Genomic DNA, 69,156 nt, shown 5'->3' on the forward strand with positions numbered 1-69,156 from the left:
CCTAATAAATAACAGTACTTCACCAGTTGTAGATAGGTGTTTTTAGATATCTCTTATCACTCCATAAATCAGAAAATACAGTCAACTGCCAGAAAGAAAATAGTATAAAAGCCTTCTGAATATAGATAGGGATAAAATTGGAAAGTTTGGTTCATGTAAGTACTAATAAAGTTGAGATTTCTGGTTCACTGCATAAAAAAAACTTATTTTAAGAATCAAATGTGCTTTTTTTTTTATATTTTCTTTCTACTAGTCTGAAAGAAGACAAGTTATGGAAGAAAAATAGCAAAAATATCAAAATTGACCAGTGCCTGAAAAAAACAAAACAAAAAAAAACAATGGTTTTGCCTGTAGTGTCTTGCCTTAAAAATCAGCCAGATGACTGGTCACATACTGTAGGTATTTTGGTATTTCTAAATGGTAAAGAATCAGTGGGTCATATTTGAGGCATCAGTTATAATGAAAACAAGATTAATGTTTAATGGTAAGATTGATATTTCTGGGGGACTTTTTGCTTTGCATAAACAGACTGGTCAGGAGATACTTCTTTTCTGTATTTGTATTTGGTTTTGAGATTGTTTGAGTTCATTTAATCCACATCCAGTGGCTCCCAGGGCACTGTGACCCTTCTAACCTCACACTCGAATCCACGCACCATTGGCACCCCTAGTGGTGGCGTCGGTTCCTGCTCTTGCGGAGCTCTTGGACATGCTTCCATTTGCCCTTCTGTTTTTGCTTCTTCTCTTTGTGCCAGACTGTTTCACAGTACTCGTCTAGAGAGTGCGCGGGGCCGCTCAACATGCGCAAATAGTCCTTATAGCGCTGGCGGGGTTCGGTCACGGAAGGGTTTTCTGATGATACCCGTGTAGCAGGTTGGTGTCCGCTGAGCTGTCCGGGGTCCAGGACGTGCAGAGAGAGGTGGAGGAGGTTACGGGTGAAGCTGTGCTCCTGGGAGGTGCAGAAGTAGGAACCTGCATCGCTACGCTGGAGCCAACGAATCAGCAAACCTTTCTCAGTTATCAGCACACGCTCGTCTGGTTTGATCTGCAACAAACACAATTATTAGGACTCTTTCATAAAAGTCAACCATATCAATTATGTACTTGAAAACAAACACCAAATTAATCACAGCCAAACAGTGAATTTATGTGTCACTTGCTGGGTTTATTCACATAAATCATTCTGCCCAGGAACCCACAACAAGACTCCCTCAAGGTCAGAGATCAGTCTTTAACCTCTGCGCTCCACTTCCTGCTGACCTCACATTATACCACCTGATTGGTCATTAGAGTCTTATTAGACAAGCTGACCACATGTTAATGCTAACGAGAGAGAAAATCAGAAGAAGAAGGTCTTGAGAAATGACAGGGTCTACTTTCATGTTTGCGTGATCTATTGCACTGATCTATATGCAAGGTGTCCATCTTTCTGGTCACCTCTGACATACTAAGTGCTCTGTATTCAGTGCATTTAAATAGGACTCAATGAACTGATTCAAAAAAATATAAAAAAAGAAAAAAAAAGAAATAATGATAGAGTGCAAAACATCCATTATTCAAACCATGTCTTTACTCAAATATGATAAACATACAGTATAATAACGATTTATATTTTAGAGCTGTCTGGACGGGTTTTATAGGAATATGCATACAAATGTAATTTGCCCATGCATGTCACATCATATTCTTATACAGAGATGCTGGAAGTTCTTAACAAAAATTCTTATACAGAGATGCTGGAAGTTCTTAACAAAAAATGGATCATTCAATACGACTAACTTGCAAAATACCCATTGTAAAAATAAAATTATAAGATGTCCTGTATCCATGTGCATATTGGTGCCTTGAAAATAATTCATCCGCGCAGATACGTTTTAAAAAAAAGTTAGTGTGGCCCTAAATACTACTGATATCACAATCTTTTTGATTTAATTGTATAAATCAGGCCGATTTTAGTTTTATTGGTCTGGATGTACAAATTTGATGCCGTCATCCAAAATAAGACCTTGATTATGTCAGATGAATTTTCACAGATTTCGTTTTAGTCAAGTAACTAATATAAAAGAAATTATTCAAAATAACAATTTATTCCCAAATCAATCATCTCCACCAGCTTTAGTCATGCTAATATTTCTTTTTGGCCCTTGCACTCAATTTTCTTTCTCCAATATCAGTTTCTCCATCCATTCGCCTCCCTTCCTTCCGTTCCTATCTGCCTATTCTTTCTCTCCCTTTCATTTTTTTTCTGTTATCTGTGTTTTTGAGGCTGCTGATTTCTCCTGCTGTAGTTGTGGACTAAATCAATACAGCTGTGCAGTACGGAGAGGAGGGAAAGAAAGCTTCAAAGCATACCGAATCCCTGTAAAACACACGCAAGCTGCTTAGCGCTGCATTGACTTATGCTAATCTATCTGCCATCTAAAAGATGCTTCAAGGAAATGCAATAGTCACGATTGCACTAAACAACTCTTAAGATTTGGAATTTGAATTTTGAGTATGACTATAAATCGTACCCTGAAGAAACGTGTCAGGAATTAGAGGAAATAGGGCGGTTTTGCAATGTCTATAGCACCTGTGACAGCAGGAACTAAAACATAAAGGCCAAGGGCACGAGTGTCAAGATGAAACGTGTGTGTGTGTGTGTCATGGAGATGTTCTGGTGTGTGAGTTTGCTGGAAGTGAATGCGTGTCTGTGTTTCGTATCTCAGCAGTATATCACACCGTATAACTCCTGCTGAAGGTTTTACTGGGGGGGCAGGAGGAAACTGGCCTCTGATCACAGAAGCAGGTTTAAGCACAGCATCGGTCTAAGAGCCGGGTCAAAGGCATTAAAACTACGATACGAGGACTTTGTCTCTCTGTGGCCCCTCCACACACCACTGGGTCTTGGTTGTAGGTTTAGAGAAAGAAAGAGAGAGGGAACCTTCAACACAGGATCTTTCTCACATCTCAAAAATGAGCTGGCCTGCCGGTGACCCACTATCCTCTGGGAAATAATATTTAGTTGTAAAAAGAGGGTAGTGAACAGCATGGAAAAAGCGTAGAGGGATGAAGAGGGAAAAGAGAATGAGAGGGAGTGAGAACAGTCCTGTTTAGGGCTATTAAGTGCTGTGAATCGATAACAGGTACTTATTCCGATTTTTTTTAATAATACAGGAAGGATTTGCATGATGTTTGGTTACATTTGGTTTTAGAATGCCTGGATTATTCCATCTACATGTATGTAACATCATAATCAAATATGCTGCATACTTCAAGATTAGACTATAAAGCGTTGATGTTATCATGAAGATTGTCATGCATGCTTCTTTTTTCATGTCAGCCCTGCACAAGAATCAACAATTAAAATGTGTGAAAGCAACTCTTTGCCCCTTATGCACTCAAAAATGAATCATAGTATAGTTTATTATTTATTAGCCTAAATGTATTTATTCAAATTACTTAGAATCAGCATACTGTAGATCTTTTCATTGTTAAAATAATTAAATGTAATTCATTAAAAAGTATGAAGATGGTTAAAATGTGGCCAGCTGTGGAACAAGCAATTAAAAAAATATGAGATTGGTTCACATATAATAAATTGGACTTGTTGATGGTAAATATATGAACCTAGTTATTGTAAAACACATTTGGGTTTTTAGTACTATTGCATAAATCTCTTTCTTGCTTGGTTTATGTATGTATGAATGATATGAATATGCATCACATATTCAAGTTTATTAGTTTGTTTATGTTAAAACTAATGCAAATGGATGGAAATTGTATATACAATTGAAATACATCTTTTAAATCGTATATATAGGCCTACATTTTCTTTTATTATTATTGTGTGCTGCCTTCATATGGCCTTAGACAAAATCAATTCAAGGTGTAAGTTTTTAAGACAACTTGTTCACAGAATTGTGAAGGAACCAAAATCAGAATTGGAACCAGAATCAATAAATTCTTTGTAATTCCCATCCCATAGTTGTTGTGTTCTCAGCTATGTGGGATATGAAGCATCCTTTCTGTTATTGCAACCAGATATTGTTTTACTTTGATTCGATAAACATTCACACAAACACGCAAGCTCTGTTTTCTCTTCTATCATTCATTGTTGTCTTTTACGAGGTGAAGTGTGGGGTGATATTTTAAGATTGCGCCACACGTGAGATTGTGTGTTGCAGGTGTTTTGGGCAGCTGGGCGGTAGGGAGTCGTTTTGTGCTGTGGGAAAGACGGGAGAAAGAAAGGAGGAAAAGAAAAGCAGGAAGGGAAACAAAAATAAAACAAATGCATCATAGCAAGACTAATGTTTACTTGAGACGTGGGACTGGAGGATTTTTCCAAAAGCAGGAAACTGCATGTTTCTACTAGAATTGCAACTATCCTGTGACATTTGTGCTGTGATTTGACCTTCTGCTTTCATGCCTCCCCAAATGTGGTTTCTCTCTCTCACACACACTCCTGTTGGGATTAATTGTTGTGGAGATGGATCAATAGAAGGATATGCTGATCTACCACTCCAGAGTCAGGTCTTGGCCCCCCATCTATTCATCACAGCTAATAAAGACGAGGGACACACACGGCACAAGGTTAAAATGACCTCTGTCTCTGCACTATGAACTTTCATCCACAACACACATAGATCCATTACTACACTCTTAACACGCTGCATAAAACAGTGACTTAAATAAACAACTGGAGTATCTTTATCTTAGCAGATAGCATAAATACACTCCATCAGAGAGTTTAAAAGATATCTGAAAGATGAGTGTATTTATGTGTTTCTAAAGTAAAAAAGGGAAACATGACACCCAATAGACTGCAGTGAAGATGAGATTAAATGTGTAGGTGTAAAACAGAGATATGAATCCACCAGTGAAGGTCACCTCTTGACAGTTCTGCTGTGTTCTGTATCTCCATGTTTGTGTTCCCTTAGTTTTCTGAGCCCCAGGCCATTTTCACGATTACCAACAGAACTGTTTGAGTTCTCGGCCTCTCTGTTACAACACATTGTTTAGTAATATGATATTCAGAATTATGCAACATCTTCTTTTTCTAAGCATCAGGGGGTTGAAAGTTACTGTAAATCTGTTTCTGGAGTGTGTCGAATCATAAAAAGCCTGTGATCTCAAAAGACATTTTTATGAAAGAGACAATATGACTGGAATACACCCAGGCTATACATTACATGAATGCTGAATGATGTTTAAAACACTGCACTACCACATTTTATGGTAGGCTACTATTTATTTTGGTGAATCAGTTTGATTGCAGTTTATGTAAACAAGCAATTCACTGTCGAAATAAATTATTCAACATTTAATTTGCATGACCCTATGCTCTGCTTTCGTTTATAGAAAATTGTTTTTAATTTTGTAGTGTTGCTAACTACTTAACAACTGTCATTCTAGATACAACTAGGAAAGTGGGTAAATCAAACACACACACACACACACACGAGTGGCAGATGAATGTTGGTGATACCTCTTGACGGTGGTCCATTCCTGGCTTCAGTACAAACCAGCGGATTAAGGCCTGCTGGGATTTAGAAACGCACTCAAGAAAAGAGGAGTTGCTCTCCACTCCGTACAACACCTTTTCCTCAACATTCCTCCCAAACACTGCCAAAGAGAGAAAGAGAGAGAGAGAGAGAGAGAGAGAGAGAGAGAGAGAGAGAGAGAGAGAGAGAGAGAGAGAGAGAGAGAGAGAGAGAGAGAGAGAGAGAGAGAGAGAGAGAGAGAGAGAGAGAGAGAGAGAGAGTGATCAGCATATCAAAAATACAGTAAAGGTATTTTTTAGGTTAGCATTGTCCATTAGTTGAGCCCCACAGGACAATGCGGCATCTTAAAACAAAACATAGCTTTTAGTGCTTTTATGCTCTATATGCACACACACACACACACACACACACACACACACACACACACACACACACACACACACACATACACACACACACACACACACACACACACACACACACACACACACACACACACATTCGGTTTCCATGTTTTATGGAGACTTTCCATAGACATAATGATTATTTTTATACAGTGCATATTGTACATTCTATTCTATAACCCTATACCTACCCAAAAGAATAAACAGAACGATATCATATGCTGGTGTGGACGCTAATATAGTTATCTTTATAGTTATCGTTCTTGGTGTGAACGAGCCTTTAGTATGATTTATAAGCTGTTTACCCCATAGGGACCAATAAAATGTCCCCACAAGGTCAAGGATTCCTGATGTTGCCATCTTTGTGGGGAAATTTTGTCCCCATAACGTAGGGTTTACCAAGACCACACTCTCACACACACACACACACACCCTCATATGCCTCCTTACCATCCTCTGTGTCCCAACAATGGCTGGATGGATCTCCATGTTTGATGTCCTGCCTTCTGGCCCTCCTGTAAGTAGTGAGCAGATGTGAAAAAAGCTTTTTATTTAGACTCTGATTTATTTTTATTACATTTCTGACTCCTTGAACAACCAAAACTTTTAAAGAGCAAATACAGCTTGAGTTTCTAATATTTCTCTGTGTCCATTCATCGATATTCAAATGTAACTGCCCCAGAGCAGCTGATAAGTTCTACTCTGCACTCTGTGCAACTAGTCTAATCTCGATTGATGTTGCTTCATGACGTCACATGTGATGGTGTACACGGATGTGCGCCTTGTGCGCTTTGGGACTGTCATTCAGGCAAGGAAGGCTTCGGGAAAGAGGCCCTGACGCTGCGAGCAGGCCTCTGAGGGCGGTCCCCCCCGTGACGGAGCGATAACATCTGAAAGTATTTTACACATCACCTGAGGTCAGTCACGAGAGACTGATCTCCCTAGTAGAATATGTAGAGCAGAGTCCTGCAACGGGCCGGGTACCCGCGGGTACCTGCATAAAAGTGGCTAAAACGGGTGGATTGTGACATTCCTAAAATTCACGGACGGGGATGCGGGCGGATAATGAATTGCGGGCGGGTAGCAGATGAAAAATATGTGCAATATTTGTATGTCTAAATTACCATTACACATACGCAAATATGTGGTTTAGTCAGGCCATCCGGTTGTAAACTTGCATTAAGACCGACCGATTTTTTTGTTTTACTCTTCAAACAACTAATACAAATGCAATAAAATTATATTAATTATATTTTAGTAAGTATTGTGTATATAAATTGCCCATATATAGGCCTACATACAAACGTAGGCTACGCTCTTTCTTTTAAATAAAAACCGTGGCATCATCTATGATTATAAGGGCTGTAGGCTATATGCGAAATGAAACCGAAATCGCGACACTCAGGGCCACGAACCTACAATTAAAACTTTCACAGAGATCTCAAACAGGCATTTAAAACACCAAATATTAAGAATTGGCATATCAAGCAAAATAATATTCGATGATTGATGGAAAATCGTATCTCTCCCCCCACATGCTCACCGGCAACGCTCCGACATTAAATTTCTCTGTAGGCTACTGTAGGCTGGATAGAATCGTTAAAAAACGATTTAGTTTCATATTCATGTTTAAATAAAATAATATATTTTTTTTAAATTTCATGTTGATTATATGAAAAGTGAAAAGCATGAATAAGATAAGATGATCCCGAATATCGGGAGACAAATGGAGTGGGGAGACATGATTTTGACCACTTTATTAAGTTTGTTTTTGTAGAAAACCTTTCTTTAAAGAGAATTTCGTTTTGTATTAATTGTTTCTTAATTTTAATCAATGTTTCATCAACCAATTTCCTGGATTTAATAAATAAGAGGTAGGCTAAATATAGCAGGCAATATAATCAGGACACCGAGGCGCCGGCGCGTGAGGCTCTTGTGATGTTGAGAGAGGTGCGAGATAAAAAATAAAGCACTTTAAATCGGAATGATTTTAGTTTGTGTGTGATTTAATCGCGGGCACGCGTTGGGTAACGGGCCAAATATTAACGGGTCTGGGCGGGTGCGGATTTAATTTTGATATTATCACGGGTGACGGGTCGGATCTGGTGCTGAACTTTGCGGGTACGGGCGGTGGCGGGTCTCCAAAAATGGACCCGTGCAGGAATCAGATATAGAGGCCAAAATTCATTGGAAAATTCAGTGGGGTGGTCAACACTATTGTCAACTCCGAGCAGGGTCCCTTTTAGCGAAGGAGGCCATAGAGTGTGTTCCTCACGAGAAGGAGGCCGGGTTCTACATCTGGTACTTCACTGTACCCAAAAAGGATGGGTGGTTGCGTCATATCATAGATCTCAGGGTATTGAATCGTTCTCTGAGGAGATTCAGGTTAAAGATGCTAAATATCCCTATCATTGTTAGTATTATCCCAGTCAAATCATATCCAAGGACTGGTTTGTCAAAATTTATCTCAAGGACGTGTACTTCCACATATCCATCCTTCCTCAACACAGGAAGTTCTCTTTTGGGGGAAAAGCAAACCAATACTGGGTTCTTCCGTTCGGCCTAGCGTTATCCCCTCGCACCTTCACAAAGTGTATGGATGCTGCTCTAGCTCCACTGAGGCTTCAGGACATTCGAATACTCAATTATATCGATTAAGGCTCACGGGATGGGAAGCGGTCATGGAGGGCCACTTTACCAGAGGTCTGTGGAGAGGGCATCATCTTTCGTGGCACATTGCCTGGAGATGATGGCTGAGTTTCTGGCCCTGAGACACTTCCTCCCAGACATTCAGGGGCCATCATGATCTAGTTTGAACGGACAATACGTCGGTGGTCTCCTATATAAATTGGCAGGGGGGCCTGAGGTTGCGCCCTCTGTGCTGACTGGCACATCTTGTTCTTCTGTCATCCCATGGCAAGTTGCTCTCAATCAGAGCAATGTACATTCCCTGGACGGAAATTTGGGAGCAGACATCCTGTCGAGACAGGGGCTGAGGCCCGGTGAATAGAGGCTCCACCCCGACACGGTGGAGCTAATTTGGAGGAAGCTCGGCCAAGCGGAAGTAGATTTGTTTGCCTCTCACGAGAACTCGCATTGTCCACTTTGGTTTTCCCTCACACATCCAGCTCCTCTGTGACTGTACGCATTTCCCCCGATCGCTCTGCTCCCCAGAGTTCTAGAGAGGGTACGTCGGGATGGGGTCAGTTTACTTCTGGTAGCCTTGTACTAGACGGCCCGAGTCTGGTTCTCAGACATCATATTGCTCCTAGCAGCCCCCGCATGGAAGATTGCCATCAGTAGGGACTTTCTCTCGCAGGTCGAGGGCCTATTACACCACCCTCGGTCGGAGCTGTGAAAGCTATGGGTCTGGCCCCTGAGTGGGACCAACTCCTAAGTACTGGTCTCTCAACCGAGGTTGTTGAGACCATCTTAAAACTCTGAGCTCCCTCCACGAGGAAATGTTATGCTTTAAAGTGGATGTGTTTACTTTATGGTGCAGAGAACGCCAGCTGGACCCAGTTAACTGCCCAGTGGCTTCAGTGCTGGAGTTCCTCCAAAGTCGTTTCTCTGATGGTCTTTCCCCGCCCTCACTTAAGGTCTATGTGGCGGCCATAGCTGCCTTCCACATGCCTTTAAGTGGTGGCCCTCTGGGGAAACACCAACGAATCATTAGTTTCCTTCATGGTGCTTGGAGGATAAGGCCTGTCATCCAAGCCATAGTTCCTGTGTGGGACCTGGCAGTGGTTCTTGAACGGTTATCCCTGGCACCCTTCGAACCCATTGACTAGGTGTCGGAGAAGTTTGTCTCTTTCAAAGTGTCCTTCCTGCTAGCCATTACGTCCCTCAAAAAAATGGGGGACCTGCAGGCTTTATCAGTTTCTCCCTCTTGCCTCGAGTTCGCTCCTGGGAGGGTAAAGGCCATTCTCCACCCTAGGCTGGGTTACGTGCCCAATGTGCCATCTAATGTGGCACAGTCAGTTATCCCGCAGGCCTTTTATCCTCCACCACCAGTGTCGGCTGATCAGGAACTCTACACCTACTATACCCTGTCCGGGCCTAGGAGGCCTACGTAAGTAGGTCCTCAGGTTGGAGGAAGTCGGACCAGCTATTAGTGTGTTTTGGGTCCCTTAAGAAGGGTTCCCCTGCCTCTAAGCAGACGATTAGCAGCTGGGTTGTGGAGGCTATTTCTTCAGCGTACGAGGCACACAGCCTGCCCTCGCCTCTAATAAGAGCCCACTCGACTAGAAGTGGCTTCCTCCAAAGCCCTGCTATCAGGGGTTTCCCTTCAAGAGGTCTGTGATGCTGCTGGCTGGACACCTTCATCAGATATTGTAGCTTGGATCTGCCCTCCACGCCGGGTTCTCAAGTCATCTCATCCTGAGCTGTGCATAACAAGCTTCACAACAAGACAGGCACTAGTCAGTGTGGCGCTGTGGGTATTTCGTTCCCCAAAGTGTCGTCTTCAACGCAGCACAAGCTTCCTTGAAAGGGAATGTCTCTGGTTACAACTGTAACCCTTGTTCCCTGAGAATGGAATGAGATGCTGCGTCCCTTTGCCAGACCTCCTGTGTGCCTGATAATGACTTGCTCTGACCTATTAGAAGCTAACACTGTTGTGTTCTGGCGTCCCTTTGTAGCTTCCTTATACACCGTCACATGTGACGTCATGACGCAACACCAATCGAGATTGGACTAGTTCCACACGTGCTTCAGACACTATCATGCTGGAGGCATTCCCCAAAGTGCCGTCTACAGTCGTAACCCGAGAAGTTTTTATTTTGTAACAAGTTCAGAAAATAACGTTAGAATAATGACACTAACATTTAGCCTGACAACATCTCATCTGACAGCAGATACTGAATTAGGGCAATGCATTGTTCTCAGGCACTCTTCACTTAAACTGCGTCTAACATAAGTGTCAACAGATTTCATGTGCATCTTTCAAATTAAAAGTCTCGCATCAGAAAAAATATAGAATTACATTTGTTTCTTAGACTACACTCTCCGTGACAGACCTTTGGGTCAACGACACACCAGTTGGGAAACTCTATTTTAAATAATATAACCAAGGCAACATCTGTGGTATTACTGTATCTGTAAAAAGTTAACAGTGACAGACAACAGAGAGCTTACATACTAGACCTGGAAAAGTCATGCAAATGTATAAATCTTATTACTCTTTTGAAGTGTTTACATTTGTCTTGTTATGCCAAGCTAAACATATTTTATCAAGTATACATTGTGAGTGAAAACATTTTTTTTTTAAATCCTTTTCTAGTAAATCATGAATTTAAAGCATCATGGGACCTTTAAAAATTGTTGTGGATATCATGTAATCAAAAAGGTTGAGAACCACTGGATTAATTGATCATAAATCCAAGGAAGTGAGATCAGTTACCTCAATACCCATGCAATCATAACTGGCTAATCTAAAGTTTAATCTTCAGAGCAAGAAAATAGACATTAAGACTAGTGTCATGTATTTTATTTAATTTCAAACATAAAATCAGATCTGCCACCATTTATATGAAAACACCCTCTCCGGCTCTCCCCGTAATACAACAAACTTCGATGACAGATATGAATCTTAATGAAGTCACAAAGTGTTTTTTCAAACAGAGACATCTGACAGCCAAACAATCTACAAAAAAGACAAAAATTCCTCTCTCTGTATCTCTCTCTCTCTCTCTCTCTCTCTCTCTCTCTCTCTCTCTGCAGGACTGACCTGGCCTCCTTGCGGCAGTGGCGGACCGGAGAGCAGGGGAGAGAAAGGGCAAGAAAACTTCTCTGGCAGCTCACATACATCATCTCAACAACAAAGCAACTTTAATCAATTTGCCTGTCCAGTCCAGTCCCACTACACCCTATGGCACAGGAAAAATCAAATATTTATCATTTTCTTCTCTGTGCTGAACTCCAGGAAACAACTCACCCAGGAGAAGTAGGTCAGAAAGAGGGCACCACAAAGCCCTCTCTCTCTTTTAACTTTCTGCTATCCCAAACACCAGAGCACCAAACTGCACACGGTGCACATCTCAGGGATATCATAGGATACATGTGGCGCTGCATTTTTGTGTGTGCCGATAAGAAGACCGTTAAACAGAAATGCTGACTTTGTGAATCAATATCAAGGCTTTGCATCGACTCTTCTTTGGGACAATGACTTTATCGGCTCATGTGCATGTGTGTTTGTGTGTTACCTCTTAGAGGCTGGAATGTATCTGGAGCACTGGATGCCGTCCCAAGCGCAGTAGGGGTCTCTAGCCAGGCAGCATTCTGCACAGCCCTGCCCATAAATATGGCACCTGTGCAGGGACACCTGCACTAACCCGTCGCTTCCTCCAACAAACAGCTGCTGCTGTACACACACACACACACACAAAGTAATAAACCAGGTGCAATGACAAAAAAAGTGCTTACTGGAGCAATCTCTCTAATAGAGTTATCAGTAAATGTCATTCGTTTGCATTTCGTGTCTATTTTGGTCCAACAAACACTAAAAAAGAAGTACGTGTACATGTGACGAAACTAACTCTAAACACAACAACAAGCACAATAAAAGTTGTGGTACTCTTGCTTTTCTTGCAGAAGTCTGAAAATAAACAGGCATTCAGAGTAGACCTTCCCATTTAACACCCTTGTAAATGCAAATGCTGTTCAAGATCTTTTTTGAAACCATTTGATATTACCGGTACTCTATTATCCTCTACTATTAAAATAAAAAAAGGCCATAAAAAATGAACAGTTACAAAAACAATTGGCCAAGTGTCCCACTGATGTAGCTATACACTTCTATCTTTATGCAGAGAAAGGATAAAAGCTTTTGGGTGAACTCTTAACCTAACCATGAGCTCCAAAGTATAATAAGATATAATTAGACAAATGGGAGTATAAAGGAAAAATGAAAGGAATGGCACAAGAACAGAAGAAACAGACTTATATGCAAGACTTTGACAAAACAATGGAGATCCTAACAAATCTATTTTGAGACAGAGACTTGAGAACTTTGACTTGCAGTAGCTAAAATATAACAAATAGTCCTGTGGAACCTCTGAGATTAAAACAGCTTACTAATGAATCCTGGCAGTAATTTCTTGATGAAAAAGTTGATTTATTTAATTTATGAATTATTTATTTTCTTCATTTATTCATTCCCAAGCTAAAGGTTTAAACTTCTGTTCTTACCTGCTTTGAGGAGATTTCCATGTTGAGGATGGGCGAGGGACTCTGAGACAAAAAAATAAAGACATTAATTTGTCGTTTTTCATTCATCCATAAATGCTTCAAATTTGAATGGTTGTGACTTTTACCTTGAACACCTGAAGCTCCTCTAAGATGACCTGCTCTGTGGACCAGTTCTCTTGAGTGATGCTGACAACCTTCAAAACTGATCCCATATCTGTACAGACAAACATGCAAACATTTGTCTCTCAAATAGATGAGCTCTACTGCCATCTGCTGGTTGATCGAAATAAAAGCTACTTTTAGTAATTTATTTATTTTTAACTTTTGAAGCTTACGCAGGGCCAAGTGTTTAGTGCATCTCCAACCTTTTCTGCATATTTAAACATTATAGGTATTTAGAGCATGCCTATGTTTGGCAAAATTCTATCGTTGTAGGCAGTTCATGAGGTCATTAAAACCTTTTAAAATACCAATTTTTTTTTTTTTTTTTCACAAAATACACCATCATATGTGGTTGTTACATATCATACCTGTGCCCAAGAACATAACAGCATACTGTCCGTCCTCAGCTGCCACACGGTCCACTACAATCCGAGTGAGCCGGAACTCTGTATTGACACGAGTGAAAATTGGTCGGCCCGTCATTGGGTGCACGGAGCGGTACATGAGCGGGTGCAATCGTATAAAACTGATGACTTCATCTGGAAAGTCTTTAGTTGTTTTTATATGAGGATCATATGTCCGACTGGGGCACTACGAAAGAAAATAAGATTTATAGTTAAACATTTAGAATATATAACAGCATGAATTTCTGTAAGTTATTATAAATATGCACTCATATGAAGTGATGAAACTGCCTTTGGTATTATCATGAATGTTGTGTTTGTGTAACAGTGTTTTGAAATATGTAAGGTAAAAGGTTTATATTGTGTTATGTCTCCCTCTAGCGGTAATGTATAAAACTCCTGTGTCAAAAGTGTCAATGACTGAAAGGGGTTTAAAAAATAAGAATAAAGAATAAAATAAATTGAAAGAGTGCTACTAACAGTTCCCGGTCGTGGGTAGGGTATTCTGCCTTCATATTCCACCCAGCGATGGTCTGGTCCCTCTTTATGAGCATACGGTCCATTAAATACCGCACGGATGTCTTCCATGTTATAGACACACACTGCCGATCCTTTAAAGATAGAACTGACCCCAAAAAACAAGTTACAAAAACTAAAGAAGATGAATGCCACAGTAAAAAAGAATTACACATTTTAAATGGGCAACTTTATACAAATCACCATACTTTTAATTGCCTTGTTAACCTATAAAATATATTTGAACTCATTTTATAGCACATCAACAAGTTTAAAAATGGATTTCAAGCTACAGTACCCAGATCAAAAGCAAAGAAATATTAATACGCTCACTGTACAGTAGGAGCTGGTTCTCACCTGGTGGTGGTGAACACTCCGTACACCATTGGATTTCTCTCATCTCTGCGAGGGAGGAGAAAGATGTCCTCTGTAACACACACACAAATACATGATGAACATCGTTTTAAATGCCAAGAAGTATGATAAAACTGAAATATGTGTTTGTGAGAGGGAGTAGGAACAGAAAACACATCACTCACGGAGCTCATCAAAGTGTGTGTCCACTCCATCTGGTCCAGGAATGGAGCACACAAGTCTTGCTTTGAGGAATGTTGTCCACTTGTTAGTAAGACTTCTCAAACCCCCAACATCATTCTGTAAGCAAACACATGCATATAGGGTCTTTAAATGTTGCTGTTATGAAAGCATGTTTATAATTTAAATCTTTAGTTTAGTTACAGTATAGGCTTTACAATAAAAATGTAAAACCAGCATTTGCTTCTGATTAGAGCAGCTTATTTATTTAAGCATGCGACTACAGAACACCACAAACCCCTCAGGTACACACAGACACACACAAGAGGCACACAAACACACAAAAAAGAGACAGACAAAGAAAGAGAGTTCAAGAGATCGAGAAGAGCGAGTGAGGCGAGTTTATAATGGGAATATAACGACCCTCTCCATGAACACTCAAAGAGCAGGTTTACGTCTTTAGATGCACAATAGAGCACTGAGAGGTCTTAGAACGAGAAGACATGCTGAGACCACTTAAATGAATCTCCTCATTATAGCCAGAAGGGTTTAATCAAAGGACTCCAATGATTTCACCTACACCCACTTAAAGCAGCAAACATATTCCTCCTCTGCCATTATCCCTGTTGAATAACACACACACTTGAGAAAAAGGGGGGCAAACACCTAAAAGAGGTTTAGGAGTGGCGTTTTCCAAATTCTTTAATCTTCAAAGATGCCCTCTCTAGTGTTAGGCCAGTTATCCAGTGAGGAATCTGGCCTAGGATAGCTTTACAGCTCACTTCTAAAGCTATAAAAACCCGCCCGCTTCGAAACAAGAATTTTGCAATAGAGCTTGGAATTTTTATAGCATACAGCCCGGGAGGATGAGTCTACAGCATTAAGGAAACTGCTTTAAATCATTGACTTTTTATACTTGCAGGTTGACAGCTGACTTGCACGGACAATTGCTTAAAATCACTACACAGTTCTCTATAATATTTGATTTTTTTTTTGGTCAATTGAAGCACTGTGCAATAAAACAGTTTTCAACATATACACAGACAATGAAGTTTTGGAGAATTTTCATCAAGGCTGCATTTATTTGACTAAAATAACCTAAAAACATATAATAAAATATTATTACAATTTAATTTTCTATTTTAATTACATTTAAATATGTATATATATTTAAATGTATCTTGTTGCTCATTGTTTGTATATATATATATATATATACACACACACAGTATATATTTATTAAATGTCTGGGTATATATATATAAAGTACCCAGACCAAAAGCAATATTTCATTGTTTTTGGTCTAGGTAGTCTAGCATGACATCCATTCTGAAACTTGAACTTTCAGCAGATTAAAAAATAATAAAATAAAAACAACTTACTTATCCCAAGCTTTTGAACAATAGCGTCCATGTATCAGTTCTGGTTTCATGCCTATTGTATCACTCTCTGTGGTCTCTATCTTCTCTCATATAATTAAATAATTTTAACTCAAAATAATATTTCCATTTATTTTGGTAAGCAGCTGTAAACAGTATAATGTACAGTCAGTTGGCTATTCTATTTTCAGTCTATTTTACAGTAATATTTTTTGATAATGATCAACTGACTGTACATTATTCTCTTCATAAATTAAATAAAAAACAGAATAAGAGAAATTATAGCTGTTTTTACCATGTCTTTGTTTAAAACACGTTTATCTAACATTGTCCTTGCACGGGTACATGAGAGTAATTCAACTCAAAACAATGAAATTAAATTAAACTTTGTTCAGGATTTGTCACCCATGATCACAAACTGCTAAATTACTTCCATATTCTGTATTATTTGATGTCGACCTTGTGGAAGAGACCCTTGTGGAGGGATTCAATTGCTCACTTTCTTTGGAAATGACCTTAGCAATGGAGTTCACTTCCCACAGTGCCCTTTCAAGGGAGTAAAAATGACGAATTTGTGGGCAGTGTGATGTTTGAGCTATTGTTCCCCATCGTTTATTTCAGTTGACATCAAATCTAACTTTGACTTCTTTGTGGATGTATTAGCGTAATGCCCCCAGCCTTCGTAGTGAAATGGTGTTAAGGAATGGGTGGAACACAATGGAGTCACTTATCACACTTATTTCCCTACACAAGAGACTTCCACTGTCATCATGAACAACGACTTAGGCAGCAATTACATGACCAGACCTCTGCTATGATTTACCCCGCCTGACAACAGTGGTTTGGTCCGCTTTCAGCAGATCACATCAAGGGGAACGTACCAGGAAGCCTCCCCTCCCAGGGGAAGCACATTTAATCTTATGTGCTGTGGAAGGATCAGAGAGATGAGGTGAGTTTGTCTCTGATCAGGCAGCGTGAGGACAGGACTTACCCGGCAGATCCGGGCGACGCGAGAAAGCACGCTCTTGTCTGCAGTGCTCCCATCACGGGATGCCTCACGGAAAAAGAAGTAAATCTTGTCATCGTCAGGGTTGTAGGTGTCCGCGATGGGATGGGCGGAAATAAACTTGCCCTCTGTGGACAAGAGAGAGAAAAGCTGGTCAGCTTTAATTGATATATGTGATACTAATCCAACAATCCCTTAATAAGACTTCGAAGAAAGTGTGGAAGCCTATTAAAACAGCAAAGACCCTGTTTGTCATCCACTGTTTGTGTGTGAGAGAGAGAATAAAGACAAAACTGTATCCTACTGTTTAGTGTAAATGCTAGGCATTTCCTTTTGGAATCACAGCAGACCGTTAATGAGTGTTTAGGGTTGGAAAATAGACTGTGTGGGTTTAAACTCCTTTAAATTGCATCAGCCACTAGAAGAACTCTAACATTCAGAAGGAAAATCAAAGGTGGAAGAAAGACAGTCATTAACTCGATGACTAGACAAAGACTGTATTATATTGGACTCTTTGCAAATGACTAAGACCCAGAGAGGAGAGAAGTGGAAAGTGCCAGCAGCTGGTAACTCAGAGTAATTTAGAGTATGTCTAAAGGATTGGAGCGTTATGACTCTCCAAGCAGTCCAAGCAGTAATATATACTGGGCTTGTGTGTTTGGCCAAAATTATGTTGTTTTTTTATAAACACCAATCAAAGGTTTAGGGGAAAAAAAGGCTTTTTTAATTTTTTTTTACAGAAATGAATGCTTTTATTCAGCAAGGACACATTAAATTGATCAAAAGTGACAGTAAAGAAATGTATAATATTAAAAAGATTTCTTTTTCAAATAAATTCTGTTCTTTTGAGCTTTCTTTTAATCAAAAAATCCTGAGAAAAGTATCCACAAAATTATTAGAGAGCAACTGTTTTCATTGAAAAAAAAAAAAAATTATTACTTGAGCAGCAAATCAGCATATTAGATTGATTTCTGAAGGATCATGTGACACTGAAGACTGCATTAATGAATGCTGAACATCCAGCTTCCCCATCACAGGAATAAATCACATATCCACATATATCCAAGTAGAAAACCGTTATTTAAAACTGTTATAATATTTCACAATATTAAAGTTTTACTGTATTTTTGATCAAATAAATACAGCCTTGGTGAGACTTCTTCTGAAAGCCCACATTTACAGATCAACATCTATTCAGTATCTGCATCATAAAAAAGTACACCTAAAAATTCTGTAAGATGTGCCTGTATGTTATTCACTGAGTGTAAACTGGACTGGTGGGGAAAGCTGACCGTTGATCCAGTAGTCCTCAGAGATGTCTGTGCGAATGTACTGCTGGTCTGGGGGCGGGCCAAGAGAGCGGCTAAACGTGCTGTCCTTGCCCAGGAAATCAGACGCTGTGCCAGCGTAGAGATACTGATCTGAAAACAAAGAAAGGGAGCATCTCAGCGTAAACATTGAGCTGCGGTCAGTCAGGCTGCAGGCACTGTTTCAACAGCTGACCATCAGCCATCACCATCATGTTCTCTTTTCCTCACACACGTGATATGCAAGCCCTGTGAAGTTCTAAAGTTACCATTGAAGCCGTACCAGCGTTACCATTGAAGTTACCATTGAAGAGGCTTTATGAATTATTGGTTTATACAACCAAGAAGGCTTTATGGATTATGTTTTTAGAATAACTCAGTGATTTCTGTCATCATCATTATCATTTGGTGTTTGGGCCTCCACCCTACTTCTTTTTAGGCATGTGGTTTGGAGCACAGAATGTGCTCTGTGTTCTCCCAGAGTTGTTCCTGGTTGATTATGCCTGTCAGAAATAAACAAACACACTCAACCACACTGTTGAAAGACTTCACCCAAAAGTGAAAATACTCATTTGCATTACTTACTTTAGATTTGATTGCTACAGTAGAGATAAATTTTTTTTAGGGTTGTCAAACGATTAATCGCATCCAAAATAAAAGTTTGTGTTTACATAATATATGTGTGTGTATGGAGTATAATTATTTTCTATATATAAATACATACACATGCATATATATTTAAGAAAATTTTGTTATTTATATATAAAATATTTCTATATAATATAAATTATATATAATATAAATATATATACACAGTATATACATGCAAATATTTCTTAAATATATATGCATGTGTGTGTATTTATATATAGAAAATAATTATACACCATACACACACATATATTATGTAAAAACAAACTTTTATTTTGGATGCGATTAATCGCGATTAATCGTTTGACAGCCCTAATTTTTTTATTCTTAAATGTTCAATTTCTGGATGACTTACGATTTTTTGGGCCTTTTTGGAGCATGTCACAATTTGGATTTGTAGTCATAATTTTCACTTTTGAGTAAACTTCATTTAAAACTTTCCTAATTCAGGCCTTCTCAGGAAGGTTCAGTAATGACTAATGGCTGTAATTAATCAAACTTTGCTCAGCTGTAAAAATTCAGGCTTCAATACAACCCACAAAAATTGGAACACAAGAAAAAAAGTTTACGGCTAGTACTCTTGACAAGGTGTGACATTTCTCCACAGTACTCCACTGGAAACATAAGGGTCGGTTTAACTTGAAGAAAAAAAATGTCTGACAGACAGACCAGACATACCAGATTTTTCTTGGGTGAAACCCGATTACGTGTAAAGAGTAAAATGCTCTTTACATCAGGTTTGTGTTTAAGAGAAGGAAGATCTTATTCAGTCTCACCTGTGAGTACTGAAGCAAAAGGCTGGTGTGGATCAAAAGGACATTTCATTCGGCCAGATTCCATAGTGTTGCTGTGGAGGTGCAGCCAGCTGTCCTGTGATCATAGTACACAAAACACTCATTATCATTAGTTACCATACAGGAGAAATTACTTGAAACTTTAAAACTCTTTCAAGAATACTAGTCAATCAAATAGAAAATCTGAACAAACTCAATATACTCTGTGTTGAAGCAGTCAGTAATTTAATTTCTTGCCTCTTTGTGACCTTTGACCTCTAAGAAAGCACAGGTGGGGTGGAAGGCTCCAGTGCCACAGGCATAGACATGGGTTCGGTTATAGCTGTGCAAAACTCTTATGAAATTAGCACATTCGGTCTGAGGTAGAAAGAGAAATAAAGAAATGATGAGCACGTGCAGTGTCCTCAAAAAGTATTTGGATATTTAAATCACACATAAAAATGTATTAATGTCATTGCAATAAATAGCAACATATCTACTTAAGTGTTCTTTATTAAGAAAGATATCACAAGCATAATTTTTCAAGTAAAACCTTTCACAAAATGTTTGGTTTCAAATGATAAAACAAACCATATCAATCAATATGAATGTCTAAAATGATCTATGCCACCTGTTTCTGATACAAATAACAATAACATTCATACAATGTAAGTGTAAATATCTAAGTGTAAGTAAGCAAGTATCTAAATACTAATATATATATATATATGTATACAGTGTATATATATATATATATATATATATATATATACATTTTTTGATTAATATAAAGTTCAAATGAACAGCATTTTTTTTATATAAATCTTTTGTAACATTGTGAAAGTTTAAATGTCACATTGGATCAGTTTAATGTATCCTTGCTTAATAAAAGTATTATTTTCTTCCTTTAAAATAATCATTTAAAAACTTTAGTGGAAGCCTGACGCAAAATAGTTTACCGCTCTCTTTTACAAGACAGGTTTGAGTTAGAGAAGACAGTCTGTGTATTGAAATGTTCATTTAGCAGACATATATTCTGACTGATACTTACAAGAGGGTTTTTGCCAGCAAGTATACACATATCCACCCTGTCTCTTGGAGCTGGCCAACTCAGCTGCAAGTGAGAAACACACACATGTTGGGTCCAGGACTTTCCACTGACATAATGATTTTTAACATAATTGTCAATTGACATAATGATACTGTACAAATTGTATATTCTACCCCCTAAACCTAAACCCCTAAACACAAACCTCACAGAAAACTTTCTGCATTTTTACAAAATTATTATGATTTATAAGATATTTTCTTCATGGGGACAAAAAAAAAGTCCCCACAAGCTCTAAAACGTCTGGTAATATCCTTGTGGGGACCCCATTACGTAGGGTTTACCAGGACCACACACACTCACACACACACAGTAAATTCAAAAGTAACAGCAAATACCTTACAACTTAAATAGTCAGAGTACGTGTTTACAATTGTCTCTCATGGCATTATTACAGAAAAGTATATCAACCATGAAGTGTAAACCATACAAAAATTCTGTTTCAGAATGAGATCATGTCGTGACTCAAGGTAAGATTTTAAACAGAGTGTAATCCATTGTGTATTTAACAGACGAAAAGCTGCACACATGAAATACTGTACAAACATGGGTCCTGGGTTAAGCTTACGAGAGGGAGGATCACGTTCAGATAAAGAGTGATGAAGGGGCTGCTGGCCTTGTCTCTGCACACATGTATTATAAAAGCTTAAACGCTTAGCATACACAGGGCTGACCTTTGACCTTGACCTCCAAGAGCCGTCTCTACATGTAATTTGCAATCCATGATTACACATGCTCGTGAGACGACTTTACATGACGGCGCTTTGAAGATTGTCGTGCCTACCACAAACTGACAAAGGGGATCAATACGTACCCTCCACCATACAACTGAAGAAAAAAACCTACACGCATGAGTCATAAACGCACACACATGCATGTCTAATGTAAACATGCATGTTTATATATGAAAGTAAAGCATTAGGTGCCTATATGGCCAAAGAAGTTATATTTTTTCTATATATTGCCCAAAACATACATTTCAAATATTTGCTAAATATATAATGTACAAAGCACTGCTTAAGATATATTTAAAATATATTATTTAAAATTTTCAAGTGGCAAAATATATAGGCCTAACAAAAAGTACATTCCCAATCTTTAAAAAAACTAAAAATTGGGTAATGCAAAATGTATTTTATAAAATATATGCTGGACAATTTAAATATATTTAGACTGAAATACATGGCCAAAAAAATATATATATAAACTTGAAAATGTTTTTACGTAAATGTATTTCAAAATCTCTATTAGCAATACATTGTTGGTATACTTTGAAATACACTAAAATATATATCAGAAAATCTATTTTTTGCTGTATGGGTGTCTTTACATGTATGTGAGAAAGAGAAAAAAAAAACGTTTTGTGTGCGTGTGTGAGGGTGAAGGTGAAGGTCATGTGGTCTTGTCATGGGACCACTGTGGAGACAGTGATTGACAGGTGTGATAGTGGTAGGGTCAGCTCAGTAGCTCTGTAGGGTGATGCTATGGGAATATCTAGAAGTGACAGTGAAATAACTGTGAGAACTTGTTGGAGTGAACGTATAAAGAAAGTCTAAAGGACCTCCTACCATAAATGAATTCATAAGCTAAACATATCCCAGAGACTCTCATACCATGCTATCAAGCATTTTGTGAGATTAGAAAGGTATAAACAGTTTTGATTTGCACTTAGTTTAACCCAGATTATGTTGTCCAAGAACAGGAGTGTAACCAGTCGACAAGTCAAGAGTTTTAAAACAAAAAATGAAAAATGCATTTGTTCTCACAATAAAACCATGCACCTGTTTGGCAAAAAAATAGACAAATACTTTAATGACATAAAATGTATTAGTGATTCTGACTTACATATGCACATCCTAGCAACCACATAGTACTGTCTAGTTTCCAAACACTCACTCACACTAAACATGCATGTTAAACCAAAGAAAAGAGAACAAGACAAGAACAAGAAACCTGTTTAATAAAAAAAATTAAAACAAAAATAATAATTAATGCTGCAAGCAGCGATGAACACCGTCACCCGGTGGCCTTAAGAAAACAGTGAACGGTGGGTAATATGCATTTAAATGGGTAAATATAGGATTATTAATGGCAAAGTCATTAAATTTGACACAGTTCCTGCTACCAGCTGGTGGCGCTATGACTATAACTGAATATTGCCATGTAGGCTAGATGTCTTCAGGTGGCCGGGCAAATTAATCAATAATCAGGTAACAAGATGGGAGGGGCTAGACAATCAACAGGAGGGCACATGGCACAAAGAAACACATGACAAGCCATGTGCTCACACCAAACATGACAAAAACACAAGTACATGGCCAGTAAAACAAATCACAAGCCATGTGCTCACACAAAACGAGACATGAACACGCAGCCAAAGAGAACACTCATAAGCCACGTTCACACAAAACATGACAACATGAAAACACACAGCTAGTGAAAACACAAGCTGCGTGCTACACAGCACAAGATAAAACAATACATGAAAGCATGCGGCCGATGTAAACACGAACCGCATGCTACACAGAACACAACACACGCAGACAGAAGAGCGTACGGTCCGAAAGCTCATCCTGTGCGCTCACGACAGTATACAAACACACGGAGAACCGAAACCAAACTAGACTGACGTGTCGGGATTCAAACACCAGGCCCCGCACATGTAACAAGGCATACAGACAAGAGAGCGCTCGAAGCCACTCGCCCACACAAAGACATGACAAAACAGGAGTGTCAGAGCTCTGTCACAAAACCAAGAAATAAACTAGACAGAAGTGACAGAACCCTGACATACTGAATCTATTTGGGGTTTTTTTGCAAGTGACATGAGTAAATGCATTCCCACATCTATTAAAAACACAATGTAAGGCTGCTTTTCCAAATGAAATAAATATGGGTTACACTTTATTTTAAGGTGTCATTGTTACAGTGTAATTATATATACTTAAGTACTGAGTAATATTAAGCAATTACATGTACTTACTATAGGGTTAGGTGCATGTAATTATAAATAATTTACTGTTATTTCTATGGTAAGTACATGTAATATGTGTAACAAGGACACTGTAAAATAAAGTGTTACCGAAACATGTCAACCAGTCTGAGAGTGAGTGAATTCTCTTCTAAATGATTCTATGGAAAAAATTTGCTAAGTTCTGCCCCGGACCACACATAGTGTTAAGTCTTTACGTGCCTTTTCTGAAACCTGATTCTACATGTCTGCAGGTGTTAGCCCTGTAAGGTGTGTGTTACTGTTTACCTTTTTGGGGTGTTTATTGATGTTGTCTGGGTCTAGTAGGTAAATGTGATCTTTGGCTCCAAGCAGTAATCGGCTTCTCTCCTCATCCAAAAGTACTGTCTGAAACTGCTGTCCATGGCTGGAACCCACAAATGGCACCACACTTCGAGAATGGATCAGCTCTGGAGAAGTCAAATGAGGGTCATCAATACAAAAATACACATACATAAACACAAAGTATGTACTGTATGCACAAACAGATTCAGATCGATGACTGAAGCTTTTCTAATGCAAAATGTCCAAGAAAAAATTATCTAAATGATCTCACATGTGCCTCCTCTAGAGTTTTGGAAGGTATCTCAACAATGTCTCAAACTATGCTCAAACATTTCTTACAGTACCAAATTCTTGTTCAAGACTACTGTCAATTATCTGAATCAGGCTATAAACATTAAATTAACATTCATTTCAACAACTGTCTCATTTGATTCTATTTTTATTTCAACTATAAGCAATTTTAGTAGAAAGCATATTAAAGTAGAAATGTGTATCAGTATATTACAGACTTTTATGCATATAAGAGCATTTATGTGTGAATGAGCATGTGCATGAGTATATATCTTGTTTCTATTGTTTATTTCTCCTAAGCCATTTTAAAAGAAAAGTTGAAAGATTAAACATAATGGAGAATTCTAGTAAGTCTGCGGAGGTCTACCTGGTCTGGTAAACCCTATGTTATGTGGTCAAAATGTCCCCACAAAGATGGCATTTTTGCCACCATGAGGAAAACAGCTTATGTTTTTTGAAAATGTAAAAATGCAGAAAGTTAGGGGATAGAATATACAGGTTGTACAGTATAAAAATCATTGTCTATGGAAAGCCCTTATAAAACATGAAAACCCAACATGTGTGAGTGTTTGTGTGTGTGTTTGTGTAAGCATTGTGCGTAGCAATAGATCTAAAATGTTACCATCTCACACCTATTGACCCCACCCCACCCCAATCTCTCATTTTTCTAATGTACTGATAGGCTCCATTATCTCTATTCAGTATGATCTACAGTAACGGTAACCTTGGGGCTATCTGTCATCTATGTGTTCAGATTCCATCCTGATAAAATGTTATCCTCTCTTTAACATCCGCCCATCTACAAAAGCTCACTTCACCTGCCAAACATAAACCAAGAGCCTCTGAGCTGTCTATAAGAATTCAGCTGGATCTAATGGCTCCACCTATCAATTCTCACACGTCAGCACTGATGCAGATAAGCTCAGTGGTTCATTTGCAGTATATTTCATATTTCACCTCTTGTGCTCTCTGGGGGAGCAATTACACATACTGTTATTCTTGCAGAAGAATGCTGGTTAACAGTTTAGACAGCTGAGATGCAGTTGAGATTGACGTTTGCGCATTCAATGAAGGTAAGCCAAAAGTTGTCACAATAACACAAATCAGCTTAAAGGTTTCAAGCTATCAACACCAACATAAAAGAAATGGAATATCTCTAAAGGTGACGTTGTTAAGCCTCGTTCATATTCTCTTCGGTGCGCACAAACCAAACTCTCTGGATACGTGATTCTTGAGATATTTTTTAAACACATCATGACGTCTGACTAAAGCACACAGTCTTTATAGACTTGGACAGAGTCCTAACATTTCTCCACCCTATGTTCTGCTCTCCATGCACTCAAACATAACCATCTGCCAGCAGCCTCAAAGCAAGAAAATCTGGCAGAGTGCACTTAAACATCATGGAAAGCAGTTCTGTAGATTCATTTAGGCCTATGTTTTCTGATCCTCTTTTTGTTCTGTTTTAAATTCGGAATTTCACATATACACACCATTTGGCGTTCATTATTTACATTTCACGATTTTCAGCTACCTCTTTGCCTCTGCTGTCAGCCATGGACGCAAATATAAAACATCCCTGTTTTGGTTGTGTCTTGGGGCGTCTAGAGCATTAAGAAGTTGAATAAATCTTAGGACTTAACTATTAATTCTCTGGGGTGTAGATGGTCAAGAATGGGTCATTTCTGATCAATATTTACAAGACTAAAAAATCCACTCCTAAATAAAACTCCATTCATGCTAGCTGATGCTAATCTACTCTGCAAACAGTTTTAGGTCAGAGCCTTGCTGAAAGATCCCTGCTTAGCAATGAGGTACACAGAGATTTATCTGGAGCTATGGGGATTTATCTTCATCCCTCAGGAGAATAAAGCCCTCACGTCCACTCATAGCAGTACTATATGAATTAAAGAGAGTATAAGGAGGACATGGCCACAAAAAGGAATGGGAGAAATCGCAACAGTCAATAAGGCAGCTATAGTAATTGAACTCCAGCCTTTACAGTGATAAAACCTAAAAAAAATGTATATATAAAAAAATGTCTTAAACCTATATGATTTCTTCTACATGGAACACCAAAGGAGACATAGCAGAATGTTTGAACTGCTTTCTCCCATAAAAGAGATGTGGAAGAAAAACTCACTTCAGGGGTTGTCAATGGGTTCTCAAGCTCCAAAAAGGACAAACATTTTAAAAAAGTAGTAAAAGTAGTCCAGACAACTCATAGGCGAAATTAAGTCATTATTCACCAAATATATGTTTTACAATTGTGGTCACCATTCACTTTCATTGTATGGACAAGAGAATATTAGACATAGGTGTAAATGAATATTTAGGAATGTATGAATGAATATATGCATACATTCATTTTATTTCAGTAGAAGACCCTTTGCGTGATTTGAACATTTGATATAGGCTATGCTGAAACGTAAGCTTGGCAAACAGTTTTGGAAATGTCAGACTATTCCCATTCAAGTACAAAGGGGCTATACTTCCATGACTAGAAAGGCAATTGTCAAAATGGCCACAGAGTGAAATAGCTTTAATAAGGACTTCTTATAAGTCACATTTTATAAGCTTGTAGTGTAATGCTACACTTCTGCAGTTTCCTGATCGTGGTGGCTTAATAATTATTCATATAAGAAACACAGACTCCCTGTAGAAACATAAAGAAGGTATTGTCCATTCAGTACAATCTTTACATGCTGTACAGTTCAACCTTTACATTGCATACTATTTCAGCCATACAGGTACATCATTTATCTTTAGGCAACAGCAAAGCATAAAGGTTGATGAGTGAAATACAAACCTAAAGTAATGCACAATTTGACTAGACAAATTAAGGTACCCCCAGCTATTCACCAGAAACTGGACCGCATGTTAAAGCTAATGTCACAGAGTAAGACTTCTTTTAAGATTTCTCAGACGGTAAAGGATTACACTCTTAGGTGTAATCAATATTCTGGCTGTGGTTTGGGAAGAGAGCCAAACTAGTGGAAACTAGTCTAACTCTGTGTACAGTACATTAGGAAGACGCATGACTATATTTATGACCTGCTTGTTTTACATCTGTTTAGAGAGCCACAGCCAACTGGGAGCCATATAGTTATAAATCCATTGAATACTATACTTTGAGTCCTTATATTGCTGTTTTCCTATTGCAAAATTAGGCTTTGTGTTTGCACAACGCTTCACGTTCATGCATGTCTATACCATCATGCATGTACACAAGAAAATATACCACTCATAAAACAATCAATATCCCTCACTCAAGAGCCCTGTGCAGAGGGAGTCTGTCTTTAATAGAAATATTTACACAACCTGAAGATAATATTTTGATGTGTTTCACTGGACATTGTCATCTAGGAGTGATGTTAACGACAGAAAGGATATTGTTTAGTTGACTCCAGAGAACATTATGAGATGTATCTAATGTGGATCAGATGTTCCCCTTTTAGCCTTCCTTTCAGAGAAAAACACAGTCAACCGGCCCTGAGGTGTGCATGCAGTGCTGCATATTTCTGGATAATAACACACTGTTTTAAAGGAGTGCACTGATACAGAAATGGTGCCGATGCTTTTATGAGAGCATCTGCTCAGATGATGGATTGTGAAAGACTGTACTTCTGTATCCTCTCCAACAGGACCAAACATGGAGCGGAACAGCAAGTTTAAGATCAAACTGACCTGTTCACTGCAGCTCAATGGATTAGATAATCTTCTAAAGCCAATCTCGTACACTATATAAAAATAGACAGCTTTAAAAGACTGATAACTTCTTAATCTGTATTTTTGTTTTGTTTTCCAGTAAAAGAATCCAGAATTAAGTTACAGTACCATTGCCGCTGTTTTGTTGTTGTTCCCACAAAATGTATCTGGTTTAAACCATATTCAGATATATATTCCAAGGAAAATTATTTTTTGCAGTGTAAAATGAATGGTTATTTGCTTTTAAATGTAGCCTATGTATACAATAATATATACAATAAAAAGTTTCTTTATTATTATTATTTTCATATCTAGCTAAATCAAAAGATCTCAAATTGGTCATAAAACCAACATACTGTACAGATTTTCATTGTGGAAAAATCTAAAAAATATTTTTAGAGGTCAGTCAATGCACAAAGCATCATTTCTAGCACAAGCCAGGCAGCTGTCTGTTCTTTACACTCAATCACATTACATTCTCACCAGCACAGCAACTAAAATATGGCAAACTGAAGCACAGCATGTAGGATTTTTATGCTAAAGAAACTGAAAATAAACAGAGGGCTCACCACAGTCAATCATATTTTTATTAGCTTGAGTTTCCTGATATGGATGAGGGTCTGTTACAGTAGCTCTGGCATGCTGTGGGTCAGTTTTAGGGAGCAATAAATTTTATTTTCCTCAGTGGTATAAAACAAACGCCGTATTCAGTTAACTTCTCAAATCGAGGCAGGGATCGAATGCAGAAGTGAGAAATGGAGAAAAGACTTTCATCACTGCTTGTTGGTTAGAAAGAACATTAATATCTAAGGGACACTTTATCAATTTTCAGCACTATCAAAAACACGTTCTAGAACAACATGGTATCTAATCAGTGGTGCTACTGATGTTGTAAAGCTCAGTGCAGATTTATCATGCGTCTATGACTGTGGACAAAGTATGCATGACTTAAAACAATCCATGTGTCAGTGCACTTTAAATGAGTACGAACATGTTGTTACTTTTAACAGATGTTTCTTTTACGCTTCATTCACTTTATAGCTTTATACGTTTATCTTGCCTTTTTCTCCAATACAGCTTAAATATGTGTGTGTGTGTGTGTGTGTGTGTGTGTGTGTGTGTGTGTGTGTGTGTGTGTGTGTGTGTGTGTGTGTGTGTGTGTGTGTGTGTTGAGTGTGTGGCACTGGCACTGCTACGGTGTTGTCAAAGTAACTCCAGTGATAAGCTAAAATGCGCTGTGCCTGTGGGATCACTGTTGAGATCAGAGCGTTAACGCCTTATTGACTTATCAAACCTTTGAAGCCGCAGCTGCAGTCGAGCGATCAAACACAACCACAGGTAGAGGGAGGGAGTTCGCTCACAGCATGCAACAGTGGTTAGCAAATACCACAAGAGATGCAGCCAGTTACAGTGACGTACTGGGTAAAATCACAGACCAGAGTCATGGCCTTATTTAACCTTTCATTATGAAAGGGCCATTTTGTCCTAGAATTTCTGATGAAGGAAGAGGTGGGCGATATGACCATAACGATATGAGTAATTTTATTTCATGAAAACAGTATATATCATATATTGTAATTTTTGCTTGAAATAAGGTTGATATACAAATTTTTGATATCATTGAAATGTTACAATTCTTGAGACCAATTTTTATATCACAGCAAAAACTAATACTAACCTAACTAACGTAAGTAAACAAGCTCTCAAGCTTACTGAAGACAAGTAAATAGTGATAAAAAACAAAGAAACTTGTGGCAAGCAGGACGAGGCCAAGGGCAGTGAGAGAACTAATGAGTGGCCTGTGGCGTGATTACTAATGAGCGAAGGCTGGTCCTCTCTCTTCCCTCACTGTCATCGCTCCTCCTTTTATGCTTCCGTAGGTCCTCCGTGAGATACGAGGCCGGTGCGGCGCGCAGGTGCGTTCATTAGTAATCACGCCACCAGCCTTGTGCCGTTCTCTCACGGCCCTCGGCCTTGTCCTGCTTGCCACAAAACTAATTACAAGCGATAGCCTAATAAACAAAAATAGCATCTCTTAGACAGCGCGTGAGTACCAAATTGATTGTTCTCATTGACGTTTCACTTAAACGTTTAAACAGGCAAGGCTTAAAAATGCATGCAAATACAAACTTTCATGGCGGCGCAGCACCACATCACTTGAGCGTAACCACACTAGAAATGATCATCCAAAATATCGACCGATCGACAAATTTCTCAGATTTTCCCTATTGAGTGGTGCTCCCCTGTACAAAACTTGCTGCCACAATGGGTGGTGTAGGTTGTTGCCAGAGCATTGCAATCTATCTGCGTGGCTGCTGGGGCATTGCTAAGTAATTGAATACATGAGATGATGTATAGGCCTACGTGTGTGGAAGTTCCTTATCTATAGTGTAAGTACAAAATGACTCTAGAAGTGAGCCAAATTGTTGCAAACAATTGGGGACATACTTATCTGCAAAAAAAAAAAAAAAAAAATTCATAAAGCAAAAGTATTATCATTCTAAAGATGGAAAGTTTTCTTTGAGGAATTATTTGAACTATATAGCCATTAAAAATAGCTTCATATAAAAACAGTAGATGTCTAAGGCATATATCTTAATTTAGATACAGATGTGGCCTTTAAAAATGCGCGTCTCAGAGAGAAGAATGCTGCGAGCACTTCCGAAATTCTGCGGGATCGTGCAGAAGGGGGATTAGATGTTGGACGCAGGAAATAATAAAACCTGTAGATGGCAGTCGAGTTTCATGTGGCCATACTGAGTTGACGAAGTATGACGAATACAATGTTTTCTTTTGCCAGTTACATAAACAGTCACATATTCTTCATAAAAATCTGACTCAAACGCGCATCATTTGTCTTATTTTTTTTTTCTGTGTACTTACAGTAGAAGAGACGTGATGTAGGCTATGATAACTGAGTCTTATAACACAATAATTTGCGAAGACCTTTGAAGAGACCGAGATCATTTGCGCATTATCATTATCTAATTTTACATTTAGTTCATTTTTGCATCTTAACGTTTTAAATTGTTTTAACATGGTTGTAATGCGCTTTTCTGCATTACTGTACAGTACTTTTTATATTATCATGTTTCCCTTATAGGCGTCGATTTCGGTGGGGACGGTGGGTATGCACCCACCAGATTTCGTCATGAGTCATTTTGTACCCACCACTTTTAACTTCAGTCCATAATAATTTGACTTTGGGTTCTATTGACCGTTTTCAGTGGTTATGAGGAGCTTAATTAATTTAACCTGAGATGTGCGTTATATCGCCTTTTGATCATTCTTTGTGTTGCCGATTTTTGACACAGTTTCATTATATGTTCATAATAATTTGATTCATAATTATGTCATTTTTTTCTAAAAGTAAAAAAAAACAAAGATTTTCTAAAAGCAATATTCTAAAGAGATTCAAAGACAGTGTACGCCACCAGATTTCGTCATGAGTCATTTTGTACCCACTACTTTTAACTTCCGTTGACCGTTTTCAGTGGTTATGAGGAGCAATATGAGAGAAAACATTTTTGTAATCATTGTCTGACACAACAAAAAAAAAATTATAATATTCATTTTATTTTAATTTTCGTGTTCGCATTTATGAGGGGAAAAAACAACGTGTCAGTTTACGGTTATGGACGTGAGCGCTCTAAAAGCGGCACTAAAAGACTGCTTTAAAACTTTCACAGAGACCTCAAACAGAACAGCTGCCTTTCTTTAAATTGAATTTCGTTTTGTATTAATTATATCTTAATTTTAATCAGTGTTTCGTGAACCATTTGCCTGGATTTAAGAAGTAAATATAGCAGACAATCACGGCATTGGAGGCCCCGGCGATATCTCATAAATGAACCGAAACTCAGCGTGTAATGAACATTCACATTTACAGTGTATTTAGACACATTTAGACGCATTCACAATCATTACTTTTACCGGTTCTTTGTGGCAAGCTTTATGCGCGCGGTCGTGCGCAGTGCGGCTATATTACGTAAACACTCATGATCCATATAAGTAGGCTAATTAAATTAATATAAAGGGGCGATTTGTCCATGAATTACTTAAATGAACAACTAGCCTAGTATACTAGTCGACTAGAAAAAAAGAAAAAAAAAAAACCTTTTAGTCGAAAGCAGCCCTTATTCCACATATTTTCAAACCAGGCAACATGACATCTGTGTTGAGCGAGCGACCGGAATGAATAGCGGAGCGGAATATTCAGAAATGCGCTCTCCACTCACGAGCTCTGATCGGAACAAACCCGAACCTCACTGTCTGCTGAACTTGCAGAATCATCAAAATATAATATTTTCTAAAGAATAATTTTAAAACTTTATTGGTGGTAGTTGAGAAGAATTCCTCTTTCCATATCTAAATCATTTCGAGTGCAATATAAATGTACATTACTGTTATTCTTATTATATAAGAATAATACGTGTTTTTTACAACATTTTTAACATAATAGAGAATATAAGTTTAGCGTGTTGTGTGTATTTCCTAATTATAAGCTTTTGGTGAAATTGCAACAAAACTAAAAGAGTAAAAGTGCATAAAAACATAAAAACATGGCGTCGTCTCAAGAAATATCTGCGTACACACGAAACCACTGAAACCGATTTTAAAACGATGTAGCCTAGTAGGCTATACATACCAGACCAGGCACTGTAATTCTGCCACAGTATACTAAAAACGTAGAAGACTTAAAGCATGCGCATAAACCTTGCGCGCTATACAACAATAATATTAGGCACAGTAGCTTCTTTTTTTCTTTTCTTTTTTTATCAAGAACTTTGTTGAACAATATGAACAACCATAAATGGTCTGGTACAAAATATGAGTCACGATATTCGATAGTTAACGGATGCATAAAGCTTGCCACAAAGAACTGGCAAAAGTAATCATGTGTCAAGTATAGCAAGGAGACATTTTAATTGTTTACTAATAATCTAGTGTTTTATGTGTCAGTCAAAGATGTTGACAATGCTGACTCGTCATCTTCGCAGATATTGTGAACGTGCCTATAGAGAGAAATGCACACTTACATAAGAGAGTTGTCTGTTTCTTTTCGTTTTGAATTGTTTTGTTTAAAAGTGGACATTTCAAGCTTTCTAGATACATTTCTGAGTTTCGGTTCATTTATGAGACGAGCTCAGTTCACGAGCAATGCAAGTTATATCGCGTCGGTGCCTCCATTTCCTGATTAAATAGTCTTAAATGCGTCTTCGTGGACAGAAACCAATATAATCTTCCTGATTTAATCACGTAAAACATAAGTCTAAACACAAGCACCACTCTTCTGAATGATGGTAACCACAAACCTCCAAGAGTTTGTAAACCAATTGTTTGTAAAACATATTTAATACTTACAAATTAAAAAAAAAAAAAAAAAATTGTTTTGCAGTGTATAGGCTAAATAAAACGACATTAAGAAAGTTATTTCCAAAATGTAATTAATTGCACAGTCGTTGTTTTAGCTGCTTGTTTTAGCTGCTAACAATTGCACAGAGTCAAGGAAGTACAACCACCCACCCCCCAGGTCTGCCGATTCAACCCCCAATGCTAATCGATCTCCTCTCAGGGAATCAAAAGAAAACCGGTTTTTCCAGTTTTCACCAGCGTGTGGTTGGGGTTTTAATCCCTTGCAGTTCCTTTGTTTAAATGCTATAAGCAAATCTACATACGCTTTAAGTTATTTCAAATTAATGTTTATAGCTTAATTTGTTGATATCGCGTAACTTAATTTGACATATGTTGATATAACCAACTGACATTGTAGATTCCATTGCATGCCAGGAAGAGGCTTATGCTTTGTTTTAAGTAATGAGCATTTACTATAATATAGCCGCACTCAATCGCACGACCGCACGCATAAAGCTTGCCACAAAGAACCGGTAAAAGTAATGATTATGAATGCGTCTAAATGTGTCTAAATACACTGTAAATGTGAATGTTCATTACACGCTGAGTTTCGGTTCATTTATGAGATATCGCCGGGGCCTCCAATGTCGTGATTGTCTGCTATATTTACTTCTTAAATCTAGGCAATTGGTTCACGAAATATTGATTAAAATTAAGACATAATTAATACAAAACGAAATTCAATTTAAAGAAAGGCAGCTGTTCTGTTTGAGGTCTCTGTGAAAGTTTTAAAGCAGTCTTTTTGTGCCGCTTTTAGAGCGCTCACGTCCATAACCGTAAACTGACACGTTGTTTTTTCCCTCATAAATGCGAACACGAAAACTAAAATAAAATGAATATTATATATATATTTTTTTGTTTGTGTCAGACAATGATTACAAAATTTTTCTCTCATATTGCTCCTCATAACCAAAACGGTCAACGGAAGTTAAAAGTAGTGGGTACAAAATGACTCATGACGAAATCTGGTGGGTACACGTACACTGTCTTTGTATCTCTTTAGAATATTGCTTTTAGAAAAACTTTTATTTTTTTTACTTTTAGAAAAAAATGACATAATTATGAATCAAATTATTATGAACAAGTAATGAAACTGTGTCAAAATTCGACAACACAAAGAATGATCCAAAAGCGATAAAACGCACATCTCAGGTTAAATTAATTATAAAAAACAGGGAACATTTTGTAAAAGCAAAACTGAACAAAATGCATAATTAAAATAATTGTATTAGGCTATGTGTTACCGAATATTTAATACCACTTCCCCATAATGTTGTAATTATTTTTTTAAAACAACATCTGTCAAACTGTCAATCAGATACCTCTTATCTGGTCATTTTTATTTTATTTTAGAAGTCATAACTGTTGATCACCCTTTATATGGATTTTGTGAATTTGAATATTTAGAATATTTACAAACTGTCGGCAAGACCTCAAGCCAACCCCGGACATTCTGAGACTAACGTGGAAAAATCTTTATGCTTAATGCATTAAGACAGTTTAATTAAAATATTTATTAATAATTTAATGGCAAATCAGATGCGCCCAACGTATGCTACGCGTTGTGCTGCGACATTACCTCACAAGAAATATCTGCCCAAGAACAATCACACAAGAAATATCTGCACGAATTAAGAATCTGGGTAAGTCGCATTATTTAAGCCTTGCATTATAGGATGATTTTGTGTATATATATAAAAAAATACTGCTGGGTTTTTACAGGCAGAGCCACGTGCATTATGCTCACACTAAATTCTCTGTTGCGCTTAGTATAAATGCGCATTGCATGCACAATCATCTTAATAGTTGTACAAAAAAGTTATGCGCTGGCAAGAACGTCACTTTGCTGTTTTAATAAAAGCAATGTTAAATATTCTGCATGCACTCATCTCCTGGAAACCACAGCAATGACAAAGCATATAAAAATTCGTAAACGTTGTCCAATACCCCTTCTTGTCTTAATGAACCTTTTGCATTTACAAATATTTTCAAATGTCTGTATAATACAGTAGCCTACTGTAAATATTTGTGTCTATTACTATTTATAATTTATATTTTATTGTGGATGTTTTCTCACAATCATGACGTAATGTGAAGTAAAATAAAAAATCTAATGTAAAGTTGTTTTTTATGCGCCACCTGGTGGATATTCTGTGAAGCGAAACACATTGAGGGATTTTTTTAAGTAGGCCCCCCCGAAGCACTTGCAGAATTCTGCGAGACTCTACGAGACGAATTGCCGAATGCCGCGGGAGAAAACGCGCGTTTTTAAAGGCCAGATCTGTAGCTGTGTGTGTGTGTGTGTGTGTGTGTGTGTGTGTGTGTGTGTGTGTGTGTGTGTGTGTGTGTGTGTGTGTGTGTGTGTTCTCAGTATATACAATATACAAAACTTGCATACTGCTACTGTGATATGCAACACATCCCTTATGTACACTCAATCAGTCACAAGTGCAGTCTAAATATTGACCTCATACAAGTGAGCTGTAAACCTCTCATCACACTCCAAAATGTACTTCAAAATGTAACCTTTAAAAATGACTAACGTTCCAGGAGATGTTTAAAATAAATACATGGCAATTCAGCAAAACACTAAAGATTTAATAGATGATTCTAAAAAGAAATTGTCGACATAGAGCAAATTAAAAGCTTTTAGGAATAAAGAGAATGTTGAAGTCTAAGAGTCACATAAGGACACATTTTACCTTTGTAGCCGAGTTTAACTCTAGGCACACTCTCCTTCATACAGTCCACCTTGGGCAGAGAGAAGAAGAGCATCATCAGTGTAGACCACCAGACACTGGAGAACCGCCCCATCCCGACCTGGTGGAGATGCTGATGTCTGCTCCTCTGCTGCTTTTTGTTTTTCCCCCCAGCAGTCTTCATGATGGTAGAGGAGAGTTCTGCTGCTGTGGACCTGTGATGGAGAGGACAGTTAGATGGAATCATCTAAGGGAGTGGCTGGGCATCTTTGTGTGTGGTGTGTGTGTGTGTGTGTGTGTGTGTGTGTGTGTGTGTGTGTGTGTGTGTGTGTGTGTGTGTGTGTGTGTGTGTGTGTGTGTGTGTGTGTGTGTGTGTGTGTTTGAGGTCTTGTTAAATCCCAAACAAATGTTCAGCTGCTTTACTGTGGTCTCTTTCAGGCATGTCTATGCATTTTAGCAGCTCTGCATCAGCTGCTGCTCTATTCAAGTCCTTTCTTTTGTCCACCAACACACATACTTTCTCTCTCTCTTTCTAAATCTGTTTGTCTCTAAACAAAAGGTCAGCTTGATGAGAGCAGCCACTTTCAGCCTTCTTTCAAATGCCTTTCTTTTATTTTCTCACACCATCTCTCGTCTGCTCTGTCCCCGTCTCCCTTTCTTGCTTCTACAACAAACAGTATTGTAAAAGCTGAATGGCTGGGGTGACGATCATGTCTGAATCTCTGCTTCATTAGTCAACAGAGAGCCATGAAATTGTGGGAGAGAGAGAAAAAACTGTTGTAGTCCATCTTCATTAGGAAATTTCCCTCAGCGGGGAATCATTAAGAACAAGGATTCACACACTCCAGAGCAGGGGCTCTCAAAAAGGTCCCATTATTTTGAATGAAGGAACAAGCAAATCATGAAAGAGGGGACGGAGAGGCTTCAACTTTGTTGTCCAACAACTCGCTAGCTGGTTTACGTAGATTTTTAGCAGGGTTGCTTTAAAGGAATTAATTAGGAGACTTGTCAGTGAGGGCTTGAGCGTGTTGACAGTGTGTTGTGCTTTGGCATGTTGAGTAAAATCCTCTCTAAATTCATCTTCTAAAGCACCCCTTTTCAAATGGCCAGACCAAAATTCCACATTTTGGAACAAATTCACCACCTTCAAGAATAAAAAATCAATTCAGAACTTCATCTCAGTTCTCTTTCTCGACTTTTTGTGCTTAAACAGAAACGTACACGCAAAATTGTCAAAATACCCATCTCACGAGTATCCTTGTAAACACAGTCGCTTATGTCTTAAGTGAACATAAACAATTAAAAAACAAAACCGGTGCGGATCATTATTTTGGATGCATGCATTACGTCTTAAACGTGACAGCAGCCTAATATACCTTCTCCCATCTGTCATTAATGTTAATCAAACAAAAGACAAAGAGAAAATCACTTTTGTAGCTTTAACAAAGATCAATTATATTCAATTTTTACAGTGAAGACCATGCAGTGTTATTTTACATTTGATTATTCAATAAAGCACTGTTTATATAATTTGTATATTTGTTCTATTGTATGTATCTATGCTTGTAATTAGTTTATTTTTTTATTTTCTATGCTGATTTACGCTACAAAATCACTACTCTATTCTAGTATGATTCATTCTTTCCAGCTGGTGAAATTGTTTTCATTCGTACATGTCGCATTAAAATAATATATTGCAAAGTCAGTTGTTTAGCCTTTTCATTTGTTGTCCATTTGTCCAATAATGTAATGTCCATTTATTTTAATGACCAACTGCTACCCAAACACATCCACTGCATTGTTAAACAAAACAGAAACACAGTTAATCTATTTTTTTAGATGTGTCTGACAAAGACATACATTGTCACTAAGGAATGCACACAGCAGATATAGGCCTACATATCTCTAACTCCAACACAAAGATAAGTCTGATTTGTCTGTTTATTTAAAAGAACAAGGCGGCATAACAGATAGCTTTGATTATGATGGATCATAAAGCATTTGTGACATGTAAAGGCAGATTTAAAGGGGCTTAGGTAGCTATCTCAGAAAGCAAGTGTCACGACGATATCTGCACTGGGGCTCTTGGGTAATGCCAGAGTCTTGGAAGTTCATATATCAAACAATAGAACTTCTTTCCCATGTTTTTTATGTTTTCTTCCTCCTCTTTGACATCACAGCTATTGTGTCACGCAAACATCTCCTGGACAGCTCACACCTACCCCAGACATAGCCAACTACATTACTTTACCGTTCAGCTTTACAAAAGGTCAGAGCAAGTTCATTATTATGAGCTCGGGTTACGCATGTGTATTATTCTTTGCAGGGGTCAATTTTTTCACTGTGGTCATAGTCGGGTGTAAGGCTTACCCCCTTGCTCTGTGTAAATAATATTCATATCAACATAAGCACACGCAGACACCAAGGCCATGTTATGTTTTCATAATATTCTAATCACAACATACAACGAAAATTTGTCTTTGTTACGTCAAATGAAATTCATATCATGTTCAAGGTGACGGTTGGGCTCTCTAAGACCAACACCGGTTTTTAAAGAAGATAAATAATATCCTATCATTTGCCCCCTCAGAATAACCATTAAAATACTGCTCTGTGGATATGTGGCTGTATTTTCTGGCTTCAATATTTTATATAACCAAAGCCTAGTTACATTACAGTGTCAGCTCACATGGTCGCCACCTGTACAACTACTATTTTGTTGCTTAAAGAGGAAAAATTCAAAAGGTAAAAAAAAATATTATTATGAGAAACAGAAATATGGTTTTGTTGCTGCCAGAGATAGTAAAAAATAATTGTTTTGGTTGAAGTGAAATGGAGCTCAGCTAGTTTGGCAGCATTCATTTATTATTCCACATGACTCTAATTAAACATAAATGACTGAAGTTGAATTACTTCAAATAAAGCAAAGGGTATTTATACTAAGTGAAAGTGGTACAATACTGTTTGCACGAGTATAAATAGCAACTGCATTGCATTACACTACTGTAAGAAATGTTGTAGTGTAAAGGTGCTTTTCACACATGGTGCTGTTTACACAAAATGTAGGCCTAAGTTAGCCTGGTAATACCAAACTCTGCTACTTCGCTTTGCTTCGTAGACAGAGCATGGTATAATTGAAAAGCGTTTTCTTTCTCACGGGGGGGGGGGGGGCGCTTGTCTGAAGTTTAAAATCATTGGTTACCCGTAAGCCAATCACATAACGTTTGGTTATGGCGTGTGTTATGCGCATGCTCAGCCGCATCTAACTTTCACTGTAAACACATGTATGATGCGAAAACAAAACCATCAAGCGAAATACCGGAGTGAACATGGCTGTGCGCGACTTTTGCAGATTATGTGAAGTAAATCTACGCATCCACGGTACAATCAGTGTCTACGTCACGGCTCTCAGCCCGCCCTCTGTTCGTTGATTGGCCAGCTGTTTTCAGGCCGGAGGAAAACGGAAAGCTATTACGCTGTGTCAGACTGAGTACAGAAGCGAAATGAAATTGAGCGGAAGTAAGAAGTCTGACGTAGTCAGGCTAGGCCTAAATAGCATAAGTAGCCTAATTTTCCTTAAAGGTACAATATGTAAGAATTTTGTATCAAAATATCCAAAAACCACTTGCACAGTGTTATATATTTCTTTCAATTGTGTACTTCCATTATCCTAAATGTTTCCAAGAATTTGTAAATTCAGAGAAATTCACAATTTTAAAAAGTGTTCACTTGTCGCCTGTCAATGACGTAATATCCGCGTTATCCCTGGTTTCCGCCTATACTGCCATAGTAACCATGGCGACAGACATAGAAAACTGCATAGTGCGTAACGTTTAGCGGCACACTGTTTTTGTTTCGTTCAAACATTATGAATCATGGCAAGCAGACTTTGGGACAAAAGGAGAACTAAAACGAGGATCAATATCAGCGTGGCGTTTTCGAGATGGCGAGAGCTCCACGTCCACGACTAACCTGGACTTGACAGAGCTTCACGAGTCACGACTTGCCAGGGACGCCGCTCTTTCATGTACGTTTGTCATGTATGTTTATTGGACAGGTGAGGAAATGTAAATAAAACAAATCAATGTTATATAGCTCAACATAATGAAATGTTAGAATATGATCAGTATGTCATTCTAATGTTGATCTAGCTTACTGCTAGTCTCATAAAGCCAACAAACTAACACATAGAATAACATTATTACTTTCAACACACTCAAATGTTGTTTAGTGTATAGGGGTGCAACGGATCAAAAAACTCACGGTTCGGATCGTTTCTCGGATCAGAGTCACGGATCGGATAATTTTTCGGATCAGCAAAAAAAATATTTTGTTTTTGTTTATTAACACTTTTAAATTATTAAATTAAAATATATAAAATCAACTTAAAGTGCACAAGGCATAATATCTTCTTTTTAACATAATTAATGAAAAACAACTTAAAATGCAACATAAAAAGGCATATCTCCTTCCTTTAAACATGGACCAATGCTTGATGTGTTTCCACTGTCATATAGGGCTGTCAAAATTGCTCAAAAATGACGTTCGAATATTCCCTCTAAAAAAACACATATATTCGAACTATTCGAACATCTGGTTGCGCATTTTGTCAATGACGCGCATTACGTCAATAACAGGACAAATTAATACAAAGAGACATTACTACTTGTATAGGTAGTTTATTTAAGTTTAAACATATTTGACAACGTATTATCTACACAAAAACAAGTAAATCAACTAATGGCCAAGACCGCAGACCTCACTCTCGCTCGCTCGCTCACTCACTCGCACTCGCAGGCACTCTTTCTCTCTCTCGCCCTCGCCCTCGCGCTGCGTTCACACCAAACGCGAATAGAGCGTATGGCGCGAGTGATTTCAATGTTAAGTCAATGTAAAGACGCGTTTACGTGCGTCTGGAGATCTTGGGGCGCGAATAAGGCATCACGCTCTCTGCGGTTCATAACGGTTTAAATGAACAACAAATATAAGCAAATGTTGAGTGCTTTTTTTTTTCATAAATCAATCCGCGGATCACGTGTGTGGCGAACCAAAGATATTGATCCGAACGGATCACGGATCAACGATGATCCGTTGCACCACTATTAGTGTAACGATTGACCAAATGAAACAGCACTGCGTTACCTCACAAGTTTAATTCGTCAAATAAACTGACCAATGTGAGTAGTAATTCAGCACTTGCGGGTAGTTCGGTAGAATGAAATGTCATCCCTTTATATCCGAGGGACTCGCATGTGGCGCTGATATCTGTCTCTTATTAGTAATCGCACCCTGCTTCATACCACAGTCATGTTAAAAAACATGAATGTTTTCACTCATCCATAAACATTATTAGATCCATCAGCATGACAGAAAGTTCCATCTTTCCACTTATCACTGGGTCATCAACCTATGCCGTTGTTATTGTAAGGAGGTTAGCGACCCCTAGCTGCGAATATTTTTTTTTTACATTGTAGCTTTAATATATAAGGAAAACATATAAGCAATTGTGGTCAGTAAAGGTAGTCAGTAAAAAATCCTTCGTCAACAAGTTTGCCAAATTTTAAATATATGGTCTTGGACTTTATACTGACACCAACTGGTGTAAATGTAAAGTGAGTTTTTACTATTTTTGAATGTATTTTATTGAATATTGAATGTATTTATTGTTTATGTGGTTTCCCAAGCATCAGTTTTCTCAGAAATACTAATAGCAATTTTCATGTTTACAGTGCAGACCATGCAGCATATTTTCACAATAAAGGTACTTTTAGTTTTTCTATTTAGAAATGTTTTACATATGAAGAAATAAACATACAATTTTAAGAAATATCATTAAAATGATGCTCACATTAGATACAGAATCCAGATATCACTCTCCAGACTCCAGTCAGTCTTTTAGAACAAGCTGTCTTATTCTGGGTTGTCCCTTTATGGGACGTGTGCCATGTTGAGATCAGCTGTTACTCTTCTTTCTAAGTTAACTATTTTCAGCATAGACATAAATGTAATGACATATTCACTGTATGCAGCCACATACTCACACAGACTGACATAAAAAGTTGCTCATTTACAAAAAAAAAAAATATTCCAGTCATAATTCCACTTAAAATCAGTGATACATGATTCTGTGACCCGGAATGTGAAAACAACTCAACTTAATAGGCCTACCTATAATGGAAACATTTGTAAAATCTTATTTCCCCTTGTTTGTTGTGAATACATTATAATTGCCTCAGGACATAACTGAATGACTGACAGCTCACATATTTTTTTAAAGTAAAAGCAGACCTTTAGTTCAACTCGTTGAATAGTATTCGCATGACACTTTGGACAGTCCTTTGGCCTAAACTTAAACGTCCAATCACACAGCAGGACGATGTCATAACAATTTAATCTCAAATTTAATTTCTAATCCTCAACAACTGTTTCCTACAGTCTGTAAATTTGACTTACGGCAGTTTTTTATATCCACAGCCGTTCATGAAGTTAATCATCATCATCATCCATGGATCATTGCACTCTGCCTGTTATGGTAAAGGCAAATCAAAAAGATTTAAAGTATCTCCACAATGTTAGACAGAGGAAAGTGTACAGTAAAAAAAAAGCTTTCAATAGTGTTCTGCAAACATTAAAAAGGGCGAAGCTCTCTCTTTAGACCTTTTTGCTTGAGCCAAGTCCATGTTTAATGATATGTTTTTAATCCCCCTTCTCATCTTTAAAGAAGGATGTTTTAGCTCTCATACCTGCACTTAGCTCGAGGAGAGCCAGGTGCATATCTAATGACAGAGAGCAGAAAGAGAGCGAAGAAATTCCTCCCTGCCAACATTCCCAAACCTCATTATGTGCCCGGAATACCTGACACTCGGTCTGTCTGTCTGTCTGTGAGTGACAGGTTTAGGGAATTATGGGTAATTCAATCCATCCTGGAACCTCCATAGCCGTAATTGAGAGCAGACAAAGTGCTCGGATAATGCCTCCTGTCGATTAGCTGTGTTTGGAGTGAGCGGATTAAAAACTGTACTGTTACCCGCACACAGGTGAAGAGGGGGCGGATGGTGTAAGGTTTAGGCCGTGTGAAGGATGGATAAGAAGAGACGAGGGGTTTGACATAGTTTGGGGTTTTTATCAAGGGTGTTCAGGTGTGTAAGGGCGCTGACAGAATCCCTTTGAAAGAGACAAAGCTGAACACAACATGTCAGTCAGTCATTTTAGGATACAAACATTCAGTGAAGAAAAAAACGGACTCAGGTAACACAGGTTATTAGGAAGACAAGAAGGGTTGCATATGTGTCCAAAACATAATAGATCTGTTCCAAAAACCTATGGCTTATTTTATGAAGCAAGTTTTAGTTGGCTCTACCCAAGTACGAGTTTAATTTGTGCAAACTCAAAAAAAAAAAATTTTTTAATGGTTTTTGGTAACTTAAATTACACAGCTAACCTATGGAGGAGGAGGTTTCATTCCGGGTAAGAGATCGCAAACCAAAACTGGACCAATCAGCTGTGAGAACTCTGACATATATTTGATGGAATAAAGACACTGACCATTTATCTCATGATCCAAATGTAAGAAATTGCCCTGCTTTTGCTGCTAATTATTTATTTGGGAACATACAATTTTGCAGGATTTTTTTTATTGGCCATTGGGCTAGAGCAATCTGGCAACCCTGGGAATTACTGTAAAAAAACATGGCATAACGGCACACCCTAGCATTATGATGGCACTTTTGCATGGCAAGCCACGCTTTTTCTTTAAAAAAAAAAAAAAAAAAAAAGAAAAAAGAAAAAAGGATAGACTGTTTATTTTCTATCAAAGAGTTTAAACTAAAGTTCCTGCACTAGGGCACAGCCTTCTGCCTTCTAAATGAGTCAAGAAATCTAGGATTTAAAAGAATCAAAAGTGTTTTTGTCTTACTGCCTCATATACTGCTGATGTAGTGAGGAGAGACAGTGAGGCGAGACAGACGGAGAGAAAATGCACGAAAAAAGTCTAAAACAAGAAATCACACTTCTGTGCTAGAGCCTTTTAACACCCAGGTGGCACTATGCTCCACGGACGTACAGTAAACACACTTAGACACGGACACACACATATTCAGAGCAACTAGAATCCGTCACACTGCCACTCACTGCCCTACTTTGATTCTTCAGCATACACAGAGGAAACTGAATCATGCTTTCCTCTCCACATTTATGTCAGAGGTCCAGCTTGCTTAAGCAAAACATAATATTGAGAACACAGGTACAACTATACTGTACAGCATGTGTGCTTGTGCATGCAAATGAAATAAAAACAGATACGCTCATGTTTTATATATAATCAATATAGATAAATGAACTGCTAATATTGATATTAACAAGTCAATATTAATAAGGAACACTCACATAGTCTATAAATTGTGTGTATACTCCATCTGTGGCTTATGACTGAGACTTTCTCTTGGTCTCACCCCATAAAACGGATGGAGTGTGTGAGAGTTTCCATAAAGTCTGCGTGCATCATAGAGAGGTATTATCCGGCCCGTTAACACGAGGCAAATACCGCTGGGAAGAGAAAGAGCCCCCTCTAAACCACTCGAGTAGTACTACGTCCTGGCTTACTTTAGTCCCCTTCAAGAGTCAAGAGTTAATGCCAATCCCAGCTCAGCAGTTGGCGTGGACGTGTGAGAAGGACCAGAGGCAGGCTGAGAATCTCCCATCTTTCATTCCCTTGACAGACACAACAGACACACTTTACTCCCATTAAACATTCCTCACCAGCAAATCTGGCCGGCCGTTTGAAAACAAACCTTATCTGGTTTCACAACCTCATTAATCTTTTCCTTAATTTAAAGTCATCCATGGGCGTTTTTGTGGCTTTTAATCCATAAAAGTTAGCAGATATGAATTTAAGACAATTTAAGACAAAAACCTACTTTGGCATGAGGTCAATTCTAATGATAATGATCCTTAAATGCAGCCCTAAGCCTTTGTGACCCTCCTCCTCCTCCAAGTCCACACTTAAGTGACGTAATGCCACATAGACTGTCTGGTAGTGTCCCCATGGAGACTGTATCAGAATGCACTTTTCTGAAACTTAAAACAACATCGTTCGCAAATGCTACAAATGCCCATCACAAATCCCATTCCTTTACCACCTGACTAGCAAATCATGCACAGTGAAGAAAACTGCAATGGGTATACTGGAAAGGAATGACACATAGGTTTAGCAAACTGAACTGATATATATATATATATATATATATATATATATATATATATATATATATATATATATATATATATATAATTTAATTTAATAAATTAACCAATATATTATTATTTATAAATTTCATTTTAAACTAAAATAAATTTTAATCTAAAATAAATTAAAATCTAAAAGAAATGAATATGTAAATAAAATAATATATGCAAATAAAAAAAATAAATGGACATCTATACAATAGCATGCATGGGTGTTAATAAATACATTTGTGCTTTTGTAAAGATGCCTTTTTTATCATATGCACTTGTTAAAGTCAAATATTTGCTTTACACTAAGTTGCTTGCCAGTAAGAGAATGTTTAATAAAGTGCAGATGGGAATTAAATCTTCTGAAATTAAACGTTTCCTATCACCTAAAGATAACAGGAGAAGAGAAAGGGGAGAGCCATGCATGATCAACTAGGCTACCTCAATATCTGTAAATATTTATCCTCACGAGAGTCAGCAATTCATTTTATTCCCTAAAGTCAGTATCACACACCGTTTTAATTGCTAGTATCCTTAATAACATAATTTAATATATGTATAATATAACTAAGGAAAGATGATCACTATCGACTATCGCCCGTCATAAAACACAAATTGTCACTTATTCTGAGTGATGCACCTTAAAACATCATCAAAATGTCTGAACTGCTGAATTTTGATTAGGTTTTAGTGTTTTTCTTCCCAGTATATATCATTGAAATGCAACAGAATAATGAAATATTATTAATAACGAGTACCTGTGAGAGAGTTGGTGTCTGTCTGTTATTTTCTCGAAGTCTGAGGCGCAGTTTGACACTTCAAAATCCGTTATTATCCAAAGTCATGCTTGAAATGTTTTGAAGACGTTTCCGCTGTTTCCAAACTAAACTCTCTTCAACTTAATTAAGGGGGGGCAAATAAAACGAAAACAAATAAAAAGACTAATGAACTGTTCTCTCAGTGTGACTGGACTCTATGTGAATTTGGCTGAGGTGTCCGCGTCTGTGTGGGGCTCGTGTCTGCTGGCTCGAGCAGAGAGCACCAATTAGCGCCGCGTGCAGCAGGGAAGGGAGGGCGGGAATCGCGACAGACATATTCACACATTTTCCACGAGCTATAATGCTCATGTGTAAATTATATTTATATTATGAAAAATGTATTTGATTCGGTTTGAATCAAATGCGAGAGAATTATACTGCGTTCGAGACATCTCAAATTGTGCCCCCTACATGAAAAAAATGACTGGAATGGCGCTCGAAGTAGGATTAGACCAATTAGCCTAATCCCGACCTCGGCAAGAAGCCATGATGTCAAAAGATGGTGCGAGACTGACCAGCATTGGGCACACTGATCTATATAGAATGACTGGATAGCTCATGACGTCATAAACAGTGAAGCCACCGCGCCGCCTCACGCGTTCTATTGAATCAATAGGAAATTTTATGATTTGACTGAAAAAACATTGCCTAACGAGACACAGTGTTTAAATCTAAAGTTTCCCTGTACATTCTCACAACGTAAACATCCTAAGCATTTAAATGGGTAGGCTATTTGTTTAAAGTCGGAATTTTTTCCTGCTTATTAAAAAACGGCAATTTCTTTGCAAAAGGAATAAAAAGCTGTACGAGAACACTTGTCGGCCTTCACTGAAGAGCTATCTTCACAGGTAAGAAAAACAGTTTGATACTATTAATTAAATAGTGAATGCTAAAGACCTATATTTTTGTGAATTGGTGAATATTCAGGTGAATATTGTTTCGTGGCCACGAATTAATTATACCTCAGCACGTTATACTAATTTGTTCCCTCGTTTTACTATATTGTGGCCATATTGTTAGTTCAACGTGTCCACGATTTATTAAAACGAGAGAACAAATAAGTCGTCGTAACAACGAATTATTTAGATCAGTGGAGAGGGCGCATAAGAACAAGCAGAGAGAGAGAGAGCCCCGGTTGCGCGCGCGCACTCTCACCGCCTTCAAACAACACGAGCGCTGTATTGCTCTCTCTCCCTCGCGCATATCAACATCAATTTACACAATAGTAAAAGGTCGGAAGACCGACTGTGTTTTATAGATTAGTAGTTTGTTCATATAAAGTGTTTGATTCAAGTACATGTTCAGAAAATGCACAATACAATTTGTATGGGTTATGTAACGGTAAACGGATTCTGCACGAAGCTCTTGAAGTTGTCAAATGGTGTCGCTATTGGACACTTAATTGTGATTATTGCTGCCCTGAGGTTTCTTATAGGCTACTGTTGATTGTTTTATCGTTGTTTTTTGAAGAAGCAGCAGCATTACTCTTGCCTCGGAGAAAACAACACGGGCATAGCGACAATTTTGCATAGAAATTACTATTTATAGGGCTTGAATTACAACCTGTGGGCAGTTTTTCTACATCCTTTTGTGAACGTCGTTTTACACTTGTACACAGCGGGTCATCTTGAAAGTGCGGTCGGAGCTACCAAATCTGTATAACGGCCATTGGAGCCCTCTGCTGGTAGGGAATCGTAAGATGGCCGCTCGAACACTTCTGTTTTGTAAGTTATGTCTAGTGTATGCACTGAATAAAGACACTGAGAGCGAGCTCATACGTTTCAGGAAGCTTTTACTGTGAATATATGTGTTACCTTCAAAACAGTCCGTGTGTAACCATGAACCTTTAGTTCCCTTTACAGAACACCTCCCCTCTTAAGTAAGAATCCCCCCCCCCCCCCCCCGACATCCGACAACAGCCCTTAAAAGCAATACTCACTTATCGGGAAATTCTTGTCAAACAGAACCTTTCACAACAGAACATTTATAGAATACGTTTTTTTTTTGTTTTTTTTTCAGTCTCTCACAAATCCAGACGCTCTGGCGGCCGTGACACTCTTCCTGAGATTGTCACATACGGGGTGTTGGGTGTGGCTGTCTGTCTGTGATTGTCTGTGTCAGCGTTCTCATGCTGGTGTGTGACCTGATTGTCTGACTCTGTAGTTGTAACAGTCTTATCCAGCGGCACCTGAGGTTGTAGTTGGTGCACCGGACGTAGGTGTGTTCGGTTTCTCCTGATCTGTCCTTCATCTGTGTGAATGATGTAAGACCTGGGTGTTGTAGCTGTCTGAACGACTGTTCCTCGTTTCTCCTCTCTTGGGAGCCACACATTTTGTCCCGGCTGCAAAGGCCGCAGGGGGCGGGCCCTATGACACAGGTTGTAGCGGAGTTGTTGTTTTTCTTTCAACCGCTTTTCAGCCTTCTTGAACCCTCTGATGTTTGGCCAGCGAGGAAGCAGGGATGCTGGAAGCTGAGGTATGGTCGTGCGTAGCTGTCTGCCCATAAGGAGTTGTGCAGGGGAGTAACCACACCCCAGAGGTGTGGCTCGATACGCCATCAAAGCTTTTAGTTTCTCACCTCCTCCTTTCCACAGTCCTTTTATGGTTGCCACCGCGCGCTCTGCCTCTCCATTCGCTTGCGGGTATCTTGGGCTGCTCGTGATGTGTGTAAACCCATACTCCGTGGAAAACTCTCTGAACAACCCACAGCTGTATTGTGGTCCGTTATCAGACACAACTGTGTCCGGTACCCCATGGCGGCTAAATGCTTCTTTCAGAGCTGCAATGACTGTGTTGGCTGAGGCAATATTGAGGTGGGCAACTTCAATATAACGTGAGAAGTAGTCCACTACAAGGAGATAAGTCTTCTTCTCCCAGAAGAATAAGTCCGTGCCCACTCTTTGCCAGGGTCTCTCCTGCACCGGGGTGGTCAGCAAAGGCTCCCTGTGCTCTATCCTGTACTGTGAGCATATGTTGCAATTCTCCACCAGCTGACTGATATGTACTGACAGTCCTGGCCACCAGACGGACTGGTGTGCTCTTGCTCTGCACTTGACAATACCTTGATGGCCACTGTGGAGGTTGTTGAGGATGTCCTGTCTCATGTCGTGGGGAATGACGATTCTCTGGCCCCTGACTAGCAGCTCTCCTGCTAACGTTAGTGTCGCTCTTTCAGGCCAGTATGGCCCCAGCTCTGGCGGAAGGGCGTTTTTCTCCGGCTAGCCTGTCTTGCAGTATCTGATGAGTTTTGCACACACAGGGTCAGTTTTCTGTCTTTCTTGTATTACCTGCAGTTTTGTTTCAGTGACGGGAAGGCTTTGGATGACAGCATCCACAAAAACTTTAACCTCCGCCTCGTTATCCTTTTCCTCCTGTGTGAGTGTTTGTCCTACAGGGGCTCTTGATAATGTGTCTGCTGTTATTAAACTCTTGCCTGGCACATGCACAATGTCGAACGTGAACTTCATCAGTCTCAGCCTGAATCTCAGCACCCTGGGAGGGAGTTCATCTAGCGCCTTGGTACTCAGGAGTGGCACTAGAGGTTTATGGTCTGTCTCTAACCTGAACTTCAGTCCCAGGAGATAAGGCATCAATCTTTCGCATGCCCACGTCGCAGCCAAAGCCTCCTTTTCGATTTGTGCGTAATGTTTTTCGGCCTCAGACAGGCCTCTGGAGATGAACATGATGGGCCTCCATGTTCCATCATTCTGTTGTTGGCTGAGCACGGCGCCTAAGCCAAAGGATGAGGCGTCTGCCGACACACACGTCTCTGCTGTTGTTGAATATGAGGCCAGCACCCGTGGTGAACTCAGTTCAATTTTAAGTCTTTGGAACGCCTCCCTCTGTGGTGCTCCCCAGCACCACTCATTCTTCTCACAGAGTAGGTCTTTAATTGGCCTGGTGTATGACGCAAGGTGGGGTAAAAACTTGCCCAGATAGTTCACCATCCCCATCACTCTCCTCACATCTTCTACTCCCTTTGGTTCGGGCATCTCCATGATGGCTCTGACCTTATCTGGATCCGGTGTCACACCACCTGCCGTGACACGATGACCCACAAACATGATGTTATCTTTTGTAAACTCACATTTTTCATTCAGTGTGAGTCCTTCCTCTCTCAGTCTCTTCAGCACCTGGTGCAGTCTCTCGTTATGCTGCTGTATGTCCTCTCCATACACAACAATGTCGTCCGCATGACACACCACTCCGTCGCACCCCTCCAACATCTGTGACATACGACGCTGGAAGTGCTCCGGGGCTGATGAGATCCCAAATGGTAGGCGATTGAATGCATATCGCCCGAATGGGGTGATGAATGTAGTGAGGAGCTGGCTCTCCTCCGACAACGGGATCTGCCAGAAACCGGAGGTTGCGTCCAGCTTCGTGAACACTTTTGCCCCGGCAAGCATGGCTAGTGTGTGGTCTACTGCTGGGAGAATGTGTCTCTCTCTCCGCACCCACTGGTTCAAGTGCGTCAGGTCCACGCACAGCCGAATCTTTCCTGGCTGAGCTTTTGGCGCCACAACCATGCCTGCGCACCAGGGTGTGGGACGGGTCACCTTTGTAATCACCCCCATGTCCTCCATACGCTTCAGCTCCGCCTGCACCTTATCTCGCAGTGGTAGAGGAACGCGGCGTGGGGATGACAAAGCGTACGGGACAGCTCCTGGCTCCAGCTCTATTTTGTAGGGCTCTTTTAATTTTCCCAAGCCTGAAAACACTGTAGGGTACTGCTCTTTAAAATCCTCTTGCTGGGTTTGTACAGTGTGGACACGCCTTATTAGCTTGAGTGCTTTTATAGCAGGAAGGCCCAGTAGCGCCTTAGTCAAATTTTTAACAACATAAATGTCTTGTCAGTTGCTTCTCCATTTAACTGCACTGTCTCTATCCACTCGTCCTCACCCTCAGAGCCCACCTCTCCTAGGAAAGCAAAATCCTCTTCGTTTTTGTTCCCCCTCTGTGCCTCTGAGATTTCATGGACTCCACCAGTCGATCTGCATTTCTTTGCAAAGTGTCCCTTTTTGTGACAACTCCTGCACTCTGCATCACGGGCGGGGCAGTCCTTCCACAGATGTTTCCTTGAAAATCCGCACCTGCCGCATTCGGATGTCTTTGACTCCGGTTTATCTTTGGCCGCTTTCCGCCATTTTGTATGTTTTTGCTGTATTGCTTCAACCTGTGCGGACACTTGCTCTGTCCCTCGTAACACTGGCTGCTGTTTTTTTACTGCTGCACTCTGTCTCACTCTTGTCATGGCTTTAGCTAGTGTCAAATCAGCGTCCAACTGTAGACTTTCTGATAATTTAGCATCACTAATGCCAACCACAATTCGGTCCCTTATTAACTGTTCTCTCAAGACCCCAAATTCACAATGTTCGGCCAGCGTGTGCACCGCTGTTATAAAGGACTCAACACTCTCACCGGGCTCTTGGTTTCGTCTGTTGAAGCGTGCTCTTTCGAAAATAACGTTCCGCTTACTAACACAGTGCGCCGTGAAAGCCTCTGTAACCGCATCATAGGACTTCTTTTGTTCGTCTGTGAGGGGTAACACTTTTAGAATATCCTCGGCATCGTCGCCAGCTGCATACATAAAGGCGTTCACTTGAAACTCTGACGATTGTTTATCCAATCCTGACGCTATTCTGTAGCGTTCAAAGCGCTTAAACCATCTCGGCCATTCGTTAGCATTGGAGAAGTTGAACTTGCCTGGCAGCGCTAGCTGTGGAGCTAACTGTTGCGCCGTTGCTTCTCCGTCCATCTTCCTTCCTTTTTCGGGACGATGTTTTGCTTCACAGGTTTAGTTCGTCTTTCTACTGTCCTCCTCCACTCCGTTTTACTTCTGACACCATGTTTTGTAAGTTATGTCTAGTGTATGCACTGAATAAAGACACTGAGAGCGAGCTCATACGTTTCAGGAAGCTTTTACTGTGAATATATGTGTTACCTTCAAAACAGTCCGTGTGTAACCATGAACCGTTAGTTCCCTTTACAGAACAACTTCCGGTGGCTTCACTGCCTACTGGCAGTTTAGAACGTCATGAGCTATCCAGTCATTATATAGATCAGTGATTGGGCAACATTACTGAGTTATGTATAACATTTTTATTTTAGCCTATACCAAGTGGCTGTTGAATGGTCGATTCTGATTGGTTGATGAACATTGGTGTAATTATTTTTTAGTGAGATAAAGTTCTGGGCAGGTTTTGACATTATAGTTTCATATAACTTTGCCAAATTATTTCAGTTATTTCAAAGGTTCTTACAGCTGCTGCATTCACACCAAACGCGAACAGAGCGTCAAATTTGCATCTATCGTGTCTAGTTGGACGCTTCAACATTTTGAATCCATTTGCGCGTCCCGAGCGAAATTGACGCACATAAAAAGCAAAAGTTTGAAGCGAAATTGACGCGCGTCTGAAGCGAAATCCACTTCTTCTGGATAACTATAATGTATGGCGGAATAGCACTTGGGAGCACTTCGACTCGGCGCAGTAATATCATCACTCCTGAAAAATCCTCTCCCCCCTCCCTCTCACTTCTGTCATTAGAACCAACGTGACTTTTTACTGCGCCGAGTCGAAGTGCTCCCAAGTGCTATTCCGCCATTCATTATAGTTATCTTTTTTACCCGCTTAGAAAAGCGCCACGTTTTATTTTGTGTCAGCATGGTCGTGTAACTACTCGTGTAACTGTATTTAAATAGGGAAAACGTGGAGGTGTTTGGTTCGGCCTAATGAATGAACTGGGCTAAGCTAAGTGCTATCAAAGTGTCTCTGCGTGCCAGAGCGATTGATTGCACGCACTGAGACGAGAGAGGTATGTATCAACTCGTCTTAGTTAAGGGAATAACATAGTTTAATATGAAAAAACGGTGGAGTGTTCCTTTAAGAGACATGACTCATGTCAAAATTTGGAAACATTACAATCATGCTCACAAAGGCTGCATTTATTTAATAAAAAATACAGTAAAAACAGTAATATTGTGAAATATTATTACAATGTTAAATAATAGTTTTCTATTTTAATACATTTAAATTTTTTATTTATTCCTGTGATGACAAAGCTGAATTTTCAGCATCTTTTTCAGCATTACTCCAGTCTTCAGTGTCACATGATCCTTCAGAAATCTCTGCTCAAGAAACATTTATTATTATAATTATTATTATCAATGTTGAAATCAGTATTTGCCTCTTAACATTTTTGTGGAAACAATGATACCATTCAAACATTTGTGGTAAAATTAATAGAGAGAAATTAATACTTTTATTCATCATAATACATTTATTCAAATAAATTGATTTTAAAAAAAGTGACAGTGAAGACATTTACAAATGTAACGGATTTTCTGGGTTTGCTTTGTGTTTTTAGTTCTGTCACCTTTTAGTTACAATGGTTTTTCAAGGATTTGGTTGTGTGTTATTGTTAATTTAGTTTCATTCACTTGTGCATTTAAGCCCTGTGTTTCTTTCAGTTCATTGTCAGTTCTCGTCACGTTTAAGCCGGTTGTTCTGTTCCTGTTCATTGTTCCTATATTCCTTGTAAATAAGACGTAATACTGCTTACATTTAGATCCTGTATTTATCTTTATTTGCTACCCAGCTGTGACAGAAGAAGTGACCAAAAGATGGATCTAGCGGCATGCAGTTAAAATTCTCCTCCTCTCACATGGGAACCAGTCCCTCGAGAGACACATGGAGGCTTTCTTGGAATATACCATCTGCATTATGATGACGACTGCCTGCATGTGTTTTTCCACAAGACGGACCTCGAGGGAAGTTTAAGGAGTACGTGGACTGGGTACTCCTCCTCAACAGTTCCCCCTTTACCATCTGTGTGATTGAGGAGGAAAACAGCGTACCTTTCACCACCAGCCCAGGGACAGACCAGTCTGAGCCCACCCAAGAGGGAATACTGGTGGAGTTTGAGGGGATTAAGTGTAGCCCAAGTCCCATTACCCTACAGCTCCAGTGGGCTTCTTTGTCCCTCTGGCGCCACATTGGTAAATCATCACTCTACCTGCACTATGGACTTCCGGGACTTCATCCCTCCACCCCTCCAGCTCTGGCGGGCTATTTCCTCCAGCTCCATCTTGGTCCTCAGTCGCTCTGCCTTCGGCGCAGTCCTTGGCCCCCTGGCTCCACCTCTGTTGTTCATCGTTGCGGCTCTGCCCTGCCCTCCAGGACCTTCTATGTCACCCGGTCCCTTCTGTTTGTCGTCTTGCGGCATTTCAATTTTCCATGTAATTATAGTCGCCTGACTAGTGGCCGATCTCTATGTGCAACTCCACAAAACTTTTGAGAAAGTAAAATTTAAAAGATAATAAAAGAAGAATTAGGGAGAGTCAATAAATTGTGAATAAGTTACTGCCATTTTGTGAATATAAAGTAATCATGTGATGTCCATGAGGCGGAAAAAAAGGGCTGTTGATAAACCATTCAAGTCCGCGTGAACCGGAAGTTGCAAACGACTTTTCTCCAGTATTGTGGCGTATTTCCCAGTGAAAAGGAATACTGAACAGAGGGCAGGGTTTTACTTTAGCGCTCCTCCTCTCCATCTCTGCTCATAGCAGACTAATGGTTTGAGGGGAGTGGTTAAGCGTTTCCCAACCCAAGCCGTCAAACCTACATCATCAGAGAAGGAACGCCATTCCAGACCGGAAGTAACTTTTCAGACTTTGATTAAAGATTACGACGGCAAACAATTTTTTTCTGTGTATTAACTTGCACGGATTAATTTTTCACCAAAAGATATGCGCTAACAAAGTAAATAGGGTCAATTTTGATTTCAGTTGGACTTTAAAGACGGACCTACTACACCTAACTATCTGAGGTTGTTAATCGATAGTATGGCATTTGTTAAAGTCACCAATTTGCATTTTCAAAAAAAATTTATCAAAATTTTTATTTACTATACTATTTATTATAATGAATTATGTTTTACTTATAATAGGCTACTTACATTTATTATAGAATACTTAATTTATAATATAAGTATTTAAGATTTAGGCAGTGATATTCGAATGGCAGACTAGTGGCAAATAATTGTTCCATTTTACAGCTTCTACAGATTAAAGTGAGCGGTGCGTCAAACCAAATGAGCGGTACATGCCTCAAGAGCTCAGAGTCGTTTACAGTAATGATCTTTCGGTGCTATATCCTTTAATATTTTTATCTAGAGACAATTAACACGCTTCATTCAAGCCCTTTGCTTCTCTCTCGCTAAAGACGTAAAGCGCCACACTGAGAGCTGCAGATGACATGGTTATTTTAACAACAGTAGCAGAAATGAAAGCTTTAGCATAAAGTTCTGCCGGGAAGACTTAATTGTTACGTCACTTTACCTTTCATCTATCCAATCACATTATCACACTCGTGGTATAAAAGATCGGTACTTACTCATGTTTGAGTTCGCAGATGCTGACGCTCCAATTCACCACCATCCTCCCCACCACCTCCAAGTCTAATTCTTCCCTCCATCCTCCCCATCACCACCACCAGGATGGTCCCTTCCATACTTCACGGGGGTCGGCTGCGCCTCTGCCTTCATCTTCAGGCAGGATATGCAGAGTCCGGACCCTCAGATTGCGAGCTACGGACGGGGCCTATGCCAAAGTACTTTATTGCTTGCTGGGTTGTTAATAAATGGATAATTGTCACAGTATTTATTCTCCCGAGTCTTTCTGGTAGAAACACAGTGAGCAGCAAAATTTATACTTTTGCTAAAACGCTGCAGAAAACGAGAATGCAGTGAATACAATTATTTCTATGTGTCATACAGATGACTCAGACCATTTAACTAAACCAGGTTTGTGACAAGTTAACGCGTGGCCCCGTTTAGAAATTTTGCATTTAGCATTATTAATAAGCATATTAAGAGCATTTCATAGTAAACAATATTATAATTTGGAAAATTATTTAAAGATGGCAAGGGAAGACAAAAAGCTTTCAAATGACTAGTTAACTTTGTTTTGTGCTCATGATGAGAGTTTAGATTATTAGATTATGTATGTTGTTTGTTTTTAGCAGCCTAGTTTATTACTTTGAGCAAAATATAAAAAAAGAGATAAACTCTGCACCCCCAGTATGTTTTCTCAGTCCCAAGACCTTCTATGAGCCATACACGTATACCTTTTTATATTAATATCCACTTTAGAGAAATATGTACTTTATTTGGCAAATAGTGGTAAAAAGAATTACACATTTGCTTTGGTTCTCGGGACCCAAGATTGACTATTTTGAGTGTTTATTTTTTCTTTTACAAAATACTACGGCTGTCCTGATGGAAGTTTATAGCTTGGCTATAAACACTGATGTATATGGTATCGATCAAAATACACTAAAGCACCTTTTGAAAGTAGGCTAACTTGATGCGACTTGAAGAGATCTATTCCAAAACACTGCCTGTCCAACGCTATCTCACGACCAATTCGTACGAATTCGTAAGATTTGTCTAATCCCCAGTGATGGGTAGGTTTAGGGGCAGGGGCAGGGGCAGGGGCAGGGGTAGGTCATCTGTACGAATTCATACGAATTGGGCAACTCGTAAAATATGTACGATTTAGCAAAAAGTGTACGAATTCGTACGAATTAGCCACCTCGTAAAATATGTACGAATTGCCGTGAGATCGGGTTGGCCTGTCTCATTTCAGAGGCACTCAGCATACCCAGTTAAAAAGTCACTGCTCTCCATACCATCTTTTACCTTTCATAATTTATATTTAATGGGGAAAATAATTCTGTATCCAATGCTGCCGGGGGGGGAAAAGGTCACTACTGCGCTGTAAAATTAAGGCTTGCTCGATGTCTCAATATGAGTCATTTCTCTCTGGCTGCATACGTCATTAACGATAGCTAATGTCATTCATTTGTGCTGTGACTTACACAGTTCTTTATGAAAGCTGACACATACAATAAATTCAGAAGCCTGTTACTGTACAGAATGCGAGGCACAATTCAGTCATTGTATGAGCCTTTGGCCAGCAGGACTGCCGGAGTGGGAGAGAGAGAGAGAGAGAGCAATGAGCAATGACACCCCTCAAATTGATGTGATTTTTCACTTCCACATTTGGAGAAGCATTACATACATGTGGTTGAAACTGAGCTCTGCTATACTTTTCCCCTTCCCATGAATTCACCATGACATACTCCACTCAAAGAACTTCAGAAAGTGATATTTACCCAGCTGCCCTGCTGGGTATATTAATCAAAACATAAAGCCCATTTGATGGGGATTATAACATGCAGTTGTATTATTTGGCGAAATATACTGTAAGCAACTGAAATATTGTGATTAATCTGGTGCAGAAACTCCTAAAACTGAAGGCTACGCTGAATGCTCACTGACCTTTTTGGGATGTGCTTTGGATAAAATGCAGGACAGTCTGTGTAAAAACAACTGGGTGTTGTTGAGAAAAGTGGCTTGCTGTCCCAAAATGCTGCCAAAGACGTAATAAGTGGAATATTCCCCGGGAAAGAACCTTTTTGTGTATTGTCTATAAGCATACATCTCTGTGTGTGAGTTAGGCCAGAAACATACTCCAAGACTTGTGAACAAACCAAGACGTGAATACTTGGCCAGTGCATTGCAAGTGCTACAGTAACCTTAGAACTCAAAGGGACAGTGTCTTTTTAAGTTTCATTAATATTTTGAATATGTTTTTTTATTTTTATATGTTTCATTTTACTTTGTTAGGTTTAGCAATTTTGTTGTAATTTGTCATTTTTATTCATTTTTTAATTCGTTTTTATAACGTCAAAGGTTTTAAAATTTTATTTCAGTTTTAGTTTTAGTCAAGTTAAGAGAGAGAGAGAGAAATGTTGCCTTTCAACTAGCTGATAAAAAAAAAACTTTTATTTTATTTTATTTCAAGTAATGAATATGTTTTTTTTATGGTTTTAGTTTTAGTTAAAGGGGACAATAGTAACCTTCAAATGTCCATGCCATTAAACCAGATCTGCATCCAGAGGAAATATATTTGAAAATGTTTATATCTCATGAGTCTTATGGAGTTCTCAGTTGAATTACTTTGAATTTTCAACCTTGTCTCCGATGTTTCTTCAAAAGTTCTATAAGAGAAATAAAAATAGATACAAATGAGACAATTGTTGACATACAGTAAGAGTACAGCACTATAACATTAACGTGGACAGTCTGCAGACTGTCAAATCTTAAAAAATCAATTTGAGACGTTGAGATATAACCTTTTTTTGAACTTCATTTAATCTAATTGATGTCTAAGAGTAACAATTGAGACTTTACAGAGGTCTCATTGTGATTGTTCTTTTCTATGTGTAGCAATGCAGTGAAGAGAATGCATTTCATAAAGGCAACAATTTGAGCTTGCGTACTGTAGTTTGAAATGTTCACATTCACATATTTGCATAGAATATGATTTGGACATTAGTGTTTGAATGTGTCATCTAGGAAGTGCAGTAACTTTTTTCAAATCCTGATATAAAACAGTCTTCATTTATTAACAGCAAGCCAATTCAGCTTACATCTATCACTGTTGTAGCTGAAAGCTAGAATGCTGAGAGAAATCTGCGAGTAATTTCTGCAGTAATCTGTAGTGGAGATCTACTGCGCTGAGGGCCCAGAGCCAACACGCTACACCAAGGGACCTTTTAGTTCCCATTCCCCACACAGAACAACTTATTAGTGCTAAGAGAGAGAAAGAGCGATTAGCCAATCATGCCATTAGTGGAGTCTATGAGCCAGGCCTCTGGCTGAGCACTCCCACAATGCAACAGGCCATGTTATCCAGCCTTATCAATTATTAGGATAAGGATCAATAATGAAATCACGCCGAGTAACTACTTGAGGAATTGTGGGAGTTTTATCAACCATGAAGGTCCACTGGGGGTTTTGGAATGGGTGACGAAACATGCCACACACAGATATTCCATCTATAACATGTAGGCAATTCATTAAAAGAGAGTGAAAATGTTTTCTGTACAGTAAATCAAAGACAATGGTGTGATACAAAATTAATAATGCTAGATTTAATAAATAAATAATGCAAAAATGTATGTAGTGATTTCAATTATTGAACTTGTTCTACTCTATTCTTATGTGTGTTGAGCATTGGCTGGTCTGTGTTTTGTATTGTTGCATTACAAGGACTATGAATGCGTGTCTCTCTATGCGTAAATTCCATACAAAGCATATGGCTGTATTAAAAAAAAAATTCTTTGTACTATATGAAATAAAGAACCTGACTTGACTCAAGCATTTTGTCTGTCTGACACTAAGAAAATGCAGATTAGTTGAAAATGTGAATGAATTTATCACAGTTTTTTCTCTTTTTTAAAAATGTCTACATCTTAATAAACTGCCCATCTTTTGGACAATTTAAAGTAATTTTCCTCACTTGACATATATGTGAACAGTGTTTGTGTGCTTGAGCATATATAGGACAGGGTCATTTTACAATGTAAACAAAGACATTTGATGTCAAACTAATTTTAGCATTAGTTGAACTTCCTCTCATTTCACATCACACACACTGTACTGCATTGACAGATAAAGCCACCTCTATTAAATTGATTCATTTTTTTGCTGACTATTGTGTGCATATATGTATGCATTCATGTAAACACAATCAGTTATGTTTTAAGTGAAAATAAACAGTTGAGATAGAAAATGCACGTGTAACAGTATAATGGGTCTTTAAATAGCCTAGAAATCTAGATGCACCCTAGCCGCAGCAAAATTTATTTTGCAGCCAGGGTAGTCTAGCAACTCTCCGTTGACTTTCGGAGCTGTAAAAACCTAAATTGGGTCAGGCCAATCACATCGTGTATAGAGTAGGCGGGGCGGGCTTAACATAATGACGACAGAGTTGCGACGGTTCCCTGCTACTTGAAAACAAAGAATGGCGGCTGCTGCTGGAGAACAGTCTTTCGAATCAGCTTTGGGCGCGACTCTGGAGGACTTGGAGTTAAGTTTTTCTTTGAGAAAAGAGCAAAGAACGGCACTTAACACTAGAAGTGCCAGAATTCCATTACTACTAGAACTGCCGCAAGCGGTTCCAAACTCTATATCTTTAATGATAAATACCCAATTGAGAGATTAATGCATTTATTGTATTAGGATATCTTTTAAAAACAAAACAACACCAAACTGTACATTTAAACAAGTTTAATTATACATCTATAAATAATAATAAGATGTCCTGAACAAAATGACGGAGTAGCCTGTTTTCATGTTTACACTGTTCGATCGCGCCCGGGCCGCCGACACACACACACACACACACACACACACACACACACCCCATATTCCATAGCAATCTTGACATCGCAGCCTGTTCATTACAGCCATAATAAAATATAATAATAAAATAGCATAGTCAACCTAACATATACAAATTCCACTGCTCTGTTTATATAGTCAGTAGTCGGCTACAATTCGTACCATTTTGCGCATGTGAAGGTGATAATTTTTTCCGTCGATTTTGGAACACGAGTGAAGTACAAAGCCTATAATAAAGAATAGTTTACCATCCAAATGCATCGCAAATGTTGAAACATTTTGATTCTAATTAGAGAGTTACGTGAGCCGTTATGTGAGCCCAACGCCGCTTACTTTCACTTTCGCTTGAAAGTAGCCGATTTCATTTTGGCTTGTTTATTGTTTATTTATTTGTTATTGTTCTGTTCTGAATATCATTACATTTAAATGATTTGTTGTGGAATATGTTTTGTGTATTTTTTACCACATTTTATTGTTGTGTATATTGGTATATGTATAATAATACCGCGAAATTCAGTGCGGTCAATTTGACCGTTTATGGCCGAAATAGGTAAATATATTAATTTGTTTTTTTGCATTACGTGTAATTTATATGAAAAGCATTTTAAATGAAAATACAGACACTTTTAGGAAAAGTCAGGTACCAGCAGGATTTTATTTATTTTTTCAACAAAGTTATTGCAGATATAAAATTCAAAACGGTCAAAATGACCGCCATGGCAGTTCTAGTGTTAAAGTCATTCTTAAAAAAGGAAGATGTGTTCGTAGTTTTGCCGGCCAGATTCAAAAGTTGAATCTATCAACTAACGTTAGCTCCGCTGTTGGGAAAACACTCTGGTTGGTTGAAGCGCTGTCCTGTTGTGTGCAGAGTGAATTTGAAAGTCAGCCGTTTATCCCGCCCCTCGGATTGAGCTGTCTATCTTGATGTAGGTCTGGCTTGCCAGGCTAGGTCTTAAAGTGACATCAGCCTGATATACCTGCTGTCAAATTATGAGATAATATTAAAAATATCTATATGGCAGTTTTCCCCATGGTATTGATGTCGAAATTGTGGCCAGAGAAAATGCTGAGTGGCTAGTAACTTTGGAAAACCACTAGCCACAGTGGCTGGTGAGCAAAAAAAGTAAGTGTCAAGCCCTGCTGTACAGTATGAGTCCTTTAGAAATGTATGGACACACAATAGTACACATTCCTCCTCATACTCCCCATGAGAATGAAAAGAAATTTCGGCATTCTTCACGACCGGACCGTTAAAAGCACTCCATCCAATCAGTAGCAAAATTCACGCCCTGCACTAATTCTCACCGACAACCATCAGAACAATTCCACATCTTGAACAGAACATTAATGTTTCTTTGTTTAATTTTGCCGGTTCAGAAACCCAACCAGTTGCCCCCTCCTCTGTGGCATTGCACTAAAAACAATCACTGTTTTGACAAAGCAGGCAGAAAGATGCCCTGATATCTGCTGTTTGTATTTTTCAGACATATGCAACCGAACACAGGTCGTTTTCCAACCAGCCTTGAGTGAATTCCCTGTAAATAAACAGTGTGGCAGTCTACATAGTCTCACTCTTCCATAGGTAAACACTTAACGGGACAAATCCATTTAGCCACAATTGCACTAAAAACATGTAATCAGCCGAGCAAAGTTTTCTCTCATTCTGTACTGTGTTTATTTACCCCGTCGCTTTTTCACAATTGGCAAGCGTCTGTGCATAGAATTATTTATTATTTTTCTTAGAGACCAGACAGCTGGATTCTTTGGTGTGGCCGAGGTGTTTTGTTGTCCCGAGCGGCAGAGATCTGAAACATGCAAGGAAGTTAAACACACATACACGCATATACGTATATAGTAGTGACATTCAGAAGTATGTCTGCTCTGGTTGACATCATGTCAGAACAGATAAACAACTGAAATACATCTATACGGGTGTGTTTATATTTGAATGTACAACGACGCACAAAAGTAATGTAATTCATATGTGTTTTGACAGCATCTTAAAATGAGGTTTGGCTAAAATATATAGCCTAAACCTGAAGTCAACATACCAACTACAGTGTGTTTATTTGTTTACAATGTGTCATACTGTATCATCCACATTCCACAGCAATGACATGTCGATATATGTCAGGAAACCAGTTTCCTCTGAGTTCCCATTAATCATCTTCCAAAATCCAAATGTAAACACTGTGCATTTGCCAGTGTTTGTTTGTTCTTGGGAGATTATAAGATGGATTTATTCGTCTGCTTTCTTAAAGAATAACAAAAAGCGTATTATAATAGCTCAAGTATTTCTTCTAGACAGCAATTAGATAAAATGGAGAGCAAAAAACACTAGTAAGCCCCTCAAAATGTCAAAGTAGTACCAAAAACACCTCCAATCAAAAATTTCACGAGGAATTCTATTCATGTCTTGACGTGATCTGAGTTGTGCTATCCACGTGGATTTTACAGTATGGCTCTATATTCTTACTGTAAGCCAATTGTCTCATTTGTTCCTGCTGTATCTTTGTTTCTCCTAAGGAATATTAAATATAAGACAAATTTGATGAAACATAACTAAGAACCAGAGTCTACTGAGCTATGAAAGAACAACCTGTGAGCAATACAATTTTCCATTCTGTCCATTTGCAGCTTTGAAAAAAATCAAATGTAACTTGAGCTGAATAAATCAAATCCTTCAGTGACTGAGAGATTTTATATATAGATCCCAGAGCGAGATGTCTGGGTGCATGTGGAACAAAATACGATATTATATGTGATATAATGAAGGAGAACTGGAGAAAGGAGACAACAGACAGGAGACTGCTTCTGACCTGCAGGAGATGTTTGGAAAATAGTTGTAGAGAAAATGTTAAGTTTAAAGTGTAATATTAGCCAGCTGGTGGACACACTCTTGCTTGTGCCTCGATAATAGGGGGAACCTTTGTTTGTGTGTGCGTGTGCGTGTGTGTGTGTGTGCGTGCGTGCGTGTGTGTGTGTGTGTGTGTGTGTGTGTGCCACTATGTTTAAGCCACTAAAAGATGTCAGAGAAAGCTGTAAGGTTTTTCTGAGTAATGGCGCAGGTGTTAAAAACTTGTTTAGCTTAACATCACTGTGAGTGACCAATAAAAATCAAACCATAAAAGCTCAAAATGAATGCCTTCACATTAATAACAGTAAGTTAACTAGAAGAGAGATGAGCTGCATGCAATATCATATATGGGCAAACTATTCCATGGTGCACATGGAAAGGATTAAGCACACACTGTAAGTAAAATGTTGGCTTTTTATACTTTAAATATACGCTTGGGGTGTTTAGAAAGATCATAAGAACTGACAGGGATTGCCCACCGGTTCAGACATGCTCAATATGTCCTAAAATCATTAATTTGTATTAAATTCTGCTTTAGGGTTATGTTCAAAACTGCAACCACTGTGTCCGATCTCGCCCAGATAAACACCCCTAATGAATGTCTGCACCGAGGCACTGGGTGTTAACGAAAGCTGTCAGGCTGATTAAAAAAAATAATAATTGCAGGAGCACACATATAATCACATGCACATGCTGTTGCATAAAAAATTAACTATCTCTTATAAATATGACTCCATTGCAATGATTAAAGGTGAAGTGTATTATGTCGGTGCATGCACAAACAGCAAAAAATTCTGACTGTTTTGAAACAGGTTTCCCAAACACAACCCTTGAGACCGTCATTGGCCTGGACAAAAATGAAACCCCGCCTCCAACTCATTCTATTGGTTGAGTCAGTGTTGGACAGGCTGGGATGCTTTGTTTAAATTGGGAATCAAATTACTTTGCTTCTTGTTGTCGGTCAAACAAATTTCACACTTAATCTTTAAAATCACACATTTCAAACGAATGTGTCCTCACACTAAACTTAACCCTTCAACCTTTTGAATAAAAGACAAAGATGGACATTTCTTGCCATAATGTTCCCACAATCCACACACGTCAGCCAGGGTCTTCACCTTTCCTTCCCATCCTTTCCTCTCTCTTGTGCTCTGATTCCACCCATGCCTTGGGCTTTTCCACTTTGGCATGAGACCCAATGGACAATTTTCCTTGTTTATCAAATAAAAAGCTATGCTAGCTAATTCAATTACCCAGTCAGCTGAGGGTATTCATTTTCGTTTGCACAAAACCTGAGATGATCTGCTAGCAATGGTATTCCACTGAAATAAAGCTCCCGGTTTAGTGTGTGTGCATGCGTGCGTGTGTGTGTGTGTGTGTGTGTGTGTGTGTGTGTGTGTGTGACATCTCGTAATGTCATTAATTTTCAGTCTTCACCTCCATTTAATTAGTTTGAATTTACCCAGCTTCTTCAAATCAGAATAATGAGACAACTCCTGGGCCATTCCTGGTATGCAGTACCTATTGAACTCTCTAACTTTTACAAAGTGAACACAGCGTGCTTGCATTTCTATACAATTGTATAGTCCACTTTCAGAAATATGCTCTGGTAAAGAGCAGGCACTTTATTTGTTAATTATAATTAGATTATTTGGCATGCAAGAAATAGAAGGATCAGAATGAATTAATTGCTACTTATGTTTGTGATGTTGTTTTCCTTCTAAAATGAAGTCAATTTCTGGAGGATGGTGTCACAAAGGAACTGGAATTTGGGGGAATAACATTTGTAATTTAAAGGAATAATAAAGGAATATAAAAAAGGATGAAAACTTATATTGAGGACACAGGTAAAACGTATAAATTGATTAACAATTAACAAAAAAATGTGTTTGAAATATTTGGATTAGAGAAAGATTGGATGGATGGATGGATGGATGGATGGATGGATGGATGGATGAACTGAAATTATTTACAAAATATTAAACTTTTTTTGTAATTTTTTTAAACTGTAATTTGTGATATTGTGATAAAAAAAAAAGTTTTAATTTGTTGATGTTTTATCCAGAATATTAAGACAGATGGATCATGAAAATGTATGCTGCACAGTAGAATAGTCCTCCTTTCTTCTGTTCTCCTACTCTCTCCTCCAGTCTTTTCTCCTGTCACGCTGGCAGCTGTGCAGAGGCAGTGTGGCTGGAGTGGCATTAGGTCAAAGTCCCACAGCTTGTGACAGAGAGGAAACGAGGGTGAGAAACATGGGATCGGCACTTCCTGCCTAGTGACTGACAGACAGCACTGGGCTTTGTCCTCCTCCCACTGGCACTTATGTCTGCTGGCCCTTATGTGGCCTGGGCGTTGCTATGATGGACAGATAGCCATTTAAACTGAGGGAGGAGGGGAAGCTAAAGCAGAGATGACAAATCCAAGTCAAAAACCTGAAGAAGAAAAAAACACCTTAAAGTCACTAGGAAATCAAAATTGACACTTCTTATTTTTTATGGAATATTGCCATGTTTATTATAAATGATTTATCTGTGCACATCATTATAATCTTAAATCATAACTTACCCTCCATCTTGAAATTACATATCCTCTCTTCTCTGATGACGTGTTTACTGGCGCGAGGGCGGAACAACCTGTAGCAAACCACAACCATCCAACAGTTCAACCAATTTAAAACCGTCCTCCATTTTTGCTTGTTTGAGAAGCTGTTTCACTGGGATATACATCACAATAAGGAAGAAAATACTATCGTAACTTCTGTTTCATGCGGATTTTTAACCAGTCTAAGGTGGTTTGATGTCATAGCTTTGTTGTTCGGCTGGTTTAGGTAATCAGGTAGAGGTTCTTCCTCCATGTCTATCTGACAAATGACCAAAAAAAAAAGCAAAAAAAAAAAAACAAGACAAGTAAAAATACAAATAAGGAAATTACTTTTTTTGCAGTGACTATATACAGGTTAAGCACTGAGGCGAGTCAAGTCAAGTTTCCGCATTAAACGATGACTGCACAGCAAGATGGTGGAGGAAGTGTTAGTTAGGCTACTTAAGAAAAAGTGGTCAGAGAGATCACAAAATGAGTGTGAATCCTGGCGGATACTGATATGGACACAATTTCTGCTTTGTAAATCCTTCAATACTTCCAATGCGGTTGTCTCATTTCTGAACACTCTGAAAACAATAGTCTTCCAATTAACAATATGATGCTGTTATGTTCTTTTGCCTCCTAATGATCCTCCATGATCTGTAGGACAAGAGTTACACCCCATATTTAAAGACTACAAATCTTTTCAAGGCCCAAGTGATCTATATTGGCAAGGATTTGGAACACACATTATTAATTTTTCATTGCAAACACAGTTTTTGCCTAAGGCAAGCTGTCATTGGCCAGTATATTGCTGTGGAGTGATCTTAGCATTGAGAATTCATTACAGAGTCAACTCTACTAATAACTCAGCAAGATAAGAAGATTTTGACCCAGCCTCCCAACCAATCGCTCTCCTTTTTCTGGAATATGTGTTTTTATTACAGTATTCTTCCATCCACAGAGATTGGCATCAATGAGAAAGAGAGAGAGAGAGAATGGAGCATATAGTATATTCACTGCCTGTGGTCCGGTCTAACTGCTGTATGCTTCTCTCCCCTTATCGGCCATCTGTACTCTAGAGGAAAACTGCACAGGACCCCACAGGCCGTCCATACTGCTGCCTGCCAGTAAAATACATTCGAGCACCTATCAGACCTGTAACCAGATCTGTAAATTGAGTGTGATAACCCCAATCGGTTTGTTTTCTTTTCTAAAATAATATCAAAACGTCATTGATCCCATTGGTAAATCTCAGGCGTTTATTTATGTTTAAAGCCAGAACAGTATGGGTACACCTTTGAGATTTCTAAGTAACAAATTTGTGAGCAGAACCATTTTCCTATCACTGCTTTTCAGTACAAATATCAAAACATTCTTAAATCAAGATACATATACTGGAGATGCACATTAAGTCTTGTTTTCTGAAACAAGTCTAAAAATAAATCGAGTTCATGCTTAAACCAAGAAAAAATATCTGCCAATGGGGTCAGAAAAAATAATATTAATTCAAAGGGCGGAAAAAAGTGAATTTGTATTTCCCCATTGGCAGATCATTTTCTTGTTTTCAGTATTAACTCACTTGCTAAATCTTTCAGAGAACAAAAAAATGTTATGTCATTTTGCTTCTCAAATAAATATATCTTGATTTATAATTGTTTTACTGGAAACCAAGACAAAAATTCCACAGAATTTTTTTTTTTTTTTTTTTTTTTTTTTTTTGCAGTGTGCCTGTTGACAATAAGTTTGATATGAACACAAATGACTGCACCCTGCAATGTGTGTGTTTGTGAATGCTGAATGCACTATGTGTATGTGTGTGTGTTCCACATTCCTCAAATGAATCAGTTGGACTTCTAGCTGTATCCTGTGAGAGGCTCTAATGACGGTAGTTTGTAATTGTGCTCAGTGAAGTGGGGAGAACTGTTCAGCGATAAACTGTCTGTCCCTGGTTAAGTAAACTCAACGGGTCAGGGGGGAATTGTTTTAGAGATGACCCTTTCTATTCTGTCTGACCAGAAAATGTCATTAAAGACTGAAATAGTTGTGCATGTCTGAGCATGTTAATACATGTGTAAGTGTCTATCCATGGCTCGTGTCCCATATAGTATTTTTACAACCTCTGTATAACCAAGTTTTAAAGTGATTTATGCTGAACTTTAGATCTTCAGGTCCTCATTTAGCCGAATAATTAATGGAATTTGTCAAATTAATGAAATGTGTCTACATTTAATGCAAATTATAGGGGGAAAAATGTTGTTTAACATTACATTCATTCATTATTTCTTGTTATATTTACAATAATACTGTCAAATCTCACTCAACCCTCTGTTTTTGTGATTTTAGCATACATGTTTACATTTGACAAAGGTCATTTAAATTGTATAGCACCAGGCACAAATATGCCAGTGCATTTTAAGTCTGAGCCTTCAATGAAGTTTATGCCATTATTTACCCTATGAACATTACACATTACAGGCTATTAATTGTAACAAATGGGTTATTGACATAGACAAGTTTAGATTCATAAGCCACTAACAAAAACCTGACATGAGACTGAAAGCTAAAGCTATATGCTTTTTGAAACTTCAGTAAAATCTTTGGAAGCAGTCGAAAAAAAAAAATTAGAAAACTTGCCAAAAAGCATTAACTAATTATTCTTTTTTAAGTGAAAATGTGCTATTTTTTTATCGTGCTATCAGAAAAGATGGCGCTGGACTGTTTGCTGGCTGGTCGTGGATTTCATCCATGTCATTTGTTCTATATGTATTGGTATGGACGATTTGGTTGTGTGTGTTAGAAACCACCGCTGTACTCGCCTACGATCGTCAAGGCCTTCTTGATGTACGTCTCTCTTCGGCGGACTGCTGCAGACGCATCCCTATTGAGGATCACTTCTTCAACTCGCGGGCTTCCTCTGTCTTTCCTGTTATCAGCTGTTACTCGACGGGGCTGCTGTCTTCATCGTAAAAAGCGCGTCAGAAAACGAGGAAAGCGCAGGGGACTTCTTTTTAGGCTAAAGAGATGCGGGGCTTGATCGCCGCGGTTTAGCCGTGCCTGGCCTGGAAGCTATTGGCTGCCTAAACATAAACG

The 69,156-nt window shown here is 38.7% G+C and overlaps 1 protein-coding gene across 2 annotated transcripts; it reads right to left on the reverse strand.

Annotated features, from left to right (window-relative positions):
• Positions 1–363: 363 nt before the first annotated feature.
• sema3d (sema domain, immunoglobulin domain (Ig), short basic domain, secreted, (semaphorin) 3D) lies at positions 364–46,596 on the reverse strand. 2 transcript variants are annotated; one of them, XM_079874282.1, is made up of 18 exons: positions 46,312–46,596; positions 36,326–36,537; positions 24,174–24,334; positions 20,858–20,920; positions 20,065–20,184; positions 19,810–19,903; positions 18,368–18,496; positions 17,061–17,203; positions 14,696–14,810; positions 14,514–14,583; positions 14,121–14,265; positions 13,605–13,827; positions 13,200–13,288; positions 13,075–13,116; positions 12,090–12,247; positions 6,337–6,401; positions 5,467–5,603; positions 364–1,044 (listed from the first exon to the last, which is right to left on the reverse strand). In XM_079874282.1, the coding sequence occupies exons 2-18, from the start codon at positions 36,504–36,506 to the stop codon at positions 667–669; spliced, it is 2,313 nt and encodes a 770-aa protein (XP_079730408.1). In that variant the 5' UTR covers positions 36,507–36,537; positions 46,312–46,596; the 3' UTR covers positions 364–666. The 2 variants fall into 2 exon arrangements, with proteins under 2 accessions (XP_079730408.1, XP_079730409.1); XM_079874283.1 differs by having other exon boundaries at positions 12,090–12,244; positions 46,312–46,574.
• Positions 46,597–69,156: the final 22,560 nt, after the last annotated feature.

Source organism: Squalius cephalus (assembly GCF_949319135.1).
Source record: "Squalius cephalus genome assembly, chromosome: 6".
Taxonomy (NCBI): domain Eukaryota; kingdom Metazoa; phylum Chordata; class Actinopteri; order Cypriniformes; family Leuciscidae; genus Squalius; species Squalius cephalus.

Coding starts and splice junctions, on each gene's coding strand:
- sema3d (XM_079874282.1), bottom strand. CDS start 36,506: ATGAAGACTGCTGGGGGGAAAAACAAAAAGCAGCAGAGGAGCAGACAT. Junction 14,584..14,695: donor CACACACTTTGATGAGCTCC/GTGAGTGATGTG, acceptor TGTGTGTTACAG/AGGACATCTTTCTCCTCCCT. Junction 5,604..6,336: donor TTGTTGGGACACAGAGGATG/GTAAGGAGGCAT, acceptor TCTCTTTGGCAG/TGTTTGGGAGGAATGTTGAG.